Source organism: Lathyrus oleraceus, chromosome 7, assembly GCF_024323335.1.
Source record: "Lathyrus oleraceus cultivar Zhongwan6 chromosome 7, CAAS_Psat_ZW6_1.0, whole genome shotgun sequence".
Taxonomy (NCBI): Eukaryota; Viridiplantae; Streptophyta; class Magnoliopsida; order Fabales; family Fabaceae; genus Lathyrus; species Lathyrus oleraceus.
In genome coordinates this window covers 37913473-37985561 of record NC_066585.1, presented here as the reverse complement: position 1 = coordinate 37985561, position 72089 = coordinate 37913473, and the positions used below count along the sequence as shown (strand labels likewise).

General features: G+C 30.4%; 1 protein-coding gene across 1 annotated transcript; it reads right to left on the bottom strand.

The window, feature by feature from the left end:
• Positions 1-33172: 33172 nt before the first annotated feature.
• Positions 33173-65014, bottom strand: LOC127101895 (uncharacterized). Its single transcript, XM_051039325.1, has 4 exons — positions 64837-65014; positions 33724-33869; positions 33346-33598; positions 33173-33267 (listed from the first exon to the last, which is right to left on the bottom strand). Exons 1-4 carry the CDS (start codon positions 65012-65014, stop codon positions 33173-33175), a joined length of 672 nt encoding a protein of 223 aa, XP_050895282.1.
• Between the last annotated feature and the right edge of the window lie 7075 nt (positions 65015-72089).

The window sequence follows — 72089 nt, the reverse complement described above, 5'->3', positions numbered from 1 at the left end:
TTTTGGGTCAAAATTTAGCGATATGTTAAGCAATCGTAATTGGACTTATGTAGAAGTCACAACTATCTGAGGTTGGGTAATAGAAATTTTAGTGTTAATGCATGTTAGATATATGGTATAATGAACCATACTCCTAAAATATACCACACTTAAAAAGAAAATGGCAAAAGGGTGGACCTAATCTCATCCATACTGGTATTGGTTTATGAACCAATTAGCCTTAGGACATAGAGATATCACAGGTCAATGGAATAAATGGGATATAAAGGGATTGAAGATGAAGAGGGAGGGGGGATGAGACAATCACAAATTGGTCATGGGAGGACTTTTATCAAATTAAAATAATTCATTCATTTTGGGATATGAAATATACATTTCATCAATCCCCTAAATCCAATGGTTTTAATCCAACAAAAGTCAAATCAACCTTGACCAAGGCCCAAACACAATAGTTAAACTTAACAAGTCAATAAAAATATCTCAACACGATTTATTCACAATAAAACAAATTAAAAATCAAATTAAAATGCATTAAATTATAATATGTTTGATCAAAAACCTAAAATCTCTTCAAAACACCAAATAAATGGCCAAGAGATTTTTGACATAGATCAAACAAGATTAAAGGACCTTGGAGAAAAAATTCCATTATTTTTGGAGATATAAAAATATTATTTTTGGAGATTTAAAAGAATTATTTTTGGATATTTAAAAATATTATTTTTGGAGATTTGTCATGGGTCAAACAAGAGATTTGTCATAGGTCAGACAAGGTTAAAGGATCTATGCTCCACAATGTCAGAATCCAAACCAGGCATGTCTTAATAGGACCAAGCAAACACATCTGAATACTCTTGAAGAAGATCAATAAACCCCTTCTTAACCTCTGGACACAGTCGAGACCCAATCTTGACTTCCTTCACATCATCCTCGGAATCCAAGTTGCCTAATTCAATCTGCTCTTCGAACGGCTGAATGGCTTTTTCCTCGTGCTCAAGTAGACGAAATAATTCATCAGACACTTCTTCATTACCTTCTTCCTTAGCCTCAAACACAGGGAATTCAAAGTTCGGAGAAGGAGTAGGATCATTGTATTCAATGGGTTTAAAAGTATTACAAAAATAATTTACAAATCTAGACCATATAAAATCATCCATAATAAAAAAATTATACGCTAGTTTGATAACATAAACTCATGAAAGAAGAATACAAGAAGAGGCCAAAATATGCATTGCCATTTCATTACACTTTTACCATTCTTAAATAAAACCTCATATTCTAATGTCATAGCTCCTTCATGACAGGTTTGCATAATTTTCACTTCGCTGCAAATATACAATTCTCCTTATCTTCAAAATATGCATTGGGCCAAAGATACAGAAACCCGGTTGATATTTATAAACCCATCATTACATAATTTCAAACCCTAGCTAGACAAACCTTGTGTATATATTCATGTAGCATCATCTGTTAATACCAACTCATGACGACACTACTGTTGAGTTTGATTTAAGTACTGGTAATATGCTTTTTAACTACTTCTTTAGAACATGTTGAGTTTGCTACACAACTATAAATAAAGATGATATACACAACATACAATAATATTTTATTTGATAAGAACACAAATGATATATACAAAAATAAGAAGACAACATTTGTTTGATAGAAACACAAATTGTATATACAACTATAGCAAGAACTATTCCATTCTTTTTCTTTAACTTCAGATGTACTTCATTTGTTTCTTAGGTGCCAAGCAAATGAATTTCGATGGATTCAATTTTTAATTTAAAATAATTTAAGTGAAGGTAAAAACAGAAAAAGAAAAAAGAAAAACTCTAAAAATAGGGAAAATTCAGTATGTGAAAATGTTCTATTTATATCAAGTTTAGGTCGAAATATTTAATTATCACATTAAAAGCTAAATCAACAATAAAATAAAATTAGTAATTAATGTAAATGGATTCTAACCTAATATATATTTTTTGATTTTATGCAATGAATCAAAATATTTGAGTTTTATGGTTTTTTATTAAAATAAATTTGTCAAAAATGAAATAAAGCATAAAAAAAATTAATTAATAAAAATTAAAATTAGCCCTTTTGACTTTTGGATTTTTCTATAATAATCACAATATTTTTTTTTATAGATTTTGAATAAAAAGTGAAAAAACAATGGATTTATTTTATTTATTTCTTAGGCGTCAAGCAAATGAATTTGGATGGATTAATGGCTTATGTAAAATGTAACAATAAAATGATTAAGTTAAATTAATTTTTATAATTTTAGTAAATAATAATAATCGTAGTGTAATTAAGTTAATAATAAAAGGATTTTTATTTTTACTTTTTTTTTTATATTGATTTTTCTCTATTTCTAGACTAAAATACACGAAAAATGAATAATGAGATAATTATTTAAAAAATTAATAAAAAATTTGGAAATTAAATATAAATATTAAAAAAGTAGAAGTTATAATTTTAAAATAATTTACGTGAAGGTAAAAACATAACAAAAAGAAAAACTCTAAAAATAGGAAAAAAATCAATATGTGAAAATGTTTCTTCTATTTATATCAAGTTTAGGTTAAAACATTTAATGATAACATTAAAAGCTGAATCAACAATAGAATAAAATAAATAATTAATGTAAATGGATTCTAACCTAATATATTTTTTTGATTTTATTCAATGAATCTAAATATTTGACTTTTAGGGTTTTTAATTAGAACAAAATTGTCAAAAATGAAATAAAGCATAAAAATAAAATATTGTCTTTTTCATTTTGTGTATATCATCTTTATTCCTATCACACAAATGTTGTCTTTCTTTTGCTGTACATAACATGAACTCAAAATGCGAACTTAAAATACATGTGAATTAAAAAAACATTGAAATTATTCTTCCTACAGTTGTATAAATAAATATAATATGTTTCTATCAAACAAATGTTGTTTTCCTATTGTTGTAGACATCATTTGTGTTCTTATAAAAAAAATGATTGTCTTCTTCATGTTGTGTATATAGTTGTGCTTGAAATATTTAGGAAGTAAATCTCTAGCAAATCTCCAACAAATGACATCATTGGTAAATACTTCGGAAGTAAATCTCTTGAAAACTTTGCATGTTATACCCCAACAAATAAGATCATTGGTAACAGAATCATCTACCATCTCATAAGTGTGTGTCAAAAATACCGCTGTCGGTGATAGTTGTTACAACATTATCCTTCTGGATCTACCCTTCAAACTCACAAACTCTTACTGTAATTTTTTGTCAATTAAAAAACAAAATGTAAGTATATTCGTAAACAGAAAAAAAATCATAGAAAAAAAGGTTTCTTGTTAATGGATTGATCAATATCCATGAATCCAACTATAAGACATTAAGTTTCATAAGCTCAAATCTATCAAAACTGCAAGAATCCAACAAAATATATTCAGTCAAATCTTGTAAACTACATAATGAAGAGACCAAACATATCTAGCAAGCATATATTCAGAACTAATGAAACAACTAACAAACACTTCACAACAACAAATTCACATAACACAAATTTCAAAATCTTAATAAAAACAATAATCGTTGTTGAAAAATATAACTCTGACATGCGATCAATCATTTTGAAATTACAAACTATGACTCACCTTTTAATCAAGGAAATCACGATTGAAGAATAAAAAACTAGACCAATCAAATTGCATTGTAGAGATTTTTGTTGAATTAATAAACTTCATCTTCAACGGTTAGGATGAAGCTGCATAGTTTATACAAGATTAAGTGAAAATTAGTAGATGTGGAATCATATCTAAAGAAATAGTGCAAATGAAATACGAGTATTTAAATCAAACTCACGGTAGTTGCCATTGATTCAGGTTGAGTTGATATTAGCAGTAGCCCCGTTGAATATTAGCATCAGTAGCGTCGTTGAATTTATAGTCAGGGTTTGAAACTATGTAAAGGATTATTGTATCTCTTTGGCCCAATAACAAAAATATTAATTAATGCATCTTAATATCAAATAATTTTATAATGAAGATAAAAGAAATCTTTACAAATTGTTTATGGTAATCTACACATTTTTGTTCGTACTACCATTATATATTTTCAAACCCCTCTTTATCATTTAAATATTTATTCTCTATTTATTTATTTTAATGTTAAATATATATATATATATATATATATATATATATATATATATATATATATATATATATATATATATATATATATATATATATATATATAGTGTTGTAGACCCAATGTAGAAGAATGGAATGCTGAATTAAGGAAAGGAAACTATCTAGAAGAAGGGAGCACAAAAATAGGAAAGAATTATATAAAAAGAAATCATGTGCTCATGAATTGTTAGGTCTACTATGAAAGTGGCAAGTCAAGCATTTAAAGGTGGTGAGGATAACATTGAATATCCTAAGAGTTTATTCACCTCACACTTTTAAAGAATGTATATATATTTTTAAGTTTATTGGGGATAATTTTACGCACGCGGTAACCTTCTCTGAAAAAAGAAAAAGAAGAAAAAAAATTCATAAAATCATCATTTAATTTTAGAGAAAATTGCAAACCCTTCCAATTGTAATTTTTAAACTATAAAATTAAAAACTCTCTCGATTACAATTTTTGAATGGAAAAATTAAAAACTATCTCAATTACAATTTTTGAACGGAAAAATTGTAAATTATCTATCGATTACAATTTTTGGACGGAAAAATTGCAAACCCTCTCAATAAACTATTTTTGAATGGAAAAATAGGAAACCCTCTAAACAAAATATCTTTTAACGGAAAAATAGAAAACCCTCTCTAAACACATAACGACACAAATCTCCAATACATCCAAATGACTATATTTTCTTCCTAATACCTGTATGTAGCGGTAAATTCATGACCATTAAGCTATGTATAAACTTAACGTCAACTAAACCAGAGTCACCATCCCACTTTCATTGTTTCCAAAGGAAAAGGGAAAAGTACGAACAAAATTCCAAGATAAGAAGTTTTCAAATCAAAACTAATAAAATGCTAAAGATTACATGTAAGAGGGTTACACAGAGGGAAGGTGTTAGCACCCAAAGTATCCTAGGCACTCCTAGGGAGCCCTTTCTTATGTGTGTATGTGTGTCGGCATAAAGGATATTTGCAATAAATAGAATGTGGAGATGAGAAAAGAGTTTATTAATTATATTTTTGTGTTTGACAAGACCTTCGGACTTGTGCCTACGTATCAACATAAAATGAGGGATCAAAACCTCATAGTTGGTGGTATCAATTTCAAAGTGAGTTAATTGCTTTTAACAAAAATTTAAGTTTAAGAAAGGAACCAAAGGACTAAAAGAGTTTGAATGAGTGTTAGTTCTTTTTGTCTTTTGAAATTGTAAGTCAATATGGTTAGATTCACTTACAAGTTTGGTTTAAGAAAAGAGTTTAAAGATGCAATGGCATCATGCCAAAGTTTCTAATTTGCAATAAAGTCTAAGTTTAGAAATCACGAGCAAAAAATATTTTTAAAAAGGGGGGAGATATTTGAAATTTAAGAAGTGGGAGGAGATGAAGAGACTAATCCTAAGCAAGAATTTAAAAGTTAAGAGTTGAAAAGATATGACCAATGGAATGCAATCCAAAAGACAAGAATGTCATATAGAAACCCAATTTTCTTTGGACTTTGAAATCAAGCAATATCAATACACAAATAGCAAGATGAAGAGTAAAGTCATCAAATAAAGATAGCCACATCCAAGCTAGCAACTCCACAGTCTTCTTCTTAAGCTCCCATGTATCAGATGACATACTCCTTGAATGACTCAGAATAAGGCATTAGACACAGGTTCAAAGTAACATTTGCATCATGTAGCAGATGAACTCAAAAAGGGATCTCAATACTTGCATCAGATGAAAGTTCAATTCACAATGGCTTGGCTTCAGAAAATTTGGCATTGACCAAGTCCTTTTGCATAGGGAATGTTGCCTAATTCTAAGTCCAAAGTCTCAGATCAAATCCAACAGTCCACACAAACACTTTTTTAAGGGTTTTTTGTTGTTATTATGTACATTAGGGTCCTAAGGCGGCAAAGACAAATAAAATACACAGACAAGTATATACAATCACAATATATTCACAATATATGGCTCAAGTGAGCAAAGTGAAAATGACGTTAAAAATAAAAAAGTTAAATGATAATGAATAATGACAAAATGGTAAAATGGCTTGAATTTAAAGTACATAAGGTAAATGACTTGAATTTAAAATTTAGTCCAAACGTTAGTTTATTAGATGTTAGTTTTGCTTTTGGTTTTCAATTGTTTAAGTTATTCTTTGGAGAACACTCAACCCTCTATTCACAAGCATGGATCCTTGAACCAAGACACCTTCAAAAGGAAGGAAAAAAGGAAAAGTTTCCACACAATACCATGAGAGGGGGGAGACTTACAATCTCACGTACTAGAATGCTATGCTTTTGGGTCAAAATTTAGCAATATGTTAAGCAATCGTAATTGGACTTATGTAGAAGTCACAACTATCTGAGGTCGGGTAATAGAAATTTTAGTGTTAATGCATGTTAGATATATGGTATAATGAACCATACTCCTAAAACATTCCACACTTAAAAAGAAATCGGCAAAAGGGTGGACCTAATCTCATCCATACTGGTATTGGTTTATGAACCAATTAGCCTTAGGACATAGAGATATCACAGGTCAATGGAATAAATGGGATATAAAGGGATTGAAGATGAAGAGGGAGGGGGGATGAGACAAACACAAATTGGTCATGGGAGGACTTTTATCAAATTAAAATAATTCATTCATTTTGGGATATGAAATATACATTTCATCAATCCCCTAAATCCAATGGTTTTAATCCAACAAAAGTCAAATCAACCTTGACCAAGGCCCAAACACAATAGTTAAACTTAACAAGTCAATAAAAATAGCTCAACACGATTTATTCACAATAAAACAAATTAAAAATCAAATTAAAATGCATTAAATTATAATATGTTTGATCAAAAACCTAAAATCTCTTCAAAACACCAAATAAATGGCCAAGAGATTTTTGACATAGATCAAACAAGATTAAAGGACCTTGGAGAAAAAATTCCATTATTTTTGGAGATATAAAAATATTATTTTTGGAGATTTAAAAGAATTATTTTTGGATATTTAAAAATATTATTTTTGGAGATTTGTCATGGGTCAAACAAGAGATTTGTCATAGGTCAGACAAGGTTAAAGGATCTATGCTCCACAATGTCAGAATCCAAACCAGGCATGTCTTAATAGGACCAAGCAAACACATCTGAATACTCTCGAAGAAGATCAATCAACCCCTTCTTAACCTCTGGACACAGTCGAGACCCAATCTTGACTTCCTTCACATCATCCTCGGAATCCAAGTTGCCTAATTCAATCTGCTCTTCGAACGGCTGAATGGCTTTTTCCTCGTGCTCAAGTAGACGAAATAATTCATCAGACACTTCTTCATCACCTTCTTCCTCAGCCTCAAACACAGGGAATTCAAAGTTCGGAGAAGGAGTAGGATCATTGTATTCAATGGGTTTAAAAGTATTACAAAATAAATTTACAAATCTAGACCATATAAAATCATCCATAATAAAAAAATTATACGCTAGTTTGATAACATAAACTCATGAAAGAAGAATACAAGAAGAGGCCAAAATATGCATTGCCATTTCATTACACTTTTACCATTCTTAAATAAAACCTCATATTCTAATGTCATAGCTCCTTCATGACAGGTTTGCATAATTTTCACTTCGCTGCAAATATACAATTCTCCTTATCTTCAAAATATGCATTGGGCCAAAGATACAGAAACCCGGTTGATATTTATAAACCCATCATTACATAATTTCAAACCCTAGCTAGACAAACCTTGTGTATATATTCATGTAGCATCATCTGTTAATACCAACTCATGACGACACTACTGTTGAGTTTGATTTAAGTACTGGTAATATGCTTTTTAACTACTTCTTTAGAACATGTTGAGTTTGCTACACAACTATAAATAAAGATGATATACACAACATACAATAATTTATTTGATAAGAACACAAATGATATATACAAAAATAAGAAGACAACATTTGTTTGATAGAAACACAAATTGTATATACAACTATAGCAAGAACTATTCCACTCTTTTTCTTTAACTTCAGATGTACTTCATTTGTTTCTTAGGTGCCAAGCAAATGAATTTCGATGGATTCAATTTTTAATTTAAAATAATTTAAGTGAAGGTAAAAACATAAAAAGAAAAAAGAAAAACTCTAAAAATAGGGAAAATTCAGTATGTGAAAATGTTCTATTTATATCAAGTTTAGGTCGAAATATTTAATTATCACATTAAAAGCTAAATCAACAATAAAATAAAATTAGTAATTAATGTAAATGGATTCTAACCTAATATATTTTTTTTGATTTTATGCAATGAATCAAAATATTTGAGTTTTATGGTTTTTTATTAAAATAAATTTGTCAAAAATGAAATAAAGCATAAAAAAAATTAATTAATAAAAATTAAAATTAGCCCTTTTGACTTTTGGATTTTTCTATAATAATCACAATATTTTTTTTTATAGATTTTGAATAAAAAGTGAAAAAACAATGGATTTATTTTATTTATTTCTTAGGCGTCAAGCAAATGAATTTGGATGGATTAATGGCTTATGTAAAATGTAACAATAAAATGATTAAGTTAAATTAATTTTTATAATTTTAGTAAATAATAATAATCGTAGTGTAATTAAGTTAATAATAAAAGGATTTTTATTTTTACTTTTTTTTTATATTGATTTTTCTCTATTTCTAGACTAAAATACACGAAAAATGAATAATGAGATAATTATTTAAAAAATTAATAAAAAATTTGGAAATTAAATATAAATATTAAAAAAGTAGAAGTTATAATTTTAAAATAATTTACGTGAAGGTAAAAACATAACAAAAAGAAAAACTCTAAAAATAGGAAAAAAATCAATATGTGAAAATGTTTCTTCTATTTATATCAAGTTTAGGTTAAAACATTTAATGATAACATTAAAAGCTGAATCAACAATAGAATAAAATAAATAATTAATGTAAATGGATTCTAACCTAATATATTTTTTTGATTTTATTCAATGAATCTAAATATTTGACTTTTAGGGTTTTTAATTAGAACAAAATTGTCAAAAATGAAATAAAGCATAAAAATAAAATATTGTCTTTTTCATTTTGTGTATATCATCTTTATTCCTATCACACAAATGTTGTCTTTCTTTTGCTGTACATAACATGAACTCAAAATGCGAACTTAAAATACATGTGAATTAAAAAAACATTGAAATTATTCTTCCTACAGTTGTATAAATAAATATAATATGTTTCTATCAAACAAATGTTGTTTTCCTATTGTTGTAGACATCATTTGTGTTCTTATCAAAAAAAATGATTGTCTTCTTCATGTTGTGTATATAGTTGTGCTTGAAATATTTAGGAAGTAAATCTCTAGCAAATCTCCAACAAATGACATCATTGGTAAATACTTCGGAAGTAAATCTCTTGAAAACTTTGCATGTTATACCCCAACAAATAAGATCATTGGTAACAGAATCATCTACCATCTCATAAGTGTGTGTCAAAAATACCGCTGTCGGTGATAGTTGTTACAACATTATCCTTCTGGATCTACCCTTCAAACTCACAAACTCTTACTGTAATTTTTTGTCAATTAAAAAACAAAATGTAAGTATATTCGTAAACAGAAAAAAAATCATAGAAAAAAAGGTTTCTTGTTAATGGATTGATCAATATCCATGAATCCAACTATAAGACATTAAGTTTCATAAGCTCAAATCTATCAAAACTGCAAGAATCCAACAAAATATATTCAGTCAAATCTTGTAAACTACATAATGAAGAGACCAAACATATCTAGCAAGCTTATATTCAGAACTAATGAAACAACTAACAAACACTTCACAACAACAAATTCACATAACACAAATTTCAAAATCTTAATAAAAACAATAATCGTTGTTGAAAAATATAACTCTGACATGCGATCAATCATTTTGAAATTACAAACTATGACTCACCTTTTAATCAAGGAAATCACGATTGAAGAATAAAAAACTAGACCAATCAAATTGCATTGTAGAGATTTTTGTTGAATTAATAAACTTCATCTTCAACGGTTAGGATGAAGCTGCATAGTTTATACAAGATTAAGTGAAAATTAGTAGATGTGGAATCATATCTAAAGAAATAGTGCAAATGAAATACGAGTATTTAAATCAAACTCACGGTAGTTGCCATTGATTCAGGTTGAGTTGATATTAGCAGTAGCCCCGTTGAATATTAGCATCAGTAGCGTCGTTGAATTTATAGTCAGGGTTTGAAACTATGTAAAGGATTATTGTATCTCTTTGGCCCAATAACAAAAATATTAATTAATGCATCTTAATATCAAATAATTTTATAATGAAGATAAAAGAAATCTTTACAAATTGTTTATGGTAATCTACACATTTTTGTTCGTACTACCATTATATATTTTCAAACCCCTCTTTATCATTTAAATATTTATTCTCTATTTATTTATTTTATATATATATATATATATATATATATATATATATATATATATATATATATATATATAGTGTTGTAGACCCAATGTAGAAGAATGGAATGCTGAATTAAGGAAAGGAAACTATCTAGAAGAAGGGAGCACAAAAATAGGAAAGAATTATATAAAAAGAAATCATGTGCTCATGAATTGTTAGGTCTACTATGAAAGTGGCAAGTCAAGCATTTAAAGGTGGTGAGGATAACATTGAATATCCTAAGAGTTTATTCACCTCACACTTTTAAAGAATGTATATATATTTTTAAGTTTATTGGGGATAATTTTACGCACGCGGTAACCTTCTCTGAAAAAAGAAAAAGAAGAAAAAAATTCATAAAATCATCATTTAATTTTAGAGAAAATTGCAAACCCTTCCAATTGTAATTTTTAAACTATAAAATTAAAAACTCTCTCGATTACAATTTTTGAATGGAAAAATTAAAAACTATCTCAATTACAATTTTTGAACGGAAAAATTGTAAATTATCTATCGATTACAATTTTTGGACGGAAAAATTGCAAACCCTCTCAATAAACTATTTTTGAATGGAAAAATAGGAAACCCTCTAAACAAAATATCTTTTAACGGAAAAATAGAAAACCCTCTCTAAACACATAACGACACAAATCTCCAATACATCCAAATGACTATATTTTCTTCCTAATACCTGTATGTAGCGGTAAATTCATGACCATTAAGCTATGTATAAACTTAACGTCAACTAAACCAGAGTCACCATCCCACTTTCATTGTTTCCAAAGGAAAAGGGAAAAGTACGAACAAAATTCCAAGATAAGAAGTTTTCAAATCAAAACTAATAAAATGCTAAAGATTACATGTAAGAGGGTTACACAGAGGGAAGGTGTTAGCACCCAAAGTATCCTAGGCACTCCTAGGGAGCCCTTTCTTATGTGTGTATGTGTGTCGGCATAAAGGATATTTGCAATAAATAGAATGTGGAGATGAGAAAAGAGTTTATTAATTATATTTTTGTGTTTGACAAGACCTTCGGACTTGTGCCTACGTATCAACATAAAATGAGGGATCAAAACCTCATAGTTGGTGGTATCAATTTCAAAGTGAGTTAATTGCTTTTAACAAAAATTTAAGTTTAAGAAAGGAACCAAAGGCCTAAAAGAGTTTGAATGAGTGTTAGTTCTTTTTGTCTTTTGAAATTGTAAGTCAATATGGTTAGATTCATTTACAAGTTTGGTTTAAGAAAAGAGTTTTAAAATGCAATGGGATAATGCCAAAGTTTCTAATTTGCAATAAAGTCTAAGTTTAGAAATCACGAGCAAAAAATATTTTTAAAAAGGGGGGAGATATTTGAAATTTAAGAAGTGGGAGGAGATGAAGAGACTAATCCTAAGCAAGAATTTAAAAGTTAAGAGTTGAAAAGATATGACCAATGGAATGCAATCCAAAAGACAAGAATGTCATATAGAAACCCAATTTTCTTTGGACTTTGAAATCAAGCAATATCAATACACAAATAGCAAGATGAAGAGTAAAGTCATCAAATAAAGATAGCCACATCCAAGCTAGCAACTCCACAGTCTTCTTCTTAAGCTCCCATGTATCAGATGACATACTCCTTGAATGACTCAGAATAAGGCATTAGACACAGGTTCAAAGTAACATTTGCATCATGTAGCAGATGAACTCAAAAAGGGATCTCAATACTTGCATCAGATGAAAGTTCAATTCACAATGGCTTGGCTTCAGAAAATTTGGCATTGACCAAGTCCTTTTGCATAGGGAATGTTGCCTAATTCTAAGTCCAAAGTCTCAGATCAAATCCAACAGTCCACACAAACACTTTTTTAAGGGTTTTTTGTTGTTATTATGTACATTAGGGTCCTAAGGCGGCAAAGACAAATAAAATACACAGACAAGTATATACAATCACAATATATTCACAATATATGGCTCAAGTGAGCAAAGTGAAAATGACGTTAAAAATAAAAAAGTTAAATGATAATGAATAATGACAAAATGGTAAAATGGCTTGAATTTAAAGTACATAAGGTAAATGACTTGAATTTAAAATTTAGTCCAAACGTTAGTTTATTAGATGTTAGTTTTGCTTTTGGTTTTCAATTGTTTAAGTTATTCTTTGGAGAACACTCAACCCTCTATTCACAAGCATGGATCCTTGAACCAAGACACCTTCAAAAGGAAGGAAAAAAGGAAAAGTTTCCACACAATACCATGAGAGGGGCGAGACTTACAATCTCACGTACTAGAATGCTATGCTTTTGGGTCAAAATTTAGCGATATGTTAAGCAATCGTAATTGGACTTATGTAGAAGTCACAATTATCTGAGGTCGGGTAATAGAAATTTTAGTGTTAATGCATGTTAGATATATGGTATAATGAACCATACTCCTAAAACATTCCACACTTAAAAAGAAAATAGCAAAAGGGTGGACCTAATCTCATCCATACTGGTATTGGTTTATGAACCAATTAGCCTTAGGACATAGAGATATCACAGGTCAATGGAATAAATGGGATATAAAGGGATTGAAGATGAAGAGGGAGGGGGGATGAGACAAACACAAATTGGTCATGGGAGGACTTTTATCAAATTAAAATAATTCATTCATTTTGGGATATGAAATATACATTTCATCAATCCCCCAATCCAATGGTTTTAATCCAACAAAAGTCAAATCAACCTTGACCAAGGCCCAAACACAATAGTTAAACTTAACAAGTCAATAAAAATATCTCAACACGATTTATTCACAATAAAACAAATTAAAAATCAAATTAAAATGCATTAAATTATAATATGTTTGATCAAAAACCTAAAATCTCTTCAAAACACCAAATAAATGGCCAAGAGATTTTTGACATAGATCAAACAAGATTAAAGGACCTTGGAGAAAAAATTCCATTATTTTTGGAGATTTAAAAATATTATTTTTGGAGATTTAAAAGAATTATTTTTGGATATTTAAAAGTATTATTTTTGGAGATTTGTCATGGGTCAAACAAGAGATTTGTCATAGGTCAGACAAGGTTAAAGGATCTATGCTCCACAATCTCAGAATCAAAACCAGGCATGTCTTAATAGGACCAAGCAAACACATCTGAATACTCTCGAAGAAGATCAATCAACCCCTTCTTAACCTCTGGACACAGTCGAGATCCAAGCTTGACTTCCTTCACATCATCCTCGGAATCCAAGTTGCCTAATTCAATCTGCTCTTCGAACGGCTGAATGGCTTTTTCCTCGTGCTCAAGTAGACGAAATAATTCATCAGACACTTCTTCATTACCTTCTTCCTCATCCTCAAACACAGGGAATTCAAAGTTCGGAGAAGGAGTAGGATCATTGTATTCAATGGGTTTAAAAGTATTACAAAATAAATTTACAAATCTAGACCATATAAAATCATCCATAATAAAAAAACTTATACGCTAGTTTGATAACATAAACTCATGAAAGAAGAATACAAGAAGAGGCCAAAATATGCATTGCCATTTCATTACACTTTTACCATTCTTAAATAAAACCTCATATTCTAATGTCATAGCTCCTTCATGACAGGTTTGCATAATTTTCACTTCGCTTCAAATATACAATTCTCCTTATCTTCAAAATATGCATTGGGCCAAAGATACAGAAACCCGGTTGATATTTATAAACCCATCATTACATAATTTCAAACCCTAGCTAGACAAACCTTGTGTATATATTCATGTAGCATCATCTGTTAATACCAACTCATGACGACACGACTGTTGAGTTTGATTTAAGTACTGGTAATATGCTTTTTAACTACTTCTTTAGAACATGTTGAGTTTGCTACACAACATACAATAATATTTTATTTGATAAGAACACAAATGATATATACAAAAATAAGAAGATAACATTTGTTTGATAGAAACACAAATTGTATATACAACTATAGCAAGAACTATTCCACTCTTTTTCTTTAACTTCAGATGTACTTCATTTGTTTCTTAGGTGCCAAGCAAATGAATTTCGATGGATTCAATTTTTAATTTAAAATAATTTAAGGGAAGGTAAAAACATAAAAAGAAAAAAGAAAAACTCTAAAAATAGGGAAAATTCAGTATGTGAAAATGTTCTATTTATTTCAAGTTTAGGTCAAAATATTTAATTATCACATTAAAAGCTAAATCAACAATAAAATAAAATTAGTAATTAATGTAAATGGATTCTAACCTAATATATTTTTTTTGATTTTATGCAATGAATCAAAATATTTGAGTTTTATGGTTTTTTATTAAAATAAATTTGTCAAAAATGAAATAAAGCATAAAAAAAATTAATTAATAAAAATTAAAATTAGCCCTTTTGACTTTTGGATTTTTCTATAATAATCACAATATTTTTTTTTATAGATTTTGAATAAAAAGTGAAAAAACAATGGATTTATTTTATTTATTTCTTAGGCGTCAAGCAAATGAATTTGGATGGATTAATGGCTTATGTAAAATGTAACAACAAAATGATTAAGTGAAATTAATTTTTATAATTTTAGTAAATAATAATAATCGTAGTGTAATAAAGTTAATAATAAAAGGATTTTTATTTTTACTTTTTTTTTATATTGATTTTTCTCTATTTCTAGACTAAAATACACGAAAAATGAATAATGAGATAATTATTTAAAAATTAATAAAACATTTGGAAATTAAATATAAATATTAAAAAAGTAGAAGTTATAATTTTAAAATAATTTACGTGAAGATAAAAACATAACAAAAAGAAAAACTCTAAAAATAGGAAAAAAATCAATATGTGAAAATGTTTCTTCTATTTATATCAAGTTTAGGTTAAAACATTTAATCATAACATTAAAAGCTGAATCAACAATAAAATAAAATAAATAATTAATGTAAATGGATTCTAACCTAATATATTTTTTTGATTTTATTCAATGAATCTAAATATTTGACTTTTAGGGTTTTTAATTAGAACAAAATTGTCAAAAATGAAATAAAGCATAAAAATAAAATATTGTCTTTTTCATTTTGTGTATATCATCTTTATTCCTTTCACACAAATGTTGTCTTTCTTTTGCTGTACATAACATGAACTCAAAATGCGAACTTAAAATACATGTGAATTAAAAAACCATTGAAATAATTCTTCCTACAGTTGTATAAATAAATATAATATGTTTCTATCAAACAAATGTTGTTTTCCTATTGTTGTAGATATCATTTGTGTTCTTATAAAAAAAATGACTGTCTTCTTCATGTTGTGTATATAGTTGTGCTTGAAATATTTAGGAAGTAAATCTCTAGCAAATCTCCAACAAATGACATCATTGGTAAATACTTCGGAAGTAAATCTCTTGAAAACTTTGCATGTTATACCCCAACAAATAAGATCATCGGTAACAGAATCATCTACCATCTCATAAGTGTGTGTCAAAAATACCGCTGTCGGTGATAGTTGTTACGACATTATCCTTCTGCATCTACCCTTCAAACTCACAAACTCTTACTGTAATTTTTTGTCAAATAAAAAACAAAATGTAAGTATATTCGTAAACAGAAAAAAAATCATAGAAAAAAAGGTTTCTTGTTAATGGATTGATCAATATCCATGAATCCAACTATAAGACATTAAGTTTCATAAGCTCAAATCTATCAAAACTGCAAGAATCCAACAAAATATATTCAACCAAATCTTGTAAACTACATAATGAAGAGACCAAACATATCTAGCAAGCATATATTCAGAACTAATGAAACAACTAACAAACACTTCACAACAACAAATTCACATAACACAAATTTCAAAATCTTAATAAAAACAAGAATCGTTGTTGAAAAATATAACTCTGACATGCGATCAATCATTTTGAAAATACAAACTATGACTCACCTTTTAATCAAGGAAATCACGATTGAAGAATAAAAAACTAGACCAATCAAATTGCATTGTAGAGATTTTTGTTGAATTAATAAACTTCATCTTCAACGGTTAGGATGAAGCTGCATAGTTTATAACAAGATTAAGTGAAAATTAGTAGATGTGGAATCATATCTAAAGAAATAGAGCAAATGAAATACGAGTATTTAAATCAAACTCACGGTAGTTGCCATTGATTCAGGTTGAGTTGATATTAGCAGTAGCCCCGTTGAATATTAGCATCAGTAGCGTCGTTGGATTTATAGTTAGGGTTTGAAACTATGTAAAGGATTATTGTATCTATTTGGCCCAATAACAAAAATATTAATTAATGCATCTTAATATCAAATAATTTTATAATGAAGATAAAAAAAATCTTTACAAATTGTTTATGGTAATCTACACATTTTTATTCGTACTACCATTATATATTTTCAAACCCCTCTTTATCATTTAAATATTTATTCTCTATTTATTTATTTTAATGTTAATATATATATATATATATATATATATATATATATATATATATATATATATATAGTGTTGTAGACCCAATGTAGAAGAATGGAATGCTGAATTAAGGAAAGGAAACTATCTAGAAGAAGGGAGCACAGAAATAGGAAAGAATTATATAAAAAGAAATCATGTGCTCATGAATTGTGAGGATAACATTGAATATCCTAAGAGTTTATTCACCTCACACTTTTAAAGAATGTATATATATTTTTAAGTTTATTGGGGATAATTTTACGCACGCGGTAACCTTCTCTGAAAAAAGAAAAAGAAGAGAAAAAAATTCATAAAATCATCATTTAATTTTAGAGAAAATTGCAAACCCTTCCAATTGTAATTTTTAAACTATAAAATTAAAAACTCTCTCGATTACAATTTTTGAATGGAAAAATTAAAAACTATCTCAATTACAATTTTTGAACGGAAAAATTGTAAATTATCTATCGATTACAATTTTTGGACGCAAAAATTGCAAACCCTCTCAATAAACTATTTTTGAATGGAAAAATAGGAAACCCTCTAAACAAAATATCTTTTAACGGAAAAATAGAAAACCCTCTCTAAACACATAACGACACAAATCTCCAATACATCCAAATGACTATATTTTCTTCCTAATACCTGTATGTAGCGGTAAATTCATGACCATTAAGCTATGTATAAACTTAACGTCAACTAAACCAGAGTCACCATCCCACTTTCATTGTTTCCAAAGGAAAAGGGAAAAGTACGAACAAAATTCCAAGATAAGAAGTTTTCAAATCAAAACTAATAAAATGCTAAAGATTACATGTAAGAGGGTTACACAGAGGGAAGGTGTTAGCACCCAAAGTATCCTAGGCACTCCTAGGGAGCCCTTTCTTATGTGTGTATGTGTGTCGGCATAAAGGATATTTGCAATAAATAGAATGTGGAGATGAGAAAAGAGTTTATTAATTATATTTTTGTGTTTGACAAGACCTTCGGACTTGTGCCTACGTATCAACATAAAATGAGGGATCAAAACCTCATAGTTGGTGGTATCAATTTCAAAGTGAGTTAATTGCTTTTAACAAAAATTTAAGTTTAGGAAAGAAACCAAAGGCCTAAAAGAGTGTGAATGAGTGTTAGTTCTTTTTGTCTTTTGAAATTGTAAGTCAATATGGTTAGATTCATTTACAAGTTTGGTTTAAGAAAAGAGTTTAAAAATGCAATGGCATAAGGCCAAAGTTTCTAATTTGCAATAAAGTCTAAGTTTAGAAATCACGAGCAAAAAATATTTTTAAAAAGCGGGGAGAGATTTGAAATTTAAGAAGTGGAAAGAGATGAAGAGACTAATCCTAAGCAAGAATTTAAAAGTTAAGAGTTGAAAAGATCTGACCAATGGAATACAATCCTATAGACAAGAATGTCATATAGAAACCCAATTTTCCTTTGGACTTTGAAAGCAAGCAATATCAATACACAAATAGCAAGATGAAGAGTAAAGGAATCAAATAAAGATAGCCACATCCAAGCTAGCAACTCCATAGTCTTCTTCTTAAGCTTCCATGTATCAGATGACATACTTCTTGAATGACTCAGAATAAGGCATTAGACACAGGTTCAAAGTAACATTTGCATCATGTTGCAGATGAACTCAAAAAGGGATCTCAATACTTGCATCAGATGAAAGTTCAATTCACAATGGCTTGGCTTCAGAAAATTGGGCATTGACCAAGTCCTTTTGCATAGGGAATGTTGCCTAATTCTAAGTCCAAAGTCTCAGATCCAATCCAACAGTCCACACAAACACTTTTTTAAGGGTTTTTTGTTGTTATTATGTACATTAAGGTCCTACGGCGACAAACACAAATAAAATACACAGACAAGTATATACAATCACAATATATTCACAATATATGGCTCAAGTGAGCAAAGTGAAAATGACATTAAAAATAAAAAGGTTAAATGATAATGAATAATGACAAAATGGTAAAATGGCTTGAATTTAAAGTACATAAGGTAAATGACTTGAATTTAAAAGTTAGTCCAAATGTTAGTTTATTAGATGTTAGTTTTGCTTTTGGTTTTCAATTGTTTAAGTTATTCTTTGGAGAACACTCAACCCTCTATTCACAAGCATGGATCCTTGAAACAAGACATCTTCCAAAGGAAGGAAAAAAGGCAAAGTTTCCACACAATACGATGAAAGGGGGGAGACTTACAATCTTACTTACTAGAATGCTATGCTTTTGGGTCAAAATTTAGCGATATGTTAAGCAATCGTAATTGGACTTATGTAGAAGTCACAACTATCTGAGGTCGGGTAATAGAAATTTTAGTGTTAATGCATGTTAGAGATATGATATAATGAACCATACTCTTAAAACATTCCACACTTAAAAAGAAAATAGCAAAAGGGTGGACCTAATCTCATCCATACTGGTATTGGTTTATGAACCAATTAGCCTTAGGACATAGAGATATCACAGGTCAATGGAATAAATGGGATATAAAGGGATTGAAGATGAAGAGGGAGGGGGGATGAGACAAACACAAATTGGTCATGGGAGGACTTTTATCAAATTAAAATAATTCATTCATTTTGGGATATGAAATATACATTTCATCAATCCCCTAAATCCAATGGTTTTAATCCAACAAAAGTCAAATCAACCTTGACCAAGGCCCAAACACAATAGTTAAACTTAACAAGTCAATAAAAATAGCTCAACACGATTTATTCACAATAAAACAATTAAAAATCAAATTAAAATGCATTAAATTATAATATGTTTGATCAAAAACCTAAAATCTCTTCAAAACACCAAATAAATGGCCAAGAGATTTTTGACATAGATCAAACAAGATTAAAGGACCTTGGAGAAAAAATTCCATTATTTTTGGAGATTTAAAAATATTATTTTTGGAGATTTAAAAGAAATATTTTTGGATATTTAAAAGTATTATTTTTGGAGATTTGTCATGGGTCAAACAAGAGATTTGTCATAGGTCAGACAAGGTTAAAGGATCTATGCTCCACAATCTCAGAATCCAAACAAGGCATGTCTTAATAGGACCAAGCAAACACATCTGAATACTCTCGAAGAAGATCAATCAACCCCTTCTTAACCTCTGGACACAGTCGAGACCCAATCTTGACTTCCTTCACATCATCCTCGGAATCCAAGTTGCCTAATTCAATATGCTCTTCGAACGGCTGAATGGCTTTTTCCTCGTGCTCAAGTAGACGAAATAATTCATCAGACACTTCTTCATTACCTTCTTCCTCAGCCTCAAACACAGGGAATTCAAAGTTCGGAGAAGGAGTAGGATCATTGTATTCAATGGGTTTAAAAGTATTACAAAAATAATTTACAAATCTAGACCATATAAAATCATCCATAATAAAAAAATTATACGCTAGTTTGTTAACATAAACTCATGAAAGAAGAATACAAGAAGAGGCCAAAATATGCATTGCCATTTCATTACACTTTTACCATTCTTAAATAAAACCTCATATTCTAATGTCATAGCTCCTTCATGACAGGCTTGCATAATTTTCACTTCGCTGCAAATATACAATTCTCCTTATCTTCAAAATATGCATTGGGCCAAAGATACAGAAACCCGGTTGATATTTATAAACCCATCATTACATAATTTCAAACCCTAGCTAGACAAACCTTGTGTATATATTCATGTAGCATCATCTGTTAATACCAACTCATGACGACACTACTGCTGAGTTTGATTTAAGTACTGGTAATATGCTTTTTAACTACTTCTTTAGAACATGTTGAGTTTGCTACACAACTATAAATAAAGATGATATACACAACATACAATAATATTTTATTTGATAAGAACACAAATGATATATACAAAAATAAGAAGACAACATTTGTTTGATAGAAACACAAATTGTATATACAACTATAGCAAGAACTATTCCACTCTTTTTCTTTAACTTCAGATGTACTTCATTTGTTTCTTAGGTGCCAAGCAAATGAATTTCGATGGATTCAATTTTTAATTTAAAATAATTTAAGTGAAGGTAAAAACATAAAAAGAAAAAAGAAAAACTCTAAAAATAGGGAAAATTCAGTATGTGAAAATGTTCTATTTATATCAAGTTTAGGTCGAAATATTTAATTATCACATTAAAAGCTAAATCAACAATAAAATAAAATTAGTAATTAATGTAAATGGATTCTAACCTAATATATTTTTTTTGATTTTATGCAATGAATCAAAATATTTGAGTTTTATGGTTTTTTATTAAAATAAATTTGTCAAAAATGAAATAAAGCATAAAAAAAATTAATTAATAAAAATTAAAATTAGCCCTTTTGACTTTTGGATTTTTCTATAATAATCACAATATTTTTTTTTATAGATTTTAAATAAAAAGTGAAAAAACAATGGATTTATTTTATTTATTTCTTAGGCGTCAAGCAAATGAATTTGGATGGCTTATGTAAAATGTAACAACAAAATGATTAAGTGAAATTAATTTTTATAATTTTAGTAAATAATAATAATCGTAGTGTAATTAAGTTAATAATAAAAGGATTTTTATTTTTACTTTTTTTTTTATATTGATTTTTCTCTATTTCTAGACTAAAATACACGAAAAATGAATAATGAGATAATTATTTAAAAAATTAATAAAAAATTTGGAAATTAAATATAAATATTAAAAAAGTAGAAGTTATAATTTTAAAATAATTTACGTGAAGGTAAAAACATAACAAAAAGAAAAACTCTAAAAATAGGAATAAAAAATCAATATGTGAAAATGTTTCTTCTATTTATATCAAGTTTAGGTTAAAACATTTAATCATAACATTAAAAGCTGAATCAACAATAAAATAAAATAAATAATTAATGTAAATGGATTCTAACCTAATATATTTTTTTGATTTTATTCAATGAATCTAAATATTTGACTTTTAGGGTTTTTAATTAGAACAAAATTGTCAAAAATGAAATAAAGCATAAAAATAAAATATTGTCTTTTTCATTTTGTGTATATCATCTTTATTCCTATCACACAAATGTTGTCTTTCTTTTGCGGTACATAACATGAACTCAAAATGCGAACTTAAAATACATGTGAATTAAAAAAACATTGAAATATTTCTTCCTACAGTTGTATCAATAAATATAATATGTTTCTATCAAACAAATGTTGTTTTCCTATTGTTGTAGATATCATTTGTGTTCTTATAAAATAAATGACTGTCTTCTTCATGTTGTGTATATAGTTGTGCTTGAAATATTTAGGAAGTAAATCTCTAGCAAATCTCCAACAAATGACATCATTGGTAAATACTTCGGAAGTAAATCTCTTGAAAACTTTGCATGTTATACCCCAACAAATAAGATCATCGGTAACAGAATCATCTACCATCTCATAAGTGTGTGTCAAAAATACCGCTGTCGGTGATAGTTGTTACGACATTATCCTTCTGCATCTACCCTTCAAACTCACAAACTCTTACTGTAATTTTTTGTCAAATAAAAAACAAAATGTAAGTATATTGGTAAACAGAAAAAAAATCATAGAAAAAAAGGTTTCTTGTTAATGGATTGATCAATATCCATGAATCCAACTATAAGACATTAAGTTTCATAAGCTCAAATCTATCAAAACTGCAAGAATCCAACAAAATATATTCAATCAAATCTTGTAAACTACATAATGAAGAGACCAAACATATCTAGCAAGCATATATTCAGAACTAATGAAACAACTAACAAACACTTCACAACAACAAATTCACATAAAACAAATTTCAAAATCTTAATAAAAACAAGAATCGTTGTTGAAAAATATAACTCTGACATGCGATCAATCATTTTGAAAATACAAACTATGACTCACCTTTTAATCAAGGAAATCACGATTGAAGAATAAAAAACTAGACCAATCAAATTGCATTGTAGAGATTTTTGTTGAATTAATAAACTTCATCTTCAACGGTTAGGATGAAGCTGCATAGTTTATAACAAGATTAAGTGAAAATTAGTAGATGTGGAATCATATCTTAAGAAATAGAGCAAATGAAATACGAGTATTTAAAACAAACTCACGGTAGTTGCCATTGATTCAGGTTGAGTTGATATTAGCAGTAGCCCCGTTGAATATTAGCATCAGTAGCGTCGTTGGATTTATAGTTAGGGTTTGAAACTATGTAAAGGATTATTGTATCTATTTGGCCCAATAACAAAAATATTAATTAATGCATCTTAATATCAAATAATTTTATAATGAAGATAAAAAAAATCTTTACAAATTGTTTATGGTAATCTACACATTTTTATTCGTACTACCATTATATATTTTCAAACCCCTCTTTATCATTTAAATATTTATTCTCTATTTATTTATTTTAATGTTAAATATATATATATATATATATATATATATATATATATATATATATATATATATATATATATATATATATATATATAGTGTTGTAGACCCAATGTAGAAGAATGGAATGCTGAATTAAGGAAAGGAAACTATCTAGAAGAAGGGAGCACAGAAATAGGAAAGAATTATATAAAAAGAAATCATGTGCTCATGAATTGTGAGGATAACATTGAATATCCTAAGAGTTTATTCACCTCACACTTTTAAAGAATGTATATATATTTTAAAGTTTATTGGGGATAATTTTACGCACGCGGTAACCTTCTCTGAAAAAAGAAAAAGAAGAGAAAAAAATTCATAAAATCATCATTTAATTTTAGAGAAAATTGCAAACCCTTCCAATTGTAATTTTTAAACTATAAAATTAAAAACTCTCTCGATTACAATTTTTGAATGGAAAAATTAAAAACTATCTCAATTACAATTTTTGAACGGAAAAATTGTAAATTATCTATCGATTATAATTTTTGGACGCAAAAATTGCAAACCCTCTCAATAAACTATTTTTGAATGGAAAAATAGGAAACCCTCTAAACAAAATATCTTTTAACGGAAAAATAGAAAACCCTCTCTAAACACATAACGACACAAATCTCCAATACATCCAAATGACTATATTTTCTTCCTAATACCTGTATGTAGCGGTAAATTCATGACCATTAAGCTATGTATAAACTTAATGTCAACTAAACCAGAGTCACCATCCCACTTTCATTGTTTCCAAAGGAAAAGGGAAAAGTACGAACAAAATTCCAAGATAAGAAGTTTTCAAATCAAAACTAATAAAATGCCAGAGATTACATGTAAGAGGGTTACACAGAGGGAAGGTGTTAGCACCCAAAGTATCCTAGGCACTCCTAGGGAGCCCTTTCTTATGTGTGTATGTGTTTCGGCATAAAAGATATTTGCAATAAATATAATGTGGAGATGAGAAAAGAATTTATTAATTATATTTTTGTGTTTGACAAGACCTTCGGACTTGTGCCTACGTACCAACATAAAATGAGGGATCAAAACCTCATAGTTCGTGGTATCAATTTCAAAGTGAGTTAATTGCTTTTAACAAAAATTTAAGTTTAGGAAAGAAACCAAAGGCCTAAAAGAGTTTGAATGAGTGTTAGTTCTTTTTGTCTTTTGAAATTGTAAGTCAATATGGTTAGATTCATTTACAAGTTTGGTTTAAGAAAAGAGTTTAAAAATGCAATGGCATAAGGCCAAAGTTTCTAATTTGCAATAAAGTCTAAGTTTAGAAATCACGAGCAAAAAATATTTTTAAAAAGCGGGGAGAGATTTGAAATTTAAGAAGTGGAAGGAGATGAAGAGACTAATCCTAAGCAAGAATTTAAAAGTTAAGAGTTGAAAAGATCTGACCAATGGAATACAATCCTATAGACAAGAATGTCATATAGAAACCCAATTTTCCTTTGGACTTTGAAAGCAAGCAATATCAATACACAAATAGCAAGATGAAGAGTAAAGGAATCAAATAAAGATAGCCACATCCAAGCTAGCAACTCCATAGTCTTCTTCTTAAGCTTCCATGTATCAGATGACATACTTCTTGAATGACTCAGAATAAGGCATTAGACACAGGTTCAAAGTAACATTTGCATCATGTTGCAGATGAACTCAAAAAGGGATCTCAATACTTGCATCAGATGAAAGTTCAATTCACAATGGCTTGGCTTCAGAAAATTGGGCATTGACCAAGTCCTTTTGCATAGGGAATGTTGCCTAATTCTAAGTCCAAAGTCTCAGATCCAATCCAACAGTCCACACAAACACTTTTTTAAGGGTTTTTGTTGTTATTATGTACATTAAGGTCCTACGGCGACAAACACAAATAAAATACACAGACAAGTATATACAATCACAATATATTCACAATATATGGCTCAAGTGAGCAAAGTGAAAATGACATTAAAAATAAAAAGGTTAAATGATAATGAATAATGACAAAATGGTAAAATGGCTTGAATTTAAAGTACATAAGGTAAATGACTTGAATTTAAAAGTTAGTCCAAATGTTAGTTTATTAGATGTTAGTTTTGCTTTTGGTTTTCAATTGTTTAAGTTATTCTTTGGAGAACACTCAACCCTCTATTCACAAGCATGGATCCTTGAAACAAGACATCTTCCAAAGGAAGGAAAAAAGGCAAAGTTTCCACACAATACGATGAAAGGGGGGAGACTTACAATCTTACTTACTAGAATGCTATGCTTTTGGGTCAAAATTTAGCGATATGTTAAGCAATCGTAATTGGACTTATGTAGAAGTCACAACTATCTGAGGTCGGGTAATAGAAATTTTAGTGTTAATGCATGTTAGAGATATGATATAATGAACCATACTCCTAAAACATACCACACTTAAAAAGAAAATGGCAAAAGGGTGGACCTAATCTCATCCATACTGGTATTGGTTTATGAACCAATCAGCCTTAGGACATAGAGATATCATAGATCAATGGAATAAATGGGATATAAAGGGATTGAAGATGAAGAGGGAGGGGGGATGAGACAAACACAAATTGGTCATGGGAGGACTTTTATCAAATTAAAATCATTCATTCATTTTGGGATATGAAATATACATTTCATCAATCCCCTAAATCCAATGGTTTTAATCCAACAAAAGTCAAATCAACCTTGACCAAGGCCCAAACACAATAGATCTTGACTTCCTTTATATAATCCTCGGAACCCAAGTTGCCTAATTCAATCTGCTCTTCGAACTGCTGAATGGCTTTTTCCTCGTGCTCAAGTAGACGAAATAATTCATCAGACACTTCTTCATCACCTTCTTCCTCAGCGTCAAACACAGGGAATTCAATGTTCGGAGAAGGAGTAGGATCATTGTATTCAATGGGTTTAAAAGTATTACAAAAATCATTTACAAATCTAGACCATATAAAATCATCCATAATAAAAAAAATTATACGCTAGTTTGATAAAATAAACTAATGAAAGAAGAATACGAGAAGAGGCCAAAATATGCATTGCCATTTCATTACACTTCTACCATTCTTAAATAAAACCTCATATTCTAATGTCATAGCTCCTTCATGACAGGCTTGCATAATTTTCACTTCGCTGCAAATATACAATTCTCCTTATCTTCAAAATATGCATTGGGCCAAAGATACAGAAACCCGGTTGATATTTATAAACCCATCATTACATAATTTCAAACCCTAGCTAGACAAACCCTGTGTATATATTCACGTAGCATCATCTGTTAATACCAACTCATGACGACACTACTGCTGAGTTTGATTTAAGTACTGGTAATATGCTTTTTAACTACTTCTTTAGAACATATAGAGTTTGCTACACAACTATAAATAAAGATGATATACACAACATACAATAATATTTTATTTAATAAGAACACAAATGATATATACAGAAATAAGAAGACAACATTTGTTTGATAAAAACACAAATTGTATATACATCTATAGCAAGAATTATTCCACTCTTTTTCTTTAACTTCAAATGTATTTCATTTGTTTCTTACGTGCCAAGAAAATGAATTTCGATGGATTCATGGCATATGTAAAATGTAACAGCAAAATGATTAAATGATTTTTTTTCCAGAATTTTATTGAATAATAATAATAGTAGTGTAGTAAAGGTAATAATAAAAGGATTTTGATTTTTTTTATATTGATTTTCCTTTATTTTTAGACTAAAATACATGGAAAATGAATACTATAATAATTATTTTTAAATTTTATAAAAATATTCGAAAATTAAAATTAAAACTTAAAAAAGTAGAATTTTTAATTTTAAAATAATTTAAGTGAAGGTAAAAACATAAAAAGAAAAAAGAAAAACTCTAAAAATAGGGAAAATTCAGTATGTGAAAATGTTCTATTTATATCAAGTTTAGGTCAAAATATTTAATTATCACATTAAAAGCTAAATCAACAATAAAATAAAATTAATAATTAATGTAAATGGATTATAACCTAATATATTTTTTTGATTTTATGCAATGAATCAAAATATTTGAGTTTTATGGTTTTTTATTAAAATAAATTTGTCAAAAATGAAATAAAGCATAAAAAATATTAATTAATAAAAATTAAAATTAGCCCTTTTGACTTTTGGATTTTTCTATAATAATCACAATATTTTTTTTTATAGATTTTGAATAAAAAGTGAAAAAACAATGGATTTATTTTATTTATTTCTTAGGTGTCAAGCAAATGAATTTGGATGGATTAATGGCTTATGTAAAATGTAACAACAAAATGATTAAGTGAAATTAATTTTTATAATTTTAGTAAATAATAATAATCGTAGTGTAATAAAGTTAATAATAAAAGGATTTTTATTTTTACTTTTTTTTATATTGATTTTTCTCTATTTCTAGACTAATATACATGAAAAATGAATAATATGATAATTATTTAAAAAATTAATAAAAAATTTGGAAATTAAATATAAATATTAAAAAAGTAGAAGTTATAATTTTAAAATAATTTACGTGAAGGTAAAAACATAACAAAAAATAAAAACTCTAAAAATAGGAAAAAAATCAATATGTGAAAATGTTTCTTCTATTTATATCAAGTTTAGGTTAAAACATTTAATCATAACATTAAAAGTTGAATCAACAATAAAATAAAATAAATAATTAATGTAAATGGATTCTAACCTAATATATTTTTTTGATTTTATTCAATGAATCTAAATATTTGACTTTTAGGGTTTTTAATTAGAACAAAATTGTCAAAAATTAAATAAAGTATAAAAATAAAATATTGTCTTTTTCATTTTGTGTATATCATCTTTATTCCTATCACACAAATGTTGTCTTTCTTTTGCTGTACATAACATGAACTCAAAATGCGAACTTAAAATACATGTGAATTAAAAAAACATTGAAATAATTCTTCCAACAGTTGTATAAATAAATATAATATGTTTCTATCGAACAAATGTTGTTTTCCTATTGTTGTAGATATCATTTGTGTTCTTATAAAAAAAAATGACTGTCTTCTTCATGTTGTGTATATAGTTGTGCTTGAAATATTTAGGAAGTAAATCTCTAGCAAATCTCCAACAAATGACATCATTGGTAAATACTTCGGAAGTAAATCTCTTGAAAACTTTGCATGTTATACCCCAACAAATAAGATCATCGGTAACAGAATCATCTACCATCTCATAAGTGTGTGTAAAAAATACAGCTGTCGGTGATAGTTGTTACGACATTATCCTTCTGGATCTACCCTTCAAACTCACAAACTCTTACTGTAATTTTTTGTCAAATAAAAAACAAAATGTAAGTATATTCGTAAACAGAAAAAAAAAACCATAGAAAAAAAGGTTTCTTGTTAATGGATTGATCAATATCCATGAATCCAACTATAAGACATTAAGTTTCATAAGCTCAAATCTATCAAAATTGCAAGAATCCAACAAAATATATTCAATCAAATCTTGTAAACTACATAATGAAGAGACCAAACATATCTAGCAAGCATATATTCAAAACTAATGAAACAACTAACAAACACTTCACCACAACAAATTCACATAACACAAATTTCAAAATCTTAAGAAAAACAAGAATCGTTGTTGAAAAATATAACTCTGACATGCGATCAATCATTTTGAAAATACAAACTATGACTCACCTTTTAATGAAGGAAATCACGATTGAAGAATAAAAAACTAGACCAATCAAATTGCATTGTAGAGATTTTTGCTGAATTAATGAACTTCATCTTCAACGGTTAGGATGAAGCTGCATAATTTATAACAAGATTAACTGAAATTTAGTAGATGTGGAATCATATCTAAAGAAATAGTGCAAATGAATACGAGTATTTAAATTAAACTCACGGTAGCTGCCATTGATTCAGGTTGAGTTGATATTAGCAGTAGCGCCGTTGAAAATTAGCATCAGTAGCGCCACTGAATTTATAGTTAGGGTTTGAAACTATGTAACAGATTATTGTATCTATTTGGCCCAATAACAAAAATATTAATTAATGCATCTTAATATCAAATAATTTTATAATGAAGATAAAAATATCTTTACGAATTGTTTATGGTAATCTACACATTTTTATTCGTACTACCATATTATATTTTCAAACCCCTCTTTATCATTTAAATATTTATTCTCTATTTATTTATTTTAATGTTAAACTAGTAAAGGACCCGTGCGTTCGCACGGGTCGCGCAAGTGCAATAATTTATTTTAAAAAAATTAAAATATAATATATTTTTTTGTTTATATATATATATATATATATATATATATATATATATATATATATATATATATATATATGGTTGGATCAACGTACACAAATTTATTGCATAAGAGTTTTTTTTATGTAATGGATGTTAAATGATCAATAAATGGGTTCAAAAAATTTCCACAAATAACTTTTTCCAGTTTGGGACATAATTAAGTAAAACATTATTAATTTATAGTAATATTATTTGCTTAATTTTTTTGTATACTATATTAAGGAAATAATCAAAAAATATAATACAAAAATATTTTTACAATTTATTGATATATTGATATATAATAAACATTCCATTGTTAATGTTATGAATAAACATTCCATTTATCATTGAGATTTTGGACATAAGAAATAAAAATATATTTATTTAGTAATGGATGAAATTTTCCAATCTGTTATTAATTTGAGGTATAAAAGCGCAAATATTAACCTTCATAATAAATGATTATTTAACCAAAATACATAAACCATGTAAAAGAAATACCGGAACCTCATTTGTTTTAAAATATAGTAATGAATACTACCAAATGTTGAAATTAATTGCAATTGATACAGTAAGTTTTAATGCAACAAAAGATATTGAAACAAAAGGTTCACAATTTTAGTTAAAATTGTGAGAAATAATTCCAACAACAAAAATGATTTAACTTTATACAATTCTTTGGTCCTTAAAAAACTGGGTTTATACAAAACCTGCCCGCAACCTTTTAGGTAGTGATGATTCAAAACCTGCCCGCAACCTTAAAAAACTACAATAATAACTAATTTGATTTCAGGATATTAATTTCATTTTGGAATGATAAGATTGCAACAACAATAAAATAACGGTAATATTTTTTAGTAGTATAAATAGGTAATTTATTTTATCACATTTTTCACTTACATCTAGTCTAAATTTGACCAATTTATTTTATTTAATTTTAATTTTTTTGTGTACACATTTCATTTGAAAATGAACCTCAATCAACATAACAAACAATGTAGATTTTCTATTACCAATCAAAAGACAATTCACTGTATATGATAATTATACCTTGTTTTTTTTATAAATCCTTAATTCAGTTGAATGCAAGATTCAAACATTGCTCCAACATTTCTGAACTACCTGCAATTTTAACATATGTATTAGACTTTGAAAAAAATTGTAAAAAAATGTGTTTCTATGTGTTTTCTATAATTAGTTTTGAAGGATTTCATAATAAATTTTTATGTAATTGTTTTTTTAATTTCTAACACCATTAGGCATGCTGAAACCAAACATGACATGCAATAATCTATTTATAATTTAGTCGTATACACATATTTCATAAGATGACAACGTATTTTGTTATCAATCTAAAATACTTATTAACATTTGAAGATATGATACTCATATAAATTTTGTAGTTGAAAGAACACACAAAACATAATGTTCAACATAACAACATAGGATTTTGAATAATTTCACACACATGAATTAAATACTCATTATCATCCTTTAAACCATACATGAAATATAAATGTCAATTGTAATCCCACAAAATAAACACTTCAAAAAAGTAAGAACACATCCTACAACCAAAACATATCATGTTCTTAACAACTTCATACTTAAACTCATTCTGGTGCTAAAAAGTTCATAAAATATATTTCAATATCAAATTTCCAAAAATTCTAATTAAGAAGATGGTTCTATATTTAATTTCTTGGATGGTTTGGTGCCTGATAATTGCGTAGCGCCAGACGCTTCAAAATCAACTTCTTCACCCTTGTCAGCAATTACAACATCCTTAGCCGGAGTCATTAGAATGATTGATTCTGGATCATTTTCACCAAATGCAGATAATGTTTGCTTGCAATATAAAAAATTAATTGTCAGATATAAAATGAATTATAATAATACAATATTTATCATAGAAAATTATTATGTTAACAAATGAAGATACTTACTGCGGAAGTTTCCAAATTTTCTTTGTTAGGGACCAACTTTGCATATTCAGTTTTAGACTGATTCTGCACATTGAAACATCGAATATTTATTATACTTGTTAAATGTTTAAATAATACATGAATTAACTGAATATTATACGTCTTCTACTATGTAGTCATTTTCAATCTCTTTAACAAAGGCTTCATCATCACAAAGCTTCCAAACAGACGCTTGGGAAAACGTTGGCTGCACTTTAACTCTAAAAGCCATTTTCTTATTCAACAGCATTTCAAGCTCATCAGGATAAACCATTGGATCATCTTCTCCATTCTAATGGAAAAATAAAATATCAACCATGAGTGATAATCTGAACTTTACAACTCGATAAACTATTAACATTTTAACTTATGTATAACAATGTACCTCCACCATAGAGTTATGCATAAATTCAGCAGTCATTCCAAGTATAGCAGCACATTCGGAATCCCAGAATACAAATCGATATTTTGATTCACGATTGCTAATATATATCTCAATCTTGTACCTATAGTATTTTAAACGAAGAAAATAATATGATTAATAACAAATCCATTACCAAATTTATTTGCAATCCATCTAGATTATATGTACCTTGGTATAGGTTGTTCGACTTTTTGCCCACATGAACATTCATAAGCTTTTTCAGGATTAGTTGCCTTCGAGGAACACCTTGTGCAGCCATAATAAAACCATCCATACTTTGAGACAGCAAATTTCAATGTGGTTGCTACAGTAACACATAAAGTTTCCTAAAAGCAAATCAAAAATGATATTAATTTCAAAAAGCAAACAATATAATTGTAATAGTAAAGATAAATTCGGCTCTATAGTATTCAACTTACATGTTTGATTTTGCAGAACTGACTTAAGGACATACATTTCGCATTATGAACAAACCTTTCTACTGGCGAATACTGAGAACCACTAGACCAATTAGAAAGAGATTTTGCAGATTGAGTAGGCTTCTCCTTCTGTTCATTAGTAGGCAACCTATAGAAATAAGATTGTTTTTGAAATTAAAAATTATGTATAATAATCTGAATATAAATAAATAAATAAAATCCATACTTAGACATAAAATCTTGAATTTCAGGGATGTCTTCATTTATCAACAATTTGGAACCACTCCATGCATTTGACACTGTAAATTGTATAATTAATATAAAAATTATTGAACGTAAAAATGAAAAATACAAATCAGCTATGTATTTATAAAGTCTGATAGTGTAATACCTTGGCCATCTTTTACCATTGCATGAGTGAGCAGAATTACAATAGCTCCATTTTTTTTAGGATCATTGTAGTAAGCCAAAAATTTTGATCCATAGATTTCCCATAAATTGCAATTTATGCAATTACCCCTATTTTGCAATATAAATAAACAATATTATATGATGGGATTCAATGATGCAAAATATATAAATTTATCAAACACATAAGTTATGAAAACAATGCGCATTACTTCAAATCTTTCAGCACAACAGAAACAACAACTTTCTTCCCCGGAGTGTTGGATTGGATATGGTTTATCTCACTAACAGCACCAATAATATCTACATTAAAGTAAGGTTCATTATTGAATGTGTTTGCAAATATATAAGTTATATAAGTTATAATAGAATTTAAATTACCTTCCAGTCTATCGGTTTTGCATTTGCCTTGAAGTATCTCACCAAAATCTTTAAAGAAATATCCTTTAGGTGGAATATTTTGAAGTTCGATTGCCTTCATTGTGGTACCACCAAGAAACACAAATTTTTTTGAATGATCACATACCTTCCACTGAAAATCATTGTTATAGACACTGCCATTGTTTATAATGCAGGTCATATTCTCCTTAATGACCTCTTTCCATTTCAGTAAATGGTCATGACGAATAAGGACCTGAATCTGATCACCCTAACAAAATGAAAATAATCTTCTTTTTATATGTTATACAAAAAAGCATTTTGTTGTAATTACTAACTATCATACAAAAACCTATACTTAAAAAAAGAAAAGCAATTTACCAAGGAATCCATAACAATCATCTCCAAATGTTCAATACCCTTATTATTCACAACACTCCAAACATCCATTATTTGAACAACAAGACGCCAAGTTTCTTTTGAGTCATTGCTGTCTTTCACAGAATCAACCTTTCTACTCATTTTCACTGGAAAAAAAATCAAAAATTAATGTAATTGCAAATTTAGATGACTATAAAATTACAAACCTAATAACCTGGAAAAAAAAGAGTATATAAATTTGATAGAGGTGTGTGGCAAAATGTTGAAAAGGATCCAACCTTTGATGTTACACATATATAACATCGTTTTGATTGTATAATTATATGTTATTAAATTATAACTTTAAGTTAAAAATAACTATTTAAGATAGTTGATTAATATTAATTGAGTAATTTAATATTATTGTTAATTTACCTACCAATTAATTATTATTATTGTTATTATTATTATTGATATTTACCCGCCATATATGATAAGAATATTTTTAAAATTTAAATAGTATATTTATTATTTGATTTGATTTGATTTAATTGAGATCCAAACTCTATAAATTAAAATCGGTTACTTATTATGAACAATAATATAGGGTCATTCCAATGTCAATCTATTATTAATTGAATTTTACATAGATGTACTTTTGCAATAACACGCTGGCATATTGAATCTTATACCGCTGTTATCTTTGCACTAACATATTTTATCCTTTCAACAGAATAATTATAGTAAATACGTACATTCTGTATACCGAATTATAATAAAAATGTATTAAAATCAAAAACAATAAAACTGTTTACAGTAAATAAAAATATAGAATAACATCTTAAAATTCTATATATTTTATTTACTGTAAACAGTTTTATTGCTTTTGATTTTAATACATTTTTATTATAATTCGGTATACAGAATGTACGTATTTACTATAATTATTCTGTTGAAAGGATAAAATATGTTAGTGCAAAGATAACAGCGGTATAAGATTCAATATGCCAGTGTGTTATTGCAAAAGTACATCTATGTAAAATTCAATTAATAATAGATTGACATTGGAATGACCCTATATTATTGTTCATAATAAGTAACTGATTTTAATTTATAGAGTTTGGATCTCAATTAAATCAAATCAAATCAAATAATAAATATACTATTTAAATTTTAAAAATATTCTTATCATATATGGCGGGTAAATATCAATAATAATAATAACAATAATAATAATTAATTGGTAGGTAAATTAACAATAATATTAAATTACTCAATTAATATTAATCAACTATATTAAATAGTTATTTTTAATTTAAAGTTATAATTTAATAACATATAATTATACAATTAAATATATATTTTTATTAAATTGTAAAATGGTAGAGTTAGTTAAAATGGTATAATATTGTCAGTGGTTTTGGAATAGTGGTTTTGGAATATTTTGAGTTATTAAGTGGGTAAATGGGATTAATAATGATGATAATAAATATTAATAAATAACAATATTAATAATAATAATAATAATATCAAATTATTCAATTAAATAAAACCCTAATTTTCATCAAACCGTTTCATATTACTTCTCCCTCTTTTCATATTCTCGGTTTGACATCTCAGAAAGACCACTTAAAAAATCAGTATATTTATTATTAAAAAAATTCATTTTGTCATTTAAAGAAAATCAAGTAACGATAATATTTGTCAAAAAAACTACAATAATAATTAATTTGATTTCAGAATATTGATTTCATTTTGGAATGATAAGATTGCAACAACAATAAAATAACGGTAATATCTATTATTAAAAAAAATTCATTTTGTCATTTAAAGATAGGTAATTTATTTAAATAGAGTTTAAATAGAGTTTAGTACGAAATAGAGTTTAGTAATAATTAAATAGAGTTTAGTACGAAATTACTTATAGGAACATGAAAGTAGTTGTATTATGGATTGTAATTAGGGTAATTAAGTAATTATGGTGGTAATTAACTTTTATATATTAAAAGTAGATATATATATATATATATATATAGTGTTGTAGACCCAATGTAGAAGAATGGAATTCTGAATTAAGGAAAGGAAACTATCTAGAAGAAGGGAGCACAGAAATAGGAAAGAATTATATAAAAAGAAATCATGTGCTCATGAATTGTTAGGTCTACTATGAAAGTGACAAGTCAAGCATTTTAAGGTGGTGAGGATAACATTGAATATCCTAAGAGTTTATTCAGCTCACATTTTTAAAGAATGTATATATATTTTAAAGTTTATTGAGGATAATTTTACGCACGCGGTAACCTTCTCTGAAAAAAGAAAAAGAAGCAAAAAAAATTCATAAAATCATCATTTAATTTTAGAGAAAATTGCAAACCCTTCCAATTGTAATTTTTAAACTATAAAATTAAAAACTCTCTCGATTACAATTTTTGAATGGAAAAATTAAAAACTATCTCAATTACAATTTTTGAACGGAAAAATTGTAAATTATCTATCGATTACAATTTTTGGACGGAAAAATTGCAAACCCTCTCAATAAACTATTTTTGAATTGGAAAAATAGGAAACCCTCTAAACAAAATATTTTTTAACGGAAAAATAGAAAACCCTCTCTAAACACATAACGACACAAATCTCCAATACATCCAAATGACTGTATTTTCTTCCTAATACCCGTATGTAGCGGTAAATTCATGACCATTAAGCTACGGATAAACTTAACATCAACTAAACTAGAGTCACCATCCCACTTTCATTGTTTCCAAAGGAAAAGGGAAAAGTACGAACAAAATTCCAAGATAAGAAGTTTTCAAATCAAAACTAATAAAATGCCAGAGATTACATGTAAGAGGGTTACACAGAGGGAAGGTGTTAGCACCCAAAGTATCCTAGGCACTCCTAGGGAGCCCTTTCTTAGGTGTGTATGTGTTTCGGCATAAAGAATATTTGCAATAAATAGAATGTGGAGATGAGAAAAGAATTTATTAATTATATTTTTTGTGTTTGACAAGACCTTCGGACTTGTGCCTACGTACCAACATAAAATGAGGGATCAAAACCTCATAGTTGGTGGTATCAATTTCAAAGTGAGTTAATTGCTTTTAACAAAAATTTAAGTTTAAGAAAGGAACCAAAGGCCTAAAAGAGTTTGAATGAGTGTTAGTTCTTTTTGTCTTTTGAAGTTGTAAGTCAATATGATTAGATTCATTTACAAGTTTGGTTTAAGAAAAGAGTTTAAAAATGCAATGGCATAATGCCAAAGTTTCTAATTTGCAATAAAGTCTATGTTTAGAAATCACGAGCAAAAAATATTTTTAAAAAGGGGGGAGATATTTGAAATTTAAGAAGTGGGAGGAGATGAAGAGACTAATCCTAAGCAAGAATTTAAAAGTTAAGAGTTGAAAAGATCTGACCAATAGAATGCAATCCAATAGACAAGAATGTCATATAGAAACCCAATTTTCTTTGGACTTTGAAATCAAGCAATATCAATACACAAATAGCAAGATGAAGAGTAAAGGCATCAAATAAACATAGCCACATCCAAGCTAGCAACTCCGTAGTCTTCTTCTTAAGCTCCCATGTATCAGATGACATACTCCTTGAATGACTCAGAATAAGGCATTAGACACAGGTTCAAAGTAACATTTGCATCATGTAGCAGATGAACTCAAAAAGGGATCTCAATACTTGCATCAGATGAAAGTTCAATTCACAATGGCTTGGCTTCAGAAAATTTGGCATTGACCAAGTCCTTTTGCATAGGGAATGTTGCCGAATTCTAAGTCCAAAGTCTCAGATCAAATCCAACAGTCCACACAAACACTTTTTTAAGGGTTTTTTGTTGTTACTATGTATAATAAGGTCCTAAGGCGGCACACACAAATAAAATACACAGACAAGTATATACAATCACAATATATTCACAATATATGGCTCAAGTGAGCAAAGTGAAAATGACATTAAAAATAAAAAAGTTAAATGAAAATGAATAATGACAAAATGGTAAAATGGCTTGAATTTAAAGTACATAAGGTAAATGACTTGAATTTAAAAGTTAGTCCAAATGTTAGTTTATTAGATGTTAGTTTTGCTTTTGGTTTTCAATTGTTTAAGTTATTCTTTGGAAAACACTCAACCCTCTATTCACAAGCATGGATCCTTGAACCAAGGCACCTTCCAAAGGAAGGAAAAAAGGCAAAGTTGCCACACAATACCATGAAAGGGGGGAGACTTACAATCTCACTTACTAGAATGCTATGCTTTTGGGTCAAAATTTAGCAATATGTTAAGCAATCGTAATTGGACTTATGTAGAAGTCACAACTATCTGAGGTCGGGTAATAGAAATTTTAGTGTAAATGCATGTTAGAGATATGGTATAATGAACCATACTCCTAAAACATACCACACTTAAAAAGAAAATGGCAAAAGGGTGGACCTAATCTCATCCATACTGGTATTGGTTTATGAACCAATTAGCCTTAGGACATAGAGATATCATAGGTCAATGGAATAAATGGGATATAAAGGGATTGAAGATGAAGAGGGAGGGGGGATGAGACAAACACAAATTGGTCATGGGAGGACTTTTATCAAATTAAAATCATTAATTCATTTTGGGATATGAAATATACATTTCATCAATCCCCTAAATCCAATGGTTTTAATCCAACAAAAGTCAAATCAACCTTGACCAAGGCCCAAACACAATAGTCAAACTTAACAAGTCAATAAAAATAGCTCAACATGATTTATTCACAATAAAACAAATTAAAAATCAAAGTAAAATGCATTAAATTATAATATGTTTGATCAAAAACCTAAAATCTCTTCAAAACACCAACTAAATGGCCAAAAGATTTTTGACATAGATCAAACAAGATTAAAGGACCTTGGAGAAAAAATTCCATTATTTTTGGAGATTTAAAAGTATTATTTTTGGAGATTTAAAAGAATTATTTTTGGAGATTTAAAAGTATTATTTTTGGAGATTTGTCATGGGTCAAACAAGAGATTTGTCATAGGTCAGACAAGGTTAAAGGATCTATGCTCCACAATCTCAGAATCCAAACCAGGCATGTCTTGATAGGACCAAGAAAACACATCTGAATACTCTCGAAGAAGATCAATCAACCCCTTCTTAACCTCTGGACACAGTCGAGACCCAATCTTGACTTCCTTCACATCATCCTCGGAACCCAAGTTGCCTAATTCAATCTGCTCTTCGAACAACTGAATGGCTTTTTCCTCGGGCTCAAGTAGACGAAGTAATTCATCAGACACTTCTTCATCACCTTCTTCCTCAGCCTCAAACACAGGGAATTCAAAGTTCGGAGAAGGAGTAGGATCATTGTATTCAATGGGTTTAAAAGTATTACAAAAATCATTTACAAATCTAGACCATATAAAATCATCCATAATAAAAAAAATTATACGCTAGTTTGATAACATAAACTCATGAAAGAAGAATACGAGAAGACGCCAAAATATGCATTTCCATTTCATTACACTTCTACCATTCTTAAATAAAACCTCATATTCTAATGTCATAGCTCCTTCATGACAGGCTTGCATAATTTTCACTTCGCTGCAAATATACAATTCTCCTTATCTTCAAAATATGCATTGGGCCAAAGATACAGAAACCCGGTTGATTTTTATAAACCCATCATTACATAATTTCAAACCCTAGCTAGACAAACCCTGTGTATATATTCACTTAGCATCATCTGTTAATACCAACTCATGACGACACTACTGCTGAGTTTGATTTAAGTACTGGTAATATGCTTTCACTACGCCAAAAACTGGAATAGACAGCGCCCCTTAGAGGGCGCTTTATTACAAAAGCGCACTCTAAAGTGAAGAGAAAAAATAAGGAGCGAACAACTTGAATAGACAGCGCACTTTAGAGGGCGCTTTTGTAACAAAGCGCCCTCTAAAGTGAAGCGAAAAAATAATGAGGAAATGAAGGGACACCAATAGAGGACGCTTTATTGAAAGCACCCTCTAAGGGTAACCTTAGAGGGCGCTTCTAAAAAAGCGCTCTCTATGTCCATGTACATTTCCAGTTTATAAGGCGCTTTTTAGAAAGCCTTAGAGAGCGCTTTTAGAAGCGCCCTCTTAGGCCCCCTTTAGAGGGCGCTTTTGTCACTAAGCGCCCTCTAAAGTGAAGCCAAAAAAAAAATGGAGGGACAACAATAGAGGGCGCTTTTGTGAAAGCGCCCTCTAAGGTTACCCTTAGAGGGCGCTTTTGAAAAAGCGCTCTCTAAGTCCATGTACATTTCCAGTTTAGAAGGCGCTTTTGGAAAACCTTAGAGAGCGCTTTCAGAAGCGCCCTCTTAGGCACCCTTTAGAGGGCGCTTTTTTTAAAAAAGCGCCCTCTAAGGTCCCCTTTAGTAAACATTAAAATTATAACATATACTGCATGTCTCTTTATTTTCCCTCTCTATAAGCTATTTCGTTTACGTAACTGGGTTTTCTCTCAACTGCGATTACTCTCTACTGCGATTACTCTCGTCCTCCGTTCGTTCTCCCTCCCTCACCGTCATCGTCGCTGTTCGTTCTCCCTCCCTCACCGTTCACGTTCACTGCGTTAACCTCTTCCACCGTCACTGTTCACTTTCTTCTCCATCGTTACCGTCACCTTTAAGGTATTTCTCTTCTCCATCGTTACCGTTCACTTTCTTCATGTGTTTGATTAGGGCATTTTCTAAACTTAGTTTTTCATTTTGTGCATTATGTTGATCAATGTTGTTTAGGGCAAACTGAGTTTTTTATTTCTGATTGAAAACTGATATATTTGAAGTGTGTTTGAGCTTGTGCTTGGAAGTTTGATGATTATGGATCCAAGTTTGTTCATGTTCCAAACACCATAAGTTTGCATTGGTCTTTTGCATGCAGTAGGTGTGTGTGAGTAAATGTGTATGCAGTAAGTTTGTGCATGCAGTAAATGTGTTCACGTATTGAATCATTGTCTTACTTGGGTCTTATTGAATCATTTCTATATTACAGATAAAATGGCTAACCAAGACGATACCCATGCCGCGAATGAATCACGTAATAATGTTGAAAAAGAAATCAAACGAGGATTGACTGTTATGAAGTCAATCATTCGTGAAAGAGACAAGGGTGTAAAATTTGAAGTACATTGGAGTGCTGAAGACCAACTAATTGAGCCTAACGGTTCAATGTTGGCAAGTTACATTGGTTTCCTTGTTCGCCAACATATTCCGATTACATGTGATAATTGGAGAAGTCCGGACTTGAAGGTTGGCAAGGAAAAAATATGGTCGGAGATACAGGTACTTACCATATATTGTTATATGTTTTTTTTGTTGACTATTTGTTAACCATATATTGTTATAATATTACTTTATAATAACACACTCCATTTGTATGTTTTTTAGAGATCCTTTCACATCGATGAAAGCCGGCAAAAATATTGTATTCAATTGGCCGGAAAAAGACTCCGAGGATTTCGATCCTTTTTGTGCAACAAATTTCTCAAGGATGAGGAAGGAAAATTTGTTGAAGGAGAACGGCCAATGAAGTATGCCGAGAATATTTCAGCCGATGAATGGGATAACTTTGTCGCCAAACGAAGAAACGAAAAATTCCATGTAATGTCTATTAATTATGGTATTATACAATTGTTAAGTTACTTGGTTCTAATATGCCTTAAACTTTTTTATCCAGGAAATAAGCGACATAAATAGGAAAAGGGCATCAAAACCCGCGTATCCGTACAAAAAAGGGCGTACGGGTTATGCACGGTTACAACAAAGAATTGTGAGTATATTCAAATGCTATGAGCTTATACATTGTCACAATATGTTATAATTGATGATCTTATAATCTAATTCAATGTGTAGCTAGCCGAGGAGAAAAGTGACGCAACATCTCTTCCGGACCACGTATTATGGAAGGCTGCTCGGGTTGGGAAGGATGGGGTTGTCGTTGAAGCGGTCCAAAATGTTTATGACGAATGTGTAAGTATATGTAACATTATTTCTTTAATTATATCGAAAATTTTGTTAGACATATAATTCATTTTTAATCTCCTCTAATAATATTTCAGGAGACTTTATCCCAAACCCCTTCAACCGAGGTCCAGGATTGCAGGAGCGTACTTAGTCGAGTACTAAATGTTCCTGAGTATTCCGGTCGTGTGAGGGGTAAGGGTTTTGGTGTGACTCCGTCGTCATTTTATAAAAAAACAAAAACAAAAAATCCTACCAACAAAGAGGTGATGGAGACCTTGGCGGAGTTAAGGGCACAAGTACTCCAACTGCAAAACGAGAATGCAAGGTATAGAGAGGAAAGGTGCGCTTCCGAGGCAAAAGATACTAGTGACCGAGCTAGTATCAATCATCAACCGAAATTTCCCGAGGTAATTATATATGTTATTATGAAATTAAAATAGCACTTTTTTACTTGACACATATACAAGTTAACAATAACATTTATTATTGGTTTAGGGCATTTCACCTTGTCAGCTGTATCTATCGTCACCAACTTATCGCATGGTTGGCAAGGGAAAAGTGCACAATACTTCGGGTGAATTACTTCACCATAATCCCCTCCCGGTGGGATTTATGAAAGTTTCGGTTGACCTTGTATTAGATACGGACGCCCGTCTACCATTACCCGACGTTGTTTCAGAGACAACGTTGATGCAAGATGCAGTCGGATCCTTTGTTGGTTGGCCGTCAGATCTAATTTTCCCTGATGCCGAGGTATATATGTTCTAAATGATTATGAATATTTAGAATTCACATTTCAATTCAGCTACAATTATGATATTTAATCAATCCTTATTACATGGTAATGTTAGACTCCTACAAGACCCACCCCTAAAGCTGGTAAAGGGATTTCAAGACGCATCGAGTCGGTTGCATCTCAAAAAGAGGTACAAATATATATACCCATTGAATTATATACACAACGATTCTTTTGCATCACAAAAAGTAATGATTTATTTTATATGAATTTTTAGGTTCCCGGTCGAAAGTTGAAAAGCGATGGTAAGGATATTCCAACGAAGGATATTCCAACGAAGGATATTCCAACGAAGGATATTCCAACGAAGGATATTCCAACGACGGCCGGGACAAAATCTCAAATTATGATGCGTCTTGAGAAAATGGTGGAAGAGTCCGATATTATGGACGGGTCCATTCGTAGTATAGATTTTGATGAAGGTGTTTTCGGAAAAGCTCATTTCGAAATAATTGGAAAGGAGGACATGCAACAACTTTTTGAGCACGACGAATTGGGCATCGGTATCATTCATACATACATATGGTACTCCGATCAATCTATAATTTACTTAGTTGAACAATTTATTTACACATTTCAATGAGTAGTCTAATATTTATTATGTTTCTATTTAAGGTATATGTATGACAAATTGATGCGGGGAACTGAATTGTGTAACCGTTTCAATTTTATTGCTGCTTCCCGTGTCAACGCAACGTTAATATCGAAAAATCCAACATCCGTAAAGAATGATCTAGTCGATAGATTCATGGCGGCCGGCGATAATACTACACGCAGTTTGTTTTTTTTACCGTTTAATTCTGGCAACGGGTTAGATTTTCTTTCTAATAATTTCATTCTAATCTATGTATATCTTTTACGTAGAAAATTTTCATTCATCTAAATTTTTGTTTTATTTTACAGTGGCCACTGGGTGTTGGTTGCTATGGATCTTTCGAGACTAATAGTGTATTATCTCGATTCGTTATCGGGTGATTGGAGTAAATATCCGGGTTTGAAGAAGACGGTTGACACGTAAGTGAAATTCCTCTAAATATTCGTGTGTATTTCTATATTTAATTATGTCTGTCAGATTGATCTCAATATACGTTTTTATTTTGTTAGGGCAATACTAAAATTTAGATCGAAAAAGAATTACCGCATTAGGAAGGACATTACCTGGGTCAGAGTTCAGGTATATATTAAGTATCTTATTTTTGCTTATAATAGTGTTTGTTTTTTTGCTTATAATAGTGTTTGTAAGAAATTAACTATATATATATTGTTTGTTTTTCTGTGTAGTGTCCTCAGCAAAATAATTCGGTCGATTGCGGATTTTTTGTATTGAGATTTATGAGAGATATCATTGCATTGAATCGTATAGACATCCCAAAAATGGTATGGAATAATAACTTAGGGTTTATTTTAATATTATCGGATAACTAATCTAATTTGTTACTAAATCATGAATATGTTTTATTCTCTTAATTGTAGTACTTTGAGGAATACAAATCTTACTCAAGAGCTCATTTGGATGAAATGAAGGATGAATTGTGTCAATTCATTGTTGATCAAAGAATCATATAGCTAGGTTGTATATTGTTGTACATATATGTATGGAATGTTGTTGTTGTATGCTGTTGTTGTATATATGTTGTATATTGTTGTTGTACTTTTACTAAATCATGAATATGTTGTTGTATATTGTTGATCAAAGAATCATATATTAATGTTGTATATATGGAGGATTAATGTTGTATATAAATGGATTCATGTTGTATATATCAATGGATTAATGGTGCATAACATTGGATTAAAGGATGAAATCAATATGAATTTTACACTTTTGCAGCATGCGAACAGGTTACCAATTAAATATCCACTGTTTTTCAAACAAATTTTTTTAAAATAACTAACACTTTAGAGGGCGCTTTCTGTAGGAAGCGCCCTCTAAACACTTTACATTGAGAACTTTAGAGGGCGCTTTGTCCAGAAAGCGCCCTCTAAACACTTTACATTGACAACTTTAGAGGGCGCTTTCTGCAGAAAGCGCCCTCTAAAGTGTTAGTTATTTTAAAAAAATAAGCGCCCTCTAAACACTTTACATTGACAACTTTAGAGGGCGCTTTTTCCAGAAAGCGCCCTCTAAACACTTTACATTGACAACTTTAGAGGGCGCTTTTTCCAGAAAGCGCCCTCTAAGGTGTCCCTTTATGGACCACTCCAGAGGGCGCTTTTTTCATAAAGCACACTATAATGTGGGCCTTTAGACAGCGCTTTCTCCAGGAAAACAAAGCGCTGTCTTTACCTATGCCAGCGCCAGATTAGAGGGCGCTTAAAAGCGCTGTTATAGGCCAAAATAAGCGCCCTCTTTTCCCTTATTTGGCGTAGTGTTTTTAACTACTTCTTTAGAACATGTTGAGTTTGCTACACAACTATAAATAAAGATGATATACACAACATACAATAATATTTTATTTGATAAGAAAACAAATGATATATACAGAAATAAGAAGACAACATTTGTTTGATAGAAACACAAATTGTATATACAACTATAGCAAGAATTATTCCACTCTTTTTCTTTAACTTCAGATGTATTTCATTTGTTTCTTAGGTGCCAAGCAAATGAATTTCGATGGATTCATGGCTTATGTAAAATGTAACAGCAAAATGATTAAATGATTTTTTTTCCAGAATTTTATTGAATAATAATAATAGTAGTGTAGTAAAGGTAATAATAAAAGGATTTTGATTTTTTTATATTGATTTTCCTTTATTTTTAGACTAAAATACATGAAAAATGAATGCTATTATTATTATTTTTAAATTTTATAAAAATATTCGAAAATTAAAATTAAAAATTAAAAAAGTAGAATTTTTAATTTAAAATAATTTAAGTGAAGGTAAAAACATAAAAAGAAAAAAGAAAAACTCTAAAAATAGGGAAAATTCAGTATGTGAAAATGTTCTATTTATATCAAGTTTAGGTCAAAATATTTAATTATCACATTAAAAGATAAATCAACAATAAAATAAAATTAATAATTAATGTAAATGGATTCTAACCTAATATATTTTTTTGATTTTATGCAATGAATCAAAATATTTGAGTTTTATGGTTTTTATTAAAATAAATTTGTCAAAAATGAAATAAAGCATAAAAAAGATTAATTAATAAAAATAGCCCTTTTGACTTTTGGATTTTTCTATAATAATCACAATATTTTTTTATTTACTGTTTTTATAGGTTTTGAATAAAAAGTGAAAAAACAATGGTTTTATTTTATTTATTTCTTAGGTGTCAAGCAAATGAATTTGGATGGATTAATGGCTTATGTAAAATGTAACAACAAAACGATTAAGTGAAATTAATTTTTATAATTTTAGTAAATAATAATAATCGTAGTGTAATTAAGTTAATAATAAAAGGATTTTTATTTTTACTTTTTTTATATTGATTTTTCTCTATTTCTAGACTAAAATACATGAAAAATGAATAATATGATAATTATTTAAAAAATTAATAAAAAATTTGGAAATTAAATATAAATATTAAAAAAGTAGAAGTTATAATTTTAAAATAATTTACGTGAAGGTAAAAACATAACAAAAAAGAAAAACTCTAAAAATAGGAAAAAAAATCAATATGTGAAAATGTTTCTTCTATTTATATCAAGTTTAGGTTAAAACATTTAATCATAACATTAAAAGCTGAATCAACAATAAAATAAAATAAATAATTAATGTAAATGGATTCTAACCTAATATATTTTTTTGATTTTATTCAATGAATCTAAATATTTGACTTTTAGGGTTTTTAATTAGAACAAAATTGTAAAAAATGAAATAAAGCATAAAAATAAAATATTGTCTTTTTCATTTTGTGTATATCATCTTTATTCCTATCACACAAATGTTGTCTTTCTTTTGCTGTACATAACATGAACTCAAAATGCGAACTTAAAATACATGTGAATTAAAAAAACATTGAAATAATTCTTCCTACAGTTGTATAAATAAATATAATATGTTTCTATCAAACAAATGTTGTTTTCGTATTGTTGTAGATATCATTTGTGTTCTTATAAAAAAAATGACTGTCTTCTTCATGTTGTGTATATAGTTGTGCTTGAAATATTTAGGAAGTAAATCTCTAGCAAATCTCCAACTAATGACATCATTGGTAAATACTTCAGAAGTAAATCTCTTGAAAACTTTGCATGTTATACCCCAACAAATAAGATCCTCGGTAAAAAAATCGTCTACCATCTCATAAGTGTGTGTCAAAAATACAGCTGTCGGTGATAGTTGTTACGACATTATCCTTCTGGATCTACCCTTCAAACTCACAAACTCTTACTGAAATTTTTTGTCAAATAAAAAACAAAATGTAAGTATATTCGTAAACAGAAAAAAAATCATAGAAAAAAAGGTTTCTTGTTAATGGATTGATCAATATCCATGAATCAAACTATAAGACATTAAGTTTCATAAGCTCAAATCTATCAAAATTGCAAGAATCCAACAAAATATATTCAATCAAATCTTGTAAACTACATAATGAAGAGACCAAACATATCTAGCAAGCATATATTTTATTATCTCATCAAACAGAACTAATGAAACAACTGACAAACACTTCACCACAACAAATTCACATAACACAAATTTCAAAATCTTAATAAAAACAAGAATCGTTGCTGAAAAATATAACTCTGACATGCGATCAATCATTTTGAAAATACAAACTATGACTCACCTTTTAATCAAGGAAATCACGATTGAAGAATAAAAAACTAGACCAATCAAATTGCATTGTAGAGATTTTTGCTGAATTAATAAACTTCATCTTCAACAGTTAGGATGAAGCTGCATAATTTATAACAAGATTAAGTGAAATTTAGTAGATGTGGAATCATATCTAAAGAAATAGTGCAAATGAATACGAGTATTTAAATCAAAGTCACGATAGCTGCCATTGATTTAGGTTGAGTTGATATTAGCAGTAGCGCCGTTGAAAATTAGCATCAGTAGCGCCGTTGAATTTATAGTTAGGGTTTGAAACTATGTAATGGATTATTGTATCTATTTGGCCCAATAACAGAAATATTAATTAATGCATCTTAATATCAAATAATTTTATAATGAAGATAAAAAAATCTTTACGAATTGTTTATGGTAATCTACACATTTTTATTCGTACTACCATTATATATTTTCAAACCCCTCTTTATCATTTAAATATTTATTCTCTATTTATTTGTTTTAATGTTAAATATATATATAGTGTTGTAGACCCAATGTAGAAGAATGGAATTCTGAATTAAGGAAAGGAAACTATCTAGAAGAAGGGAGCACAGAAATAGGAAAGAATTATATAAAAAGAAATCATGTGCTCATGAATTGTTAGGTCTACTATGAAAGTGACAAGTCAAGCATTTTAAGGTGGTGAGGATAACATTGAATATCCTAAGAGTTTATTCAGCTCACACTTTTAAAGAATGTATATATATTTTAAAGTTTATTGAGGATAATTTTACGCACGCGGTAACCTTCTCTGAAAAAAGAAAAAGAAGCAAAAAAAATTCATAAAATCATCATTTAATTTTAGAGAAAATTGCAAACCCTTCCAATTGTAATTTTTAAACTATAAAATTAAAAACTCTCTCGATTACAATTTTTGAATGGAAAAATTAAAAACTATCTCAATTACAATTTTTGAACGGAAAAATTGTAAATTATCTATCGATTACAATTTTTGGACGGAAAAATTGCAAACCCTCTCAATAAACTATTTTTGAATTGGAAAAATAGGAAACCCTCTAAACAAAATATTTTTTAACGGAAAAATAGAAAACCCTCTCTAAACACATAACGACACAAATCTCCAATACATCCAAATGACTGTATTTTCTTCCTAATACCCGTATGTAGCGGTAAATTCATGACCATTAAGCTACGGATAAACTTAACATCAACTAAACTAGAGTCACCATCCCACTTTCATTGTTTCCAAAGGAAAAGGGAAAAGTACGAACAAAATTCCAAGATAAGAAGTTTTCAAATCAAAACTAATTAAATGCCAGAGATTACATGTAAGAGGGTTACACAGAGGGAAGCTGTTAGCACCCAAAGTATCCTAGGCACTCCTAGGGAGCCCTTTCTTAGGTGTGTATGTGTTTCGGTATAAAGGATATTTGCAATAAATAGAATGTGGAGATGAGAAAAGAATTTATTAATTATATTTTTGTGTTTGACAAGACCTTCGGACTTGTGCCTACGTACCAACATAAAATGAGGGATCAAAACCTCATAGTTGGTGGTATCAATTTCAAAGTGAGTTAATTGCTTTTAACAAAAATTTAAGTTTAAGAAAGGAACCAAAGGCCTAAAAGAGTTTGAATGAGTGTTAGTTCTTTTTGTCTTTTGAAGTTGTAAGTCAATATGGTTAGATTAATTTATAAGTTTGGTTTAAGAAAAGAGTTTAAAAATGCAATGGCATAATGCCAAAGTTTCTAATTTGCAATAAAGTCTATGTTTAGAAATCACGAGCAAAAAATATTTTTAAAAAGGGGGGAGATATTTGAAATTTAAGAAGTGGGAGGAGATGAAGAGACTAATCCTAAGCAAGAATTTAAAAGTTAAGAGTTGAAAAGATCTGACCAATAGAATGCAATCCAATAGACAAGAATGTCATATAGAAACCCAATTTTCTTTGGACTTTGAAATCAAGCAATATCAATACACAAATAGCAAGATGAAGAGTAAAGGCATCAAATAAACATAGCCACATCCAAGCTAGCAACTCCATAGTCTTCTTCTTAAGTTCCCATGTATCAGATGACATACTCCTTGAATGACTCAGAATAAGGCATTAGACACAGGTTCAAAGTAACATTTGCATCATGTAGCAGATGAACTCAAAAAGGGATCTCAATACTTGCATCAGATGAAAGTTCAATTCACAATGGCTTGGCTTCAGAAAATTTGGCATTGACCAAGTCCTTTTGCATAGGGAATGTTGCCTAATTCTAAGTCCAAAGTCTCAGATCAAATCCAACAGTCCACACAAACACTTTTTTAAGGGTTTTTTGTTGTTACTATGTACATTAAGGTCCTAAGGCGGCAAACACAAATAAAATACACAGACAAGTATATACAATCACAATATATTCACAATATATGGCTCAAGTGAGCAAAGTGAAAATGACATTAAAAATAAAAAAGTTAAATGATAATGAATAATGACAAAATGGTAAAATGGCTTGAATTTAAAGTACATAAGGTAAATGACTTGAATTTAAAAGTTAGTCCAAATGTTAGTTTATTAGATGTTAGTTTTGCTTTTGGTTTTCAATTGTTTAAGTTATTCTTTGGAGAACACTCAACCCTCTATTCACAAGCATGGATCCTTGAACCAAGACACCTTCCAAAGGAAGGAAAAAAGGAAAAGTTTCCACACAATACCATGAAAGGGGGGAGACTTACAATCTCACTTACTAGAATGCTATGCTGTTGGGTCAAAATTTAGCGATATGTTAAGCAATCGTAATTGGACTTATGTAGAAGTCACAACTATCTGAGGTCGGGTAATAGAAATTTTAGTGTTAATGCATGTTAGAGATATGGTATAATGAACCATACTCCTAAAACATACCACACTTAAAAAGAAAATGGCAAAAGGGTGGACCTAATCTCATCCATACTGGTATTGGTTTATGAACCAATTAGCCTTAGGACATAGAGATATCATAGGTCAATGGAATAAATGGGATATAAAGGGATTGAAGATGAAGAGGGAGGGGGGATGAGACAAACACAAATTGGTCATGGGAGGACTTTTATCAAATTAAAATCATTCATTCATTTTGGGATATGAAATATACATTTCATCAATCCCCTAAATCCAATGGTTTTAATCCAACAAAAGTCAAATCAACCTTGACCAAGGCCCAAACACAATAGTCAAACTTAACAAGTCAATAAAAATAGCTCAACACGATTTATTCACAATAAAACAAATTAAAAATCAAAGTAAAATGCATTAAATTATAATATGTTTGATCAAAAACCTAAAATCTCTTCAAAACACCAACTAAATAGCCAAGAGATTTTTGACATAGATCAAACAAGATTAAAGGACCTTGGAGAAAAAATTCCATTATTTTTGGAGATTTAAAAGTATTATTTTTGGAGATTTAAAAGAATTATTTTGGAGATTTAAAAGTATTATTTTTGGAGATTTGTCATGGGTCAAACAAGAGATTTGTCATAGGTGAGACAAGGTTAAAGGATCTATGCTCCACAATCTCAGAATCCAAACCAGGCATGTCTTGATAGGACCAAGAAAACACATCTGAATACTCTCGAAGAAGATCAATGAACCCCTTCTTAACCTCTGGACACAGTCGAGACCCAATCTTGACTTCCTTCACATCATCCTCGGAACCCAAGTTGCCTAATTCAATCTGCTCTTCGAACAACTGAATGGCTTTTTCCTCGGGCTCAAGTAGACGAAGTAATTCATCAGACACTTCTTCATCACCTTCTTCCTCAGCCTCAAACACAGGGAATTCAAAGTTCAGAGAAGGAGTAGGATCATTGTATTCAATGGGTTTAAAAGTATTACAAAAATCATTTACAAATCTAGACCATATAAAATCATCCATAATAAAAAAAATTATATGCTAGTTTGATAACATAAACTCATGAAAGAAGAATACGAGAAGACGCCAAAATATGCATTGCCATTTCATTACACTTCTACCATTCTTAAATAAAACCTCATATTCTAATGGCATAGCTCCTTCATGACAGGCTTGCATAATTTTCACTTCGCTGCAAATATACAATTCTCCTTATCTTCAAAATATGCATTGGGCCAAAGATACAGAAACCCGGTTGATATTTATAAACCCATCATTACATAATTTCAAACCCTAGCTAGACAAACCCTGTGTATATATTCACTTAGCATCATCTGTTAATACCAACTCATGACGACACTACTGCTGAGTTTGATTTAAGTACTGGTAATATGCTTTTTAACTACTTCTTTAGAACATGTCACTACGCCAAAAATGACTTTTAACAGCGCATCTTAGACAGCGCTTTTAAAAGAAAGCGCTGTCTAAGGTTAAAATTAAAATAAAACACGGAAAATGTTCCAAAAAAATAATGAAAGCGCTGTCTAAGGGGGGGTCTTAGACAACGCTTTCTAAAAGCGCTGTCTAAGACCCCCCCTTAGACAGCGCTTTTAGAAAGCGCTTTGAAATATAGACCTTAGTCAGCGCTTTTGATAAAGCGCTGTCTAAAGTCTTTAAATTAAAAAAAAATTAAAACCAAAAGCGCTGTCTAAGGGGGGGTTTAGAAAGCGCTTTTGGAAAGCGCTGTCTACGGCATACCTTAGAAAGCGCTTTCCACAAAAGCGCTGTCTAAGGTCTAATTAAAATAAAATTTCAGACCTCATTTCAGTTTTCGTTCTCTGTTCTTTTGTTTTCCCTCCTGCGAACGTTGAAACCCTATCAGCGAAAACCATAACAGCGAACACGAATACACTTCCATTTTTCGGTTTCAATCATTGAACGTGTTTGAAGAATCGTACGTGTCTCGACATTTGGGTGTTGACTTCGTTTTTCGTTTCTACTGTTCTTCATTTCTTGCGGTATGTTCTTCAATATTTCTTCATTTCTTCGTTTCTACTGTATAATCTTGTTGAGAATGTTGAGAATGTTTATAATCTTGTTGAGAATGTTTATAATCTTGCGGTAGTTTACTAATGTTGAGAATGTGCATAATCTTGTTGACTGAGTTTAGTGTATTATTCTTTTTGAAGTTGTTTTGATTCATAAAAACTGAGTTTAGAAGTTGACAATAGAAAAATGTTGATGTTTGTAAGGAAAACAATAAGGTACATTGTTGTTGTTATGTTTGATTAGAAAACTGAGTTTGTAAAAACTGAGTTCATAAGGTACATTGTTGTTGTTATGTTTGATAAGTAATAATGTTGATAATAGAAAAATGTTGATAATAGAATAATGTTGATAAGAGAAAAGTAATGGAAGAAAAAGTTTGATTCTTGTAATAGAAAAAATGAAAGTGATGAGGTAATTAAAGTTGTTATGTTTGATAAGTAATAATGTTGTAATAGAAAATTAAAGTTAGTTATAGAAAAATTAACGTGTTATAGGTATAGTTATAGGTATATTGTAATAGAAAAAGTTTGATTCTTGTAATATAAAAAATGAAAGTGATGAGGTAATTAAAGTTGGTATATTGGCGTATCGGATACGTTATTGAAGTTTATATTAACATTGGTTATGTATAGGTTTTTGAAGTTTAAAATGAATTGAACTTTATAATTGTTAGGATATTCAAAGATACTACCTTAGTTATCTATTTTCGTCTGGATTAATTGTTTACTTTAATAAGTAGGAAAACCATGGATAAAACATGGATCTGTGCCGATCGAATGACCAAAGAGTACGAGAGTGGGGTTGCGGAATTCGTTAAGTATGCTGTTCAACACGCTGAAAACCCCAGACGAATGCATTGTCCTTGCTTGCGTTGTTGTTATATTGGTAAGGTTGACGCACATGGATTGAAATCGCATTTGCTGAGGCATGGAATTGATCAAAGTTATCAGTGTTGGATATTTCAATTGCTTTGATTATAAGTTATATCTGATAATGCATGATTTCTTTATTTTTTTGTTTTCAATTGCTTTGATTATAAGTTATATCTGATAATGCATGATTTCGTTATATTTTTGTTTTCAATTGCTTTGATTATAAGTTATATCTGATAATGCATGATTTCTTTATTTTTTTGTTTTCAATTGCTTTGATTATAAGTTATATTTGATATTTGATGGTTTCCTTGGTTTATTACAGGTTAGACATGGCTGATGACCAACATGAGGAAGTTAGTAAAAAAGTATCCGCGGAAGAAGAAATTCGAAGAGGCATCACAGTAATGAGAAGGGTGGTCCAAGGAAGATCTCGAGGCATCATACTAGATGTCTATTGGAGCAACCAGGGACAGCTTATAGAACCTAATGGGCATACCTTAACTAGTTTTATCGGTGCACTAGTAAGGAATGAAATTCCCATTACATGTGATGATTGGAGAAACAAAGAGCTGAATGAGTCCAAAGAAAAAATTTGGAGTGAGATAAAGGTACAATCATTTGGCCCTTAATTATACGGTATCAATTATGTTTTTTCAATTACCGATACTAACTATCAATCTGTATGTTTTTCTTAGCGATGTTTTAACATCGAAGAAGAAAGAAGAGGTTTTTGTATGAAATTGGCCGGAAAGCTTCTAAGAGGGTTTCAGACATTTTTATCATCCAAGTTCCTTAAGGATGCAGATGGTAATTTTGTGGATGCGGAGCTTCCTAAAAAATATGAAAGTTTGATATCGGCTGAAGAATGGGAAGCTTTCAAATCCAAAAGACAAGACCCGGTTTTTCAAAGAATAAGTGCTACAAATCGAAAAAGAGCATCAAGTCCCGCATATCCGTACCGAAAAGGACGTGTCGGATATGGACGCTTAGAACAATCCATGGTAAGTATTTATAAATTGCGATAACAAATTTGTTCATCATATATTAGTTTTATCTGATCAAATTGTATGACTTAATGTGTAGCTGCAGAAGGAGGAAAGTTCAGAAACATCTCTTCCTGCACATGTTTTGTGGAAGGAAGCCCGTGTGGGCAAATCTGGAGTTCCTCAAGAAGAAGTTTTACACGTATACCAGAAATGTGTAAGTATAACATTTTTTCATTAATTGAATAACATTTTTATACACAAATATTTGACAAGTATACAGTATTCATCTGATTTTTCAAGAGGAGCTATCTCAGTCTTTATCTCCCGATGATACTAAGGGCATACTTAGTCGGGCATTAGATGTCCCTGAGTATTCTGGTCGGGTGAGGGGTAAGGGATTTGGAGTCACTCCGACCTCCCTGAGTATTAAAAAAGGAAAGGCTCCTAGTAATCGGGAGCTTCATGCAAGATTGGAAGCCATGCAAGCTAAGCTTGATGCATTGAGGAGAGAAAGAGAGGCTAGCGCCTCAACAGTATACAGAGATGCTTCGGACAAAGACAGTATCAACTGTACCTTTCAGCCGAACATTCCAGAGGTAATTACATATAATTGTCTTAAATTGAACTATTTGCTTAAATTATGTATTTGACATATATACACATTAACGATTTCTTGTTATTATTGGTTTTAGGGCATTTCCCATTGTCAGTTGTATTTGTCGTCACCATACTATCGGATGGTTGGCAAGGGAAAAGTGCATAACGTTAGCGGAGTATTACTCCACACTAGAGAGCTCCCTGCTGGATGTTTGAAGGTATCAGTTGATATTGCAGTTGAGCCGAATGCAGCATTACCATATCCTAGCGATGATTCGGATGCAACAACGGTGCACGAAGCAGTAGGTTCGTTTGTTGCATGGCCGACAAACCTCATATGCGTAGGATATGAGGTATGCTTAAAACTTATGTTAACTTTAATGTGTATATTCAAAGTTTAAAATTTATGCTTAAAATTTTACTTACATATTTTCCTTGGTTATGTTAAATAGACTCCCACAAAATCCAAATCAAAAGATAATGCGATTCCACGGCATACCGAGTCCACGGTTTCAAGAAAAGAGGTAATATACAATTATATGACATATATTCATGGAAGTTGTTACATTCTTAATTTGATCTAACTATTTATATGACATGTAGCTTCAAGAAAATGAGGTTAGCAATGCCTCCGCACAACAAAAAAAGGAGGTTAGCAACGCCTCCGCACGGGTAAAAAGTTCTGGTGCTAAGAAGACCGTAGCTAGGAAAAAACCTACCACCAAGTATAGGTCGTGCCTCAGGACATCTCTAGAGATGACCGATATACCGACCGGAGGTGTTCGGACTGTACATATGGAGGTAGGGATTTTCGGCTTTGATTACGACCAAATGATTGGTAATGAAGACTTCATGCAAGTTTTTAGTCATGAAGAAATCGGCGTCACCGTTGTCAATACATATATTAGGTAAATCCGGTCTACTTTGTTTTATTAATTAAACAACTTATATTAATGATGTTTACTTTATGTTAATCCGGTTTACTTTATGTTTCAAAAGAGGTGTTAATGATGTTTTTATATTAGGTTTTTGTATGACGAATTGATGTGCCTCAATGGTTTGGACGTGTCATTCGGATTCTTAGCACCCGCGACCGTCAACTTAGGTTTAATCTTAAGTAGACCGGATACCGTGACGGAGTACGTTCTTCGGATCCTCATGGACAATAAAGATGCGGAGAAGTTGTTTTTTATACCGTTTAATACCGGGTTAGCATTTCATTCTAAATTCATCTATTATAATTATTTTCCAAGTTACCATCTAACATTTGCCTAATCATTACAGTGGACATTGGTTGTTGCTCGCAATCAATCCTATCCGAGAAATTGTGTATTATCTTGACTCGTTAGGAAATGATTGGACAACATACCCGGATATGAAGGTCCTAATTGACACGTAAGTGAGAATGTTCAAAAATTTTCTTAGTTTATGTGAATTGTTCTAATTGCTTCATTTTTATTTTATTAGCGTCCTACAAGCTTTTCGGGCCCAACGAGATATCCAAACCTCAAGGAGGGGCGCCAACTCCATTACATGGATTAAAGTGGCGGTATATTTTTAATTACCACATTTTTTATTATATTAGTGATGACACTTGATAAAACTTAGGATTTATAATCCATATTTTTTTTTCATATGTAGTGTCCTCAACAACGTAATCAAATAGATTGCGGGTATTTCATGTTGAGGTTTATGCGAGATACTCTTGCTTTGGGCCGATTAAAGATTCCCACCGATGTATGTATTTCTAACTTATGAGTTATTTTTATATTTACACATATCTCATATAATTAAATAGTTGGAATTAATTCAAAATATGTTATATTATTATGTAGTACTTTGATGAATTCAAGTGTGCATTTATACAAAGGATCAAGTGGACGAAATCAAAGAGGAGTGGTGTCAATTCATGATAAAGCTCAATGTTTGTTCATAAATTTGTGTAATTAATGTGTACATTTGTAGTATATGTTATGACTTGTAAATGTGTACATAAATTTGTATATATTTTGATACATTTAAGGCAAAATTGGTTTGAATTGGTATATATATATATATTTGTTAGCCAAAAATTGGTAGAAAAAAGGCCAAAATGGCATATATAAAATGTGATAATTGTCTGTCAAAATCTGGTTGAAAACAGGTAGAAATTCTGGTTTATAAACCTGGAAAAAATGTGGTTTAAAACAAAAGCTTCAAAAATTTTCGTATACCTTAGACAGCGCTTTTGTAAAAAGCGCTATCTAAGGGGGGGATTAGAAAGCGCTTTAGGCAAAAGCGCTGTCTAAGTGGGGGGCTTAGACAGCGCTTTTTGAAAAGCGCTGTCTAAGGTATACCTAAAAAAATTAAAATAGGAGGGTCTTAGAAAGCGCTTTTGGCCAAAGCGCTGTCTAAGGGGGTGGGGCTTAGACAGCGCTTTTCAAAAGCGCTGTCTAAGGTATACCTAAAAAATTTAAAATAAGAGGGTCTTATAAAGCGCTTTTGGCCAAAGCGCTGTCTAAGGGGGGGGGGGGGGGGGTTAGACAACGCTTTTAAGATTTAAAAAAGCGTTGTCTAAACCTTTAGCAGCGGAGGTTTAGACAGCGCTTTAAAGCGCTGTTTAAGGCTAAAAAAAGCGCTGTCTAAGGTCTTGTTTGTTGTAGTGTGTTGAGTTTGCTACACAACTATAAATAAAGATGATATACACAACATACAATAATATTTTATTTGATAAGAACACAAATGATATATACAGAAATAAGAAGACAACATTTGTTTGATAGAAACACAAATTGTATATACAACTATAGCAAGAATTATTCCACTCTTTTTCTTTAACTTCAGATGTATTTCATTTGTTTCTTAGGTGCCAAGCAAATGAATTTCGATGGATTCATGGCTTATGTAAAATGTAACAGCAAAATGATTAAATGATTTTTTTTCTTCAGAATTTTATTGAATAATAATAATAGTAGTGTAGTAAAGGTAATAATAAAAGGATTTTGATTTTTTTATATTGATTTTCCTTTATTTTTAGACTAAAATACATGAAAAATGAATACTATTATAATTATTTTTAAATTTTATAAAATTATTCGAAAATTAAAATTAAAAATTAAAAAAGTAGAATTTTTAATTTAAAATAATTTAAGGGAAGGTAAAAACATAAAAAGAAAAAAGAAAAACTCTAAAAATAGGGAAAATTCAGTATGTGAAAATGTTCTATTTATATCAAGTTTAGGTCAAAATATTTAATTATCACATTAAAAGCTAAATCAACAATAAAATAAAATAAATAATTAATGTAAATGGATTCTAACCTAATATATTTTTTTGATTTTATGCAATGAATCAAAATATTTGAGTTTTATGGTTTTTATTAAAATAAATTTGTCAAAAATGAAATAAAGCATAAAAAAAATTAATTAATAAAAATAGCCCTTTTGACTTTTGGATTTTTCTATAATAATCACAATATTTTTTTATTTATTGTTTTTATAGATTTTGAATAAAAAGTGAAAAAACAATGGTTTTATTTTATTTATTTCTTAGGTGTCAAGCAAATGAATTTGGATGGATTAATGGCTTATCTAAAATGTAACAACAAAACGATTAAGTGAAATTAATTTTTATAATTTTAGTAAATAATAATAATCGTAGTGTAATAAAGTTAATAATAAAAGGATTTTTATTTTTACTTTTTTTTATATTGATTTTTCTCTATTTCTAGACTAAAATACATGAAAAATGAATAATATGATAATTATTTAAAAAATTAATAAAAAATTTGGAAATTAAATATAAATATTAAAAAAGTAGAAGTTATAATTTTAAAATAATTTGCGTGAAGGTAAAAACATAACAAAAAAGAAAAACTCTAAAAATAGGAAAAAAATCAATATGTGAAAATGTTTCTTCTATTTATATCAAGTTTAGGTTAAAACATTTAATCATAACATTAAAAGCTGAATCAACAATAAAATAAAATAAATAATTAATGTAAATGGATTCTAACCTAATATATTTTTTTGATTTTATTCAATGAATCTAAATATTTGACTTTTAGGGTTTTTAATTAGAACAAAATTGTAAAAAATGAAATAAAGCATAAAAATAAAATATTGTCTTTTTCATTTTGTGTATATCATCTTTATTCCTATCACACAAATGTTGTCTTTCTTTTGCTGTACATAACATGAACTCAAAATGCGAACTTAAAATACATGTGAATTAAAAAAACATTGAAATAATTCTTCCTACAGTTGTATAAATAAATATAATATGTTTTTATCAAACAAATGTTGTTTTCGTATTATTGTAGATATCATTTGTGTTCTTATAAAAAAAATGACTGTCTTCTTCATGTTGTGTATATAGTTGTGCTTGAAATATTTAGGAAGTAAATCTCTAGCAAATCTCCAACAAATGACATCATTGGTAAATACTTCAGAAGTAAATCTCTTGAAAACTTTGCATGTTATACCCCAACAAATAAGATCATCGGTAACAAAATCATCTACCATCTCATAAGTGTGTGTCAAAAATACAGTTGTCGGTGATAGTTGTTACGACATTATCCTTCTGGATCTACCCTTCAAACTCACAAACTCTTACTGTAATTTTTTGTCAAATAAAAAACAAAATGTAAGTATATTCGTAAACAGAAAAACAATCATAGAAAAAAAGGTTTCTTGTTAATGGATTGATCAATATCCATGAATCAAACCATAAGACATTAAGTTTCATAAGCTCAAATCTATCAAAATTGCAAGAATCCAACAAAATATATTCAATCAAATCTTGTAAACTACATAATGAAGAGACCAAACATATCTAGCAAGCATATATTTTATTATCTCATCAAACAGAACTATTGAAACAACTAACAAACACTTCACCACAACAAATTCACATAACACAAATTTCAAAATCTTAATAAAAACAAGAATCGTTGCTGAAAAATATAACTCTGACATGCGATCAATCATTTTGAAAATACAAACTATGACTCACCTTTTAATCAAGGAAATCACGATTGAAGAATAAAAAACTAGACCAATCAAATTGCATTGTAGAGATTTTTGCTGAATTAATAAACTTCATCTTCAACGGTTAGGATGAAGCTGCATAATTTATAACAAGATTAAGTGAAATTTAGTAGATGTGGAATCATATCTAAAGAAATAGTGCAAATGAATACGAGAATTTAAATCAAAGTCACGGTAGCTGCCTTTGATTCAGGTTGAGTTGATATTAGCAGTAACGCCATTGAAAATTAGCATCAGTAGCGCCGTTGAATTTATAGTTAGGGTTTGAAACTATGTAATGGATTATTGTATCTATTTGGCCCAATAACAAAAATATTAATTAATGCATCTTAATATCAAATAATTTTATAATGAAGATAAAAAAATCTTTACAAATTGTTTATGGTAATCTACACATTTTTATTCGTACTACCATTATACATTTTCAAACCCCTCTTTATCATTTAAATATTTATTCTCTATTTATTTATTTTAATGTTAAATATATATATAGTGTTGTAGACCCAATGTAGAAGAATGGAATTCTGAATTAAGGAAAGGAAACTATCTAGAAGAAGGGAGCACAGAAATAGGCAAGAATTATATAAAAAGAAATCATGTGCTCATGAATTGTTAGGTCTACTATGAAAGTGACAAGTCAAGCATTTTAAGGTGGTGAGGATAACATTGAATATCCTAAGAGTTTATTCAGCTCACACTTTTAAAGAATGTATATATATTTTAAAGTTTATTGAGGATAATTTTACGCACGCGGTAACCTTCTCTGAAAAAAGAAAAAGAAGCAAAAAAAATTCATAAAATCATCATTTAATTTTAGAGAAAATTGCAAACCCTTCCAATTGTAATTTTTAAACTATAAAATTAAAAACTCTCTCGATTACAATTTTTGAATGGAAAAATTAAAAACTATCTCAATTACAATTTTTGAACGGAAAAATTGTAAATTATCTATCGATTACAATTTTTGGACGGAAAAATTGCAAACCCTCTCAATAAACTATTTTTGAATTGGAAAAATAGGAAACCCTCTAAACAAAATATTTTTTAACGGAAAAATAGAAAACCCTCTCTAAACACATAACGACACAAATCTCCAATACATCCAAATGACTGTATTTTCTTCCTAATACCCGTATGTAGCGGTAAATTCATGACCATTAAGCTACGGATAAACTTAACATCAACTAAACTAGAGTCACCATCCCACTTTCATTGTTTCCAAAGGAAAAGGGAAAAGTACGAACAAAATTCCAAGATAAGAAGTTTTCAAATCAAAACTAATTAAATGCCAGAGATTACATGTAAGAGGGTTACACAGAGGGAAGCTGTTAGCACCCAAAGTATCCTAGGCACTCCTAGGGAGCCCTTTCTTAGGTGTGTATGTGTTTCGGTATAAAGGATATTTGCAATAAATAGAATGTGGAGATGAGAAAAGAATTTATTAATTATATTTTTGTGTTTGACAAGACCTTCGGACTTGTGCCTACGTACCAACATAAAATGAGGGATCAAAACCTCATAGTTGGTGGTATCAATTTCAAAGTGAGTTAATTGCTTTTAACAAAAATTTAAGTTTAAGAAAGGAACCAAAGGCCTAAAAGAGTTTGAATGAGTGTTAGTTCTTTTTGTCTTTTGAAGTTGTAAGTCAATATGGTTAGATTAATTTATAAGTTTGGTTTAAGAAAAGAGTTTAAAAATGCAATGGCATAATGCCAAAGTTTCTAATTTGCAATAAAGTCTATGTTTAGAAATCACGAGCAAAAAATATTTTTAAAAAGGGGGGAGATATTTGAAATTTAAGAAGTGGGAGGAGATGAAGAGACTAATCCTAAGCAAGAATTTAAAAGTTAAGAGTTGAAAAGATCTGACCAATAGAATGCAATCCAATAGACAAGAATGTCATATAGAAACCCAATTTTCTTTGGACTTTGAAATCAAGCAATATCAATACACAAATAGCAAGATGAAGAGTAAAGGCATCAAATAAACATAGCCACATCCAAGCTAGCAACTCCATAGTCTTCTTCTTAAGTTCCCATGTATCAGATGACATACTCCTTGAATGACTCAGAATAAGGCATTAGACACAGGTTCAAAGTAACATTTGCATCATGTAGCAGATGAACTCAAAAAGGGATCTCAATACTTGCATCAGATGAAAGTTCAATTCACAATGGCTTGGCTTCAGAAAATTTGGCATTGACCAAGTCCTTTTGCATAGGGAATGTTGCCTAATTCTAAGTCCAAAGTCTCAGATCAAATCCAACAGTCCACACAAACACTTTTTTAAGGGTTTTTTGTTGTTACTATGTACATTAAGGTCCTAAGGCGGCAAACACAAATAAAATACACAGACAAGTATATACAATCACAATATATTCACAATATATGGCTCAAGTGAGCAAAGTGAAAATGACATTAAAAATAAAAAAGTTAAATGATAATGAATAATGACAAAATGGTAAAATGGCTTGAATTTAAAGTACATAAGGTAAATGACTTGAATTTAAAAGTTAGTCCAAATGTTAGTTTATTAGATGTTAGTTTTGCTTTTGGTTTTCAATTGTTTAAGTTATTCTTTGGAGAACACTCAACCCTCTATTCACAAGCATGGATCCTTGAACGAAGACACCTTCCAAAGGAAGGAAAAAAGGCAAAGTTTCCACACAATACCATGAAAGGGGGGAGACTTACAATCTCACTTTCTAGAATGCTATGCTTTTGGGTCAAAATTTAGCGATATGTTAAGCAATCGTAATTGGACTTATGTAGAAGTCACAACTATCTGAGGTCGGGTAATAGAAATTTTAGTGTTAATGCATGTTAGAGATATGGTATAATGAACCATACTCCTAAAACATACCACACTTAAAAAGAAAATGGCAAAAGAGTGGACCTAATCTCATCCATACTGGTATTGGTTTATGAACCAATTAGCCTTAGGACATAGAGATATCATAGGTCAATGGAATAAATGGGATATAAAGGGATTGAAGATGAAGAGGGAGGGGGGATGAGACAAACACAAATTGGTCATGGGAGGACTTTTATCAAATTAAAATCATTCATTCATTTTGGGATATGAAATATACATTTCATCAATCCCCTAAATCCAATGGTTTTAATCCAACAAAAGTCAAATCAACCTGTACCAAGGCCCAAACACAATAGTCAAACTTAACAAGTCAATAAAAATAGCTCAACACGATTTATTCACAATAAAACAAATTAAAAATCAAATTAAAATGCATTTAATTATAATATGTTTGATCAAAAACCTAAAATCTCTTCAAAACACCAACTAAATGGCCAAGAGATTTTTGACATAGATCAAACAAGATTAAAGGACCTTGGAGAAAAAATTCCATTATTTTTGGAGATTTAAAAGTATTATTTTTGGAGATTTAAAAGAATTATTTTTGGAGATTTAAAAGTATTATTTTTGGAGATTTGTCATGGGTCAAACAAGAGATTTGTCATAGGTCAGACAAGGTTAAAGGATCTATGCTCCACAATCTCAGAATCCAAACCAGGCATGTCTTGATAGGACCAAGAAAACACATCTGAATACTCTCGAAGAAGATCAATCAACCCCTTCTTAACCTCTGGACACAGTCGAGACCCAATCTTGACTTCCTTCACATCATCCTCGGAACCCAAGTTGCCTAATTCAATCTGCTCTTCGAACAACTGAATGGCTTTTTCCTCGGGCTCAAGTAGACGAAGTAATTCATCAGACACTTCTTCATCACCTTCTTCCTCAGCCTTAAACACAGGGAATTCAAAGTTCGGAGAAGGAGTAGGATCATTGTATTCAATGGGTTTAGAAACCAACCTGCATAATGATTTGATATTTTGATTTTAGAGAAGTGAATTGTGACCAAATATTATGCAGATGGACAATTATTATTAATTTATTCATGTTTTTTGTGATTACCATTTTCAGAAAAGCAAAAAGTAAAAGTAAAACATCATAGATGTGGATGAATAGAATTGCATTTTATTAATGATCAAATTGAAAGATGCCTAACAATGTTCACTTCTCCCTTAGGCATAGGAGAGGGATTTTCAAATACAATAAAGCAATTACTTAGAGCGATGAACAATAACAGGAATATCGATAATGATCCAATTGTTGCAACTTTTTCCATGCGTCACAAAATTGGTGCAATCTTCGTCTTCATCATCCTCAATCACTACAGTTGAGTGTTGTGCATTGCCATGGATGAACCCTCCGCTACGGAAACTAGTTTTCACATCTTCATCTTTTCTCACGGATGACCCTTGCTGGAATCCCAAACTGGCTCTGTTCTTGTTCTCGGCGACCTATACCATCCGACCTCACTGATCTGAACTACCATCTTCAACAATCTTCTTAGCGTCTTTACAAGAGGACATATGTTCCCCAACTCTTTTTTCTCCAGCAATAGGTAGAGCTTGAAATGGAGTTCCAATCTCATCCTCAACTTCAACATATGAGAAAGACGACAAATGGCTTACCAACAAATCTTTCTCTCCACCCACGATGACGAGCTTGCCATTCTTCACGAATTTCAACTTCTGATGCATAATGGATGTCACAGCTCCTGCCTCATGTATCCATGACCTTCATAACAAGCAGCTATAGGCCGGGTGGATATCTATTACCTTGAAAGTAATTTGGAAATCACTCGGACCTATATTTACTGAAAGGTCCACCTCACCAACAACAGTCTTGTGAGAACTATCAAAAGCTTTGACGATCACGCCACTGTATCTCATCAGATCTCCTTGATATGATAATCTGGACAGAGTTTACTTCGGGAGTACATTCAAAGATGAGTCGGTATCAACCAATATATTGGACAACACGTACTCCTTACAATTCATCGATATATGTAATTCCCGGTTGTGATTTCTGCCTTCCTCGGGAAGTTCTTCATCACAAAAGCTCAAGTTGTTGCGGGAAGTGATGTTAGCCACAATATGATCAAACTGATCCACTATTACATCATGCTCTACATAAGCTTGCTCCAATACCTTTTTCAATGCTTCTCTGTGCGCTTTAGAATTCATGAGCAGAGACAACACTGAAATCTTGGAGGGAGTTTGGAGCACCCGCTCCACCATATTGAATTCCCTCTTATTAATTAAACGAAGTACCTCATCATCGTCATTAGGCTTCAAACTACTGGATTCACCAGACTGACACTTTATAGCACTAACCGGATTTGCTACAGGCACTTCAACCTTCTTAGAAACATCCTCTACACCCTTAGAGAAAACGGGACCAAACACACGACCACTGCGGGTCACCTTCGTTATATCGGTAATATTCATAACAGAATTAGTCGTAGGAAACGATACCTCTTGACCATTCTCTATCATTGTCGCATTATACTGATATGGAACAACTCTATCGGATGCATACGAGACTGGACCAGCTAACCGTATCACTAACGGCGATACTGATTTGTTGATGTTGTTACTGTTGCTGCTATCGAACTGAATTACCACCCGCTCAGGGGTCTTAAACACTGGCATTATCACGTTGATATCATCTATATCCTTTGACTGTTGAATCTGGATTACATTCTCATCCATCAACTTTTGGATATCTCTCTTGACAATCGAACACCCACGGGGGTTCACACTGCAGATTGCATAATTGGAATGGTCATGCTCACAATCACTAATAGTGCACAGGGTCTTGTGCATTTCCATTAAAGATCGATGAATACGTAGCACATCAAATACTCAGAAACTTCCTGGACATCCATCTACCATATTAACAAAGGGATTACCATGAGCAGGCAATGAGTTAGCTTTCACATTAGGCGTGCGGTCCTCAAAGGACATTATCCCACTCTTCACTAGCTTCACCATCATCATCTCATCTTTATCATCATCATCACCAACTTCATCTCTATTTCACCATCTTTACCATCTCCATGTGTCCAAGGTGATTTCTTAGATAGATTTAGACTTGGGGAGGGGAAGAATTTCATGAAGGGAATTATGATGTGTATGATATTGTGGTTATTGATAATAACATGTTGATGTTGCTTCATGATGTTCTTGATGTTATGTTATGTTGTATGATTGTTATGTGTTTTGGTATGGATTCATGATGGTGAATGTTTTTGTATGGATTTGAGTGGTTGAAATTGGAAAAGGGAGTGTTTAGAAGATGAATTTGTGAAGAAAATTGAAGAACCAATTGATTGGTTTTTTGGTACAATCGATTGGATGAACTTTCTGTTGTGAAGAAGTGAAATTTATTAGGAACCAATCGATTGGTCCTTGGCAAGGATCGATTGATTGAACTTTATGTTTTTGAAGAAGTTAGAAATTTTTAGGGACTTGGTTTTGTGAAATTTTTGTGAGAATTATTCCAATCAATCGATTGATTCATTCGATCAATCAATTGACATGAATTAATTCTATGATAAATTAAAATATGATAAATTAATTCCTTGATCAATCAAGCCTTACCACTAGGTTAAGCTCTTGCTGCTGAATATTTGTGCAAGGAGGCAAATGTTAACCTATATTTCTTGATTGAATTAGATTGTTAAATTATTTGAGTGTTGTAACTCCGTTTTGGACACTGACGGTTGCGTTAGAAAGATAACGTAAAAGACTATTATTCTTACTCCATGTTATAATATATTATGTGATTTATAAATGCTATGAATTATATTATGAGGAATGTTAAACATTGTGTTATGTTGAATGTGAATTAACATGATTAAAAACCTTACAAAGATAAGTGAGGAAACCTAGGAGAATAACTTGATTAATAACTTAGAAAGATAATCTAGGTTATGGAAATGAGTATACAACGATGCTTGGACACAATGGTACCTAGGTGTGTATCGTGGACAAGTATTCACTTGGTAAGCGAATCAATATGCTTTATATGGAACATGGGTGATTTATGTATGAGAATGGATCATGTTATGATGCCATGAGAATTGATATGATATCATGACATTTGTTTGATATTTTGGTGAGGAACTTTTGTTCCAAAAGTCCTATTTTGGTGAGGAGCATTGCTCCGAAAGTCCTATTTGTTATTATGGATTAATCATGTATTCGGAATTAGTTTTGAGGGTGCACATACCACTTCAAAGGCTTAGGTAAAGCGGTAAGTGGGGATGTGGAACCAATGATTCGTGTCTCAATTGGGTTTGAGCCCCAACCACGGCGGACGTGGGGGCAAAGATGGACACCTAAGTGGGGTAGAGTCACATACGATGAAAGATACCCTAAGTGGGTTAGAGTCTCATACGGGATACAGTCGCTTGAAATGAGTTTGAAACTCCTAGAGGATCTGATATCCACGGCGAAAGTCAAATCATACGAGCATGCATGAACCAGGCCTGACTTAGACGTAAATCCGCTTGGGGGTTGATATTCCGTACATCCGAGTAGTGATTCGTTGAGTGGATGCACTCAATGACATGTTTCCATACATTGCGAATATCCCTTAGATACTCAAGTCCTAGTTACAAGGTGCGAATGATGCACCGGTAACGGAAGGTGAAAACTTGAGTTAGGATTTGATTAGAAAACCCTGTAGAGCCGAGTGGACCCATAGGATATGAGAACTCACTGAGATTATTATTGCATTCCATTATTGTTGTTATTTTTCAAGTATTCCTTGCAGGTTGAACACAAGAAAAGCTATCTACTAATGTTTCAAGAGACGGTGATGATCGTGATCTTCCGCTGTGGAGTTGTGTGCAATGAAGATATTGCACATAGTTCTTAGATTTTTATTTTTAGGCTTTATCGTATGACATGTATCATTAATGTTTTATTTAGGACATGTGTATATAATGATGCCAATAGGTACTTATGATTGTGTCAATACCAAATAACAACACTTGTATGATACTATTCTAGATATATATTATACGGACTGTTACAAACTGCAATTTTTGAATGAAAAAATTAAAAACTCTCTCAATTATAATTTTTAAACGGAAAAAGTATGATTAAACTATGTAATTGGTTTAATCATATAATCTGGATATTGTATCTATTTGGCCCAATAACAAAAATATTAATTAATGCATCTTAATATTAAATAATTTTATAATAAAGATAAAAAAAATCTTTACAAATTGTTTATGGTAATCTACACATTTTTATTCGGACTACCATTATATTTTTTCAAACCCCTCTTTTTCATTTAAATATTTATTCTCTATTTATTTATTTTAACGTTATTTATTCTCTCTCTATATATATAGTGTTGTAGAATAGGTGAACTATGAAAGTGACAAGTCAAGCATGCATTTTAAGGTGGTGAGGAAAACATTGAATATCCAAAGCGTTATTTCAAGTGCAGTCACATAATATGTTTGGATGGCTATTTTTTGAAAGGCTATTATGAAGGGTAAATACTTGCGGTAATTGGAAGAGACTTCAATGATCAAATGTTGTCAACTGTATTTGTTGTTGTAGAATATGAAACCAAGCACTCCTTGAGTTGGTTTCTAGAATTATTGATAAGTGACCATGGTGGTGTAAGATTATGCATGACTTACACATTCATTAGTGATCAATAAAATGTAACAAGATTCTTATTCTAATCATGTTAATTCAATTTCCTTTGTTTACTTCAATATTACTCTCATGATAGTGTGTATAATTTAGTGTTGTATCATATTTGGTCTTATAAATAACATAATATAGGGATAATTTATTTACAATTTGGTTAGACTATCAATCTTAACACGTCTAATAAATAACATATTCGGTCTCCTTATTTATTACATGAATTTTTATTTCAATCTTAACACGTCTGATAAATAACATATTCGGTCTCTTTATGTATTACATGAATTTTAATTTCAGTTTAGTCTTTTATCTATCAAATTTAATATTTCAAGTCCCTTAACTAATATCTTTTGTTTCAAAAGGACTTTATTTACTACAATTTTACTCAACACATATGGTAATATAGTTTGTCATATGAATGTATTTACTGTTAGTTATGCACTACTGGTTATGTACTGTAATTTCTTATGAGTTTACTATGACACCCAAATTCAATTAACTTATTTAATTGATTTTTTTTTTTGCTTTTATTTAATCATTTGAGTAATTAAATATACTTTTAATTATTTATTTTGGTGATAATGTGTGTTATGTGATTATTTGGCATTTTGTTGAGGTTTGTTGGAGTTTAGTAGAGTTTTATTTTATTAAAATAATATAATAAAAAAAATAAAATAATAATAATAATAATAATAAAAATAATAATAATAATAATAATATAATAATAATAATAATAAGATAAAATAGTGATTTGGGGCAGAAAATAGAGTTATTGAAAAATAAGGGTAAGAGGAGAAAATAGAGAATGATCCATTTGTCTGATATTTATATGTATGTGACCAATATAGAGCAAAAGGAATGCAAAAGGAATGAAAACAAGAGTGATTTTCAACATTTTTGTTCAATAGGTTGACCTGTATGAGCCATGTGTAGACCTATTGAAGTAATGTGTCGAACTGTCTGAGGTTATGTGTCGACCTATCAAGGTAATGTGCTGCCTATAGGTCGACCTGTTCAGTCAACATATAAAGTAGAACCTTACAGGTTTTAATACTACATCGTATGTGTAAACATTTTCTTACAATGTGTTGACCTATCCATTTGCATGGCACTACAATCATCCTTTGATTTTATATATAATGAATATGTAGTAATGTCGTATGTACTCCAACTAAGTACATTAAACTTAAGCATACATGACAACCATTTAATTGTCTCTGTTGCACAAGCACTCTCTTTAGAAACACTTTCATTAAACAAAGCTATGAAAGTTTTGTTATGATCAGTCAACAATCATTTTTCATTCATCTGAGGGTATTTTTCCATTATAGGATTTTTGTGAGTGGTCAAATAAGGTTGAACTTCAGTCAGGTTATTCAATATATAGAAATGTGCTTTAAGAACTACCTCTCAGCTAAAAGTTTTAACATTTGAACCTTAAGTACCTCTATATCATATCTTCCCTCATGACGAGACTCGAGAATTCCTATAGAGTTAGTAATAAAATATCATATTAATAGAAAATGATTTGTTACTACTTCTACTGATGCCTCATATTAATAGAAAATGATCTGTCAATATCTCTATATGTAATTATATTCATGACACATCAATACCTTCCTAATGAGAGGGATTTGGTAACAATTGTATATATTTGTGATATCACATCAATGAAAGGCAAACAATAATATTTCTTTATGGTATCAGACTACACGATCCAAATATATCCCTCTTAAACACTGCAACTCTTCTATTCCACCATGACTAACACCTCTTCTTCTCCCACATCCAATGGTGACGACACTTCGTCAACGACGAACCAATCCCCTTCTTTGGCGAAAACCAACTTTCATTATGCTTTCGCCATTACCAATGTCAAAAACATCATACCAGTGACGTTGGATAATGACTCCGATCTCTATCTCTCTTGGTCCGCTTTATTCACCGTGCAAGCACGTGTTCACAACGTGCTTGATCACATCATACCACCTATTGACGAGCAAGCTCGTACTTAGGCAGCCACCGTCAAAGCCAACGATCCCGACCTTTGGAATCGTCTAGATGCTGATGTGTTACAATGGATGTATGCAACTATCACACAAGATATACTCCATTCTGTTCTTGTGATTAACGACACCGCCGAACTATGTTGGAATCGTATCGCCGCTATGTTCAATGATAACAAGCATTCACGGGCCGTTCAACTTGAAAACCAGTTTAGCAATACCAATCTGGCAGATTTTCCCTCCACCAAAGCCTATTGGAACCGTCTCAAGCTCCTCTTCGATCAACTCGCAAACGTTGATTCTCCAGTCACAAATACTCATTTGGTATTAAAAATGATCTTCGGTCTCACTGAGGCTTATGTCGGGTTCGTAACTTACATCCAACAACACGATCCTCTTCCAGCCTTTGCAACCACAAAATCAAGACTTGAACTTGAAGAATCTATGATGCTTCAACGAGCCGCTCGTGACTCTTGCTCTTCCTCCACTTCGGCGGCACTCATGGCCAAAACTCCACTGTCAAATGATGATGTCCCTCGCCATTCCTCTTCTGGTTACACTTATCAAAACTATCACCCACCATCCAACACCTCTCGCGGCAACCGAGGCAAAAAGAACAACCGCAACAACGGTGGCCAAAACTACAGGAGGGGCGGTCGGACAGGTCTCAATCATTTCAACAGTGGGGGTCGTGGTCAAGGTCAACAACAATGGAAACAATGGATGCCATGGAACAATGGCTCCATGGAATATACTGAAGGAGAATTGCGGTCCAAAACGCAGCGGAAATTAAAATTTCTCCTTTAGAGATCCTTACAAATGGTCATGATCAGTGATAGAATATTTACCTCTTGTGATGGTTGAAACCTTTGGTGCAGATCTCTTGTAACGATCAAAACCCTTTGATGCAGATCCACGAAACGATCACGAACGTTGAACGATGACAACGTCTCTACTCAGTCCACACGAACGGCTTCCTTCAATCTCAGTGCTAGCTGGTACAAATGAAGGCTTTGAGTGAGAGAGAAAGAGAGAGAAAAACGAAATAATGCAAACGCAAAAAATTTTGCTTCTGCACAAGGGTTCTATTTATAGAACCACTTGTGTGGGTTTCAAGCTAAAAGCCCACTTAAGTGTATTTTGGCCCATATCCTATAATATGCCCAAAATCACTTAAGCCCATGGTACCTTACCATATTTTGTATTCTACTCAAGTACACCGTACCTTACGATGTTCTATAATCCACTTAAGGGCACCGTACCTTACGGTATTCCTTAGTTACTCTATCTCTCATCAATCCGTCCTTTGTGTGTGACCCTGTAGGTTTTCGTGACGTTGGCAATTATATTAAATCACGTATTTAACATAATAAACAGTGAACGGTATCTAGCAACACATCACTGCTACCTAAGACACGAAAATGTCAAGTGATCTGACAATTCCTTTTGTGATAATACTTATGTGTATAATTACCCTTTTGCCCTTATGTCTATATTGAACACAAGGCATAGACCGTGTCATCCTTGTTCAGTTCAATATTGGGCCCATAGACATTTATCCTGTTATGCAGGATGGGCAATTTTCATCTAGGTCACTCATGTCCCTTAGCATGCTTCGTGGAGTACCCATCAACTGTCTTTATGGTTATCTAGTTACGGACAACGTTGGATCAGCAATAAAGCACTCGACTCTACATCTAGGGTCCATAGTGGTTTCAGGTCGAAGAGTGGAATACACTATTATCACCATGAGAATAACTTATGACACCTTGCATAACTTTCTATATAGTATTCTCATAGCGGGTCAATCCGGTATAAATATTACTCCTAATATTCATACCTATGTTTAAGACTTGATAACTCTTTATCCATGATCCATGAGATGT

Excerpts from the sequence above, each read along its gene's own strand:
- LOC127101895 (XM_051039325.1), bottom strand. The coding sequence starts at position 65,014 with ATGATAGAGAATGGTCAAGAGGTATCGTTTCCTACGACTAATTCTGTT. Across the intron at positions 33,870-64,836 it reads TCCGGTTAGTGCTATAAAGT|TGAAAATGAGTAGAAAGGTT; the intron begins GTCAGTCTGGTG and ends TTTTTTTTCCAG. Across the intron at positions 33,268-33,345 it reads CAAAACCGATAGACTGGAAG|ATATTATTGGTGCTGTTAGT; the intron begins GTAATTTAAATT and ends ACTTTAATGTAG.